The following is a 71,518-nucleotide window of genomic DNA, read 5'->3' as shown; positions in this document are numbered from 1 at the left end:
CCGAAACGTTTGACCGAAGTTAAACAATTTAAAGGCAATGCATTCAAATACGAATTGAGTATATGTAAACTTCTGACCCACTGGGAATGTGATGAAAGAAATAAAAGCTGAAATAAATCATTATCTCTACTATCATTCTGACATTTCACTTTCTTAAAATTAAGTGGTGATCCTAACTGACCTAAGACAGGGAATTTTTACTAGGATTAAATGTCAGGAATTGTGAAAAACTGAGTTTAAATGTATTTGGCTAACCTCCGACTTCAACTGTACATGTTATTCAATCATTGTACCCATACTGCTCACACGCCTCAGCGAGCGTCTGCGTGGCCAGGCGCTAAAATAGAAATTGGTTCTATTTGTGACGCTCAATGCGCTGCGAGTCAGGCCTCTCCCATCTCCTCGTTGGTTTTTAGGAGCATATACCCACGTGGGTGAATGAAAGATTAACTTTGGTCCACACTCCGGTTGGTTGTAGTAATGCTGTAAAGTTGTTTGCCAACCGCCATATCAAGTCCAAAGAAGAAAAAGAAGCCTGGAGGAAGGAGGAGAGATGACGAGAAACAAATTTGGTTTATCGTTTTATCTGTGGATTAATTGTCGGAGTAGAGGACCTTGTGCATTTCAGGTAAAATAACAACCCAATGTTTATATATCAGGACAAATTAGCTTGCCAAAGCAAGCTAGCTAAATTGCCATACATGTTTAACGGGATGGTTGAGCTAATGTAGGCTAATGCGATTAGCATGAGGTTGTAAGTAACAAGAACATTTCCCAGGACATAGACATATCTGATATTGGCAGAAAGCTTAAATTCTTGTTCATCTAACTACACTGTCAAATTTACAGTAGCTATTACAGTGAAAGAATACCTTGCTATTGTTTGAGGAAGGTGCACAGTTTTGAACATGAAAAGTTATTAATTAACAAATTAGGCACATTTGGGCAGTCTTGATACAACATTTTGAACGGAAATGCAATGGTTCATTGGATCAGTCTAAAACTGTACACATACACTGATGCCATCTAGTGGCCAAAATCTAAATTGCAGCTGGGCTGGAATACTACATTATGGCCGTTCTCTTGCATTTCAAAGATGATGGTACAAAACAAATATAAAAGAACAGTTGTTGTTTTCTTTGTATTATCTTTTACCAGATCTTTTGTGTTATATTCTCCTACATTACTTTCACATTTCCACAAACTTCAAAGTGTTTCCTTTCAAATGGTACCAAGAATATGCATATCCTTGCTTCAGGGACTGAGTTACAGGCAGTTAGATTTGGGTATGACATTTTAGGCAAACATGTATTCTTAAATGTTTAATGCTTTTTGACCTGTCTCCAAATTGATATAGTTGGTTCAGAGTTTGTTTTGATATTTCAACCTGCGTGTCCTGATCGCTTCTGGTGTGGGTGGACAAAATAAACATCCGATGGCGCGTGCGGACGCACTCACGTGTTAGTCTATGCCGCTCTGACATTGCACTTCCATATATTTATATATTCTTAATTCCATTCCTTAATTAGATTTGTGTGTATTGGGTATATGTTGTGAAATTGTTAGATATTACTTATTAGATATTGCTGCACTGTCGAAACTAGAAGCACAAGCATTTCGCTACACCCGCACCAACATCTGCTAAACACGTGTATGTGACCAATAAATTGGATTTTGATTTGACCTGGAATGCTTTTCCAACAGTCTTGAAGGAGTTCCCACATATGCGGAGCACTTGTTGGCTGCTTTTCCTTCACTCTGCGGTCCGACTCATCCCAAACCATCTCAATTGGCGTTGAGGTCAGGTGATTGTGGAGACTAGGTCATCTTATTTAGCACTCCATCACTCTCCTTCTTGGTCAAATAGCCCTTACACAGCCTGGAGGTGTGTTTTGGCTCATTATCCTGTTGAAAAACAAATGATAGTCCTACTAAGCCAAACCAGATGGGATGGCGTATCGCTGCAGAATGCTGTGTTAGCCATGTTGGTTAAGTGTGCCTTGAATTCTATATAAATCACTGACAGTGTCACCAGCATAGCGCCCCCACACCATCACACCTCCTCCTCCATGCGTCATGGTGGGAACCACACATGCAGAGATCCTCTCTTCACCTACTCTGCGTCTCACAAAGACATGGCGGTTGGAACCAAAAATCTCACATTTGGACTCATCAGACCAAAGGACAGTTTTCCACCGGTCTAATGTACATTGCTCGTGTTTCCTGGCCCGAGATAGCCTCTAATTATTGTTGGTGTCCTTTAATAGTGGTTTGTTTGCAGTAATTTGACCATGAATGCCTGATTCACGCTGTCTCCTCTGAACAGTCGATGTTGAGATGTGTCTGTTACTTGAACTCTGTGAAGCATTTATTTGGGCTGTAATTTCTGAGGCTTGTAATTCAAATGAACTTATCCTCTGCAGCAGAGGTAACTCAGGGTCTTCCTTTCCTGTGGCGGTTCTCATAAGAGCCAGTTTCATCACAGTGCTTGATAGTTTTTGTGACTGCACTTCAAGAAACTTTCAAAGTTCTTGACATTTTCAGGATTGACTGACCTTCATGTCTTAAAGGAATGATGGACTGTCATTTCTCTTTGATTATGTCAGCTGTTCTTGCCATAATATAGACTTGGTCTTTTACCAAATAGGGCTATATTCTGTATACCATCCCTAATTTCACACATCACAACTGATTGGCTAAAACGCATTAAGAAGGAATGAAATTCCACAAATGAACTTTTAACAAGGCACACCTGTTAATTGAATTGCATTCCAGGTGACTACCTCATGAAGCTGGTTGAGAGAATGCCAAGAGTGTGCAAAGCTGTCATCAAGGCAAAGGGTGGCTATTTGAAGAATCGCAAATATAAAATATATTTTGATTTGTTTAACACTTTTTTGGTAACTACATGATTCCATATGTGTTATTTCTTAGTTTTGATGTCATCACTATTATTCTACAATGTATAAAATAGTAAAAATAAAGAAAAACCCTGGAATGAGTAGGTGTGTCCAAACTTTTGACTGGTACTGTACATTCAAAAAGCGTCACACCAAAGGACTAAGAAATGTACCCTTTTATGACAATGGCAGATAAGTGCTAAATATTTCTTATAAAGCTTACTACCTGTTCGTGCCATGTGCTCCAGCCATGTGTTCTGTACTTCCTTTTTGCAAGAGAACCCTCCCCAGTGCAATGGTGCCCAAATGCTGACTTGCTGTTAAATCACAGAGTTGCATCACACACCAAGTGTACATTGCTTTTAGTGTCAAAATGTTGTCAATCAGAACTATTTGGAAATGACATGAATAGACTCTCTTGAAATATAACTAAAAGAAATGGTGGAGGGAATGTCATTCATTTTTTTATTAATTTACTTATGTTCAATGTTCCAAAACCTTACCTGGGACAGTCACACCATTGGACAATTGTCAAGTTTGGTTAAAAATAGCTAGAAAACAAATAATGCATGAATTTACAAATGATCCAAGTAAAACAATTAAAAAGCTTTTAGTATTATAGGCTATTGTAATTTTAGCCAATTTAATTAGTTATATTTGTGTTTGACATCATGGTAATAAAAAGGGGTGTCACGTCAACTACCCAAAGTATCCAGTTTCCTGTATGTGCATAAAGGTAACGTTGTATGTAGCCATCTTGACGTTGAATACATTTTATACAAATGGATGAGAAGTGTGGGTTGCGTCTTTTTGCATTTTGGCACTAGTTCCAGTAAATATTTTCCACTGTCCATCTAGTTCCTCTCCGCGCGTCCGTTGGAACCAAGACTACAGGACAATGTGTCCGCTTCATGCCTGAAATATAATGAGCCAATTTTAGTGACCCCAGTCCTCCCCCTCTCTTTCTCTCCCTTCTCTGTGAGAGCAGGGATGGACTTGTTGCTTACGCTGACGCCCCTGGCAACCAGTAGGCCTAGTATCTCCGTTGCCACGTGCTGCGCCGCGACCCGTGGACAGAACAGAGGGCTCTTGAGGCGCTCTGTGCTCATTAGCATAGAGCAGCAGTGACCCCGAGACATGTGCTGAATTTGAATCATTCTCCCTCCCTCCAGAATGAAGCGACCTGCAGGTTGATTCTGCATTATGTTGGCACCTGGTGAAGAGTGAAGGGCCTGTTGTTATCATCTACACTTCCAGCTGAATGTACAAAGTGACTTGGTCAATAATCGTTTTGAATACCCAACATTAGTGGTTGGGTGGTTGGTGCCATCTGATGGTGACCGTCTTAATGACACATACATAAGTAATGAGAGATCACCAAGGGGCCCCAAACTATCTACGACTTTAACCGCATAGTCGTTCTAACTGATGATGTTTTGGGACATTTGATGGGCACAAATGAAGGATGTATATATAGGGGCCATGCATCATTGGAGGCTGTTTTCGACAGGATCTAGGCTATCCTTATAATAGGTCTAGTTGTCGCTATGTGACCATTCAATAACCTCATAGGCTACTTCACGTCAAAGCAATAACAATGTGAGCAATCACAGTAGCCAGTTTACTGTTAAGTGTCAAAGCATGAGAACGGCCAGAGTGCTTTGAAGAGAGCTACAGCCACAGATAGATCTACTCTGGATAGTGAGTGATGGCCAACCAGTGCTACCCAATGACGCAGCAAGTCCTACAGAGATGAGCAGTAGGCTTCGTGTGAAAGACCCTTCAACAGGACAGGAGTAGCCTACAGTAAACACCCCTTAAACATAAAAAGGTGATTTACTTAATTCAGGGTTAGCCTAAACTGTTATTGTCTTTGGAATGCTATTGATGTTCTGATCCTAATATACGTAGATGTGCTCGGAGATGCCCCACGCAGACGGCGGATAAGTTGCCTCAGTTCCCCCGCTGAAAGGTCCCAGTGTAGTGAATGGTGAGTCATTAGGCATGTCGCCAAGAGCATGGGACACTGACACACACACACACACACACACACACACACACACACACACACACACACACACACACGCACACACGCACACACGCACACACGCACACACACACCGTGCCCGATCGGCTAAGGTCAGCGCTTTCTCAAGGCAAAATAAGGGAGTGTGGAAAGGCTTGGGAAACTGCAGAAGAATAAGCATTTTGTGTACACTGAAGAGCTGACCTAAAGACAATTATTCAGGGAACAGTGGAAGTCGACAACAGTAGGCCCTTGTTTGCACTGGATACAGTTGATGGTACAGGCCTAAATTAACCCTTTCAAGCTTAATTCACAAGTCGCTCTGCTCTCCCTTCTTAAATCCATTTGGAGAGGGGAAGGTGCTCCTTCTTGACTAGCAATTACACTCCACTATCTTTTTAAGGGCCTGCTCCGGCTAAACCAGGGGAAAATCATGGGTCCACCAATTCTAACTCATGAATAAACAAACTTGGGTAACTGGTATGGTTCAGAAACATAAATGTGTCATAGCACAGGTAAAACAGTGTGGTTGATGTTGCCTTGGAATGACCAAAAAATGTAACCACAAGCACTTAAGACGCTTCATGAACTACACACTTTTGAACAGCTACCGTTAAAGATAGAGAGCAGTGAAACGTTTATAGTTTTGTGGGAGCAAAGCTGTCCTGGAAAGAAAACAAAGGATTTATTGACAGTAGGACATCAGTAAAAAGCCAGTGACCACCAGAGTGCTAAAAAGACCCCTAAAAGGCCTTGTCTGGCTAGCTCCCAGTGCTATGAAATTAATAGTGTTTAATTAAGGGTTCACCAATTATTATTATCTGAAATTTCCATTTTTTTGACATGGTCAAATAACCAAAGCATAGATTGGTAACCTTTTTTCTAATTCGGCACACAGAAACTAGAGGCTATGAGCAACTTGGTCAAAAAGAATGGAACCGAAAGGGACTATTAGCAATTCACTTTTTGACTATGTAACGCTAATGCTTAAAATAATCATAAAGAATCATCTTCTCATGGACTGAAAGTTAGATTCACTCCAAATGTGGTCTTCGGACACAATAGTCCCTAAAGAGTTTGAAAAAAATAATGTTGATGCATTCAAAGATGGCCACACTATAGCGTGATTTTGGAATAAGTGGGGCACTTTGTTCATTTCCATCTTCTGTAACCTCTTTTGACATCTATCCAACATAGATCTAGTTTTGTCCCATAGAAAAAATATTGTGGATCTAAATGTTTTTCCTCATAATCCTGGACTATCGGACCAACATCTTATTACGTTTGCAATCGCAACAAATAATCTGCTCAGACCCCAACTAAGGATTATCAAAAAGTCACGCTATAAATTCTCGGACAACCTAAAAAGTCCTTGATGCCCTTCCAGACTCCATCCACCTACCCAAAGACATTGGAGGACAAAAATCAGTTAACCACCTAACCAAGGATCTAAACTTTGCCTTGCGTAACACCCTAGATGCAGTCACACCTCTAAAAAAAAACAACATTTGTCACAAGAAACAAACTCCCTGGTAAACAGAAAACACCCGAGCTCTAAAGCAAGCTTCCAGAAAATTGGAACTGAAATGGCACTCCACCAAACTGGAAGTCTTACGACAAGCTTGGAAAGACAGTATCGTGCAATATGGAAAAGCCCTCACTGCTGCTCGATCGGCCAACATTTAGTTTTGATGTTGTCGCAAAATTAACTGGAAAGAAGCATTCCCCAAGTGAGGATGGCCTTCACTTCAGCAGTGATGAGTTCATGAACTTCTTTGACGAAAAGATTATGATCATTAGAAAGCAAATGACAGACTCCTCTTTGAATATGCGTATTTCTCCAAAACTCAGTTGTCCTGAGTCTGCACAGAACTGCCAGCACCTAGGATCAATGGAGACACTCAAGTGTTTTATATCCTGTATCTCTCCACACATTCACGAAAATAATCATGGCCTCTAAACCTTCCAGCTGCCTACTGGAACCTGTTCCAGCTAAACTACTGAAAGAGCTACATCCTGTGCTTTGCCCTCCTACGTTGAACATTATAAACGGCTCCCTGTCCTCCGGATGTGTACCAAACTCACTAAAAGTGGCAGTAATAAAGCCTTTCCTGAAACAGCCAAACCTTGACCTGGAAAATTAAAAAACTATTGTCCTACAGTACACTGAATCTCCCATTCCTCTCAAACATTTGAGAAAAAGCTGTTGCACAGCAACTCACTGCCATCCTGGAGACGAATAATATATACGAGACACTCCAGTCTGGTTTTAGACCCCATCATAGTACTGAGACACCATCGACCACCACATTTGACACCATCGATCACCACATTCTTTTGGTGAGATTGGAGACCCTAATTGGTCTACACGGACAAGTTATTGCCTGGTTTAGATCTTACCTGTCGGAAAAATATAAGTTTGTCTCTGTGGATGGTTTGTCCTCTGACAAATCAATGGTAAGTTTTGTTATTCGTCAAGGGCCACTATTGTTTTCACTATATATTCTATGTCAACTTTCACTGCTATGCAGGCGACACACAGCTGTACATTTCGATGAAACATGGTGAAGTCCCAAAATTGTCTCCCTTGAAAGCCTGTGTTTCAGACATAAGGAAGCGGGTGGCGATAAATGTTTTCATTTTAAACTCGGAGAAAACAGAGATGCTAGTTCTAGGGCCCAAGAAACAAAGAGATGTGTTGTTTGATCTGACAATTAATCTTGATGGTTGTACAGTCATCCCAAACAAAACTGTGAAGGACCTTGGCGTTGCTCTTGACCCTGATCTCTCTTTTGACGAACATCCCAAAAACATTTCAAGGGCATGCTTTTGTCACTTCTAGATTAGGCTACAGCAACGGTCTACTCTCCGGGCTACATGGATAAATCACTAAATAAACTTCAGTTAGTGCTAAATAAGGCTGCTAGAATCTTGACTAGAACCCCAAAAAATTGATCATTATACTCCAGAGCTACCCTCTCTACACTGGCTTCCTGTTAAAGCTAGGGCTGATTTCAAGATTTTACCGCTAACCTACAAAGCATTACATGACCTTGCTCCTACCTATGTACGCTATGATCACAAGACGCAGTCCTCCATATTGCTCCTAGAATTTCTATGCAAACAGCTGGAGGCAGGGCTTTCTCTTATAGAGTTACATTACTATGGAATGGTCTGCCTATCCACGTGAGAGACGCAGACTCGGGCTCGACCTTTAAGTCTTTACTGAAGACTCATCTCGAACCACCCTTGCTGTCTCTGCCTGGCCGGCTCCCATCTCTCCACTGGGATTCTCTGCCTCTGACCCTATTATGAGCGCTTACTAGTGCTCTCCCATGCCGTCCCTAGGAGGTGTGCGTCACGTCATGACAGGCTTTTTTCGCTATACTCGACTTGAGTGGGAAGAGTCACTGACGTGATCTTCCTGTCTGGTTTTGCACCCCCTCAGGCTTGTGCGGCGAGGAAGATCTTTGTGGGCTATACTCAGCCTTTTCACAGGTGGTCTGTTGATATCTCCAGTATCTACGCTGCAATAGTCTACGTGCTGGGGGCTAAGGTCAGTCTGTCCTATCTGGTGTAATTCTCCTGTCTTATCTGGTGTCCTGTGTGATCTTAAGTACTGTATGCTTCCTCTAATTCTCCTATCTCTCTCTCTCTCTCTCTCTCTCTCTCTCTCTCTCTCTCTCTCTCTCTCTCCNTCCCTCCCTCCCTCCCTCTAAGGGATTGGTCGAAAGATGGCTGAGTGAATGACAAATCAAAAATCAGATTTCACATGTCCATTGAAACCACTGTAAATCCACTTCCCAGTGCCCTATCAACTTGAAACTTGCAATCGCTATCATGGACATCCCTATGATCAACCACCCTGAATAAAGGTATTGATATAAAAAAAAGGAAACTATTAACAACTCATTCTTTGCATATGTAACGCTAATGCTCAGAATCATCTGCAATCATCTTCTCCTCATGAACCATAGATCAGATTCACTCCAGATGCTGTATTTAGACTCATTACATCTGTCTTTCATGGTTTAAACATTTTTTTTTTGCTGCATTCAATCATGGCTGTATACCCATAGATGCACATTAGCACATATGCTAATGCTAAAATAACTTTTTTATTTTTTATTCTCATGACCCATAAATCAAATTGACTCCAGATGTAGTATATAAACTGAATTGAGAACGATTAGTTGTTGCATTCAAATTTGGCCACGGTACACCACAAGGTAGCAGCACTATATAGGGCTATAAGGGGTGAACYGATGGACATGAGGCCATGACATTTGGGATGTAAACCTTATGTATATGTGTTTAGAAGATAACCAACCAACAGCACTGGACTAAACTTCCTTTGTGTTATCCTTGTAGAATTGAGATAAACACGGTCATGCTTTCACTGATTGCACATAAAGGAAGATAGTTCGTACGTGATAAAGTATTTGCTTTGTTATCCAACTGTTCTTCTGTCCTTTCTGTCATCCTGTGAACCCCACTCATTGCTTTCTTCTATCAAGACCTTTCAGATCAGCGGCCATTAAAGGCATAATACGACGTTTTGGCAGCTAAGCCCTTTTTTCTACATACCCAGAGTCAAATGAACTTGATGAGGACCACAATGGAAATAATCCTCTGGGCTTTATTGTGTTTTTATCCTCGATAATGTTTAAATGTATGTAATGTTGTCTCTGGCTGGAGCAGTCTACTGCTTTTAATTCTGTAATAAATTCCGTCAATCATGGATATCATTTTTATGTCACTGTGTGCAGTTTGTAGAAAGTTGAAGGTAGTTTCTGGAGCCAACGCTAATAGTGTTTAGCGCAATACTGGAAGTCTACAAGAACAGCTAGCAATAGCTGTAGAAACGACCTTCAACTTCCTTCAAACATAAAAATGGTACCCATGAGTTCATCTGACTCTGGGTAAGTAAAAAAAAAAGGCTTAATGGCGAAGGTGCATAAAGATGGCAGCCCCCTTGTATTTATCACAAATGCCTAATTTGCTAAGTTCGCCGTAGTGTACAATGCTCTCAGTTACTCTTTTTTTTTTATATTGGCAGTAGCACAGTATACATGGTCCCAATTCTAGCTCCAAGACAGCGACAATTTGAAGAAATGAAAAGGTAGATTGTGCTGATTTATAGGCTCACAGCCCACCTACTCAGACACAATCAATGCTAAAGACATTCAAAGAGGAAACGTCTTAAATGAAATCTCCAAAACGTCTTTAAATGAAATGAGCACAAAGGGAAAATAGCATTGATGAAATGGGCTATCCAGGCATTGCTGTCTGATTCATGGTAGAAATTAGATGAAACTGCAGTGGCTGAGGCCAGAAAGGGCAGAGAGTGAGTCAGCAATGATGATTTACGTGGTAGCACAGAGTCATTTGATTATGACACAATGCTCCAGAAAGAAAGMAATCGCATTACTTTATAGGTTATAATAATCAAATGGAAACGTTATCCCAAAATGTTTTAATTGATTGCAGAATTATCAAGGGAATGGCACAAACTCAAGTTCTTGCAAAAGTGTAGACAAGAGGACAAATCAAAGTTTAGACTACAGTCCCACCAGTCCGCCTACTGCAACATGTTGGGAAAAGCATAATATTTCTCACTGCATTAGTTAGTTAGACACATAGTTAGAGGACACAACATTGTATCTGTCCCATTATAGTGTCTGTGAGAGCATGGGCATCGACATTTTGATGCAGTCTATTTTCTTCTTCTACTACTTCTATGAGATGGTAAACAAACTGAAAGGGTACATATTGCCAGCTGGAGTGGGTTGTTTGAACAGGTATAAAGCCAAGGTTGGCAATTTACTGCCACCTGCAGTTATGGAAGGTTTGCTCACAAGTATAATTCATTGGCTGATCCATAGAGATGGAGAGGCCTTATATCTGTGCCATTATAGTGTCTGTGACAGCCTCAAAGGCGCTGCACATCCTATCTCCATTTTGAAGTAGTCCATTTTCTTCTTCACAATTGGCTGACCCCTCCTGATGACCCAGTTGGACATGACTCCAACAGGGTCACCAGGAGGGATCAGCCAATGAAGTTGGAAGTCCCACCCAGTTGACTACATTAAAACGGTGGAAGACCTCAATGGCGCTGCCGCTGTTAGTCTTTTTGGCCACTAGAGGCCTTGATCATTCTCTATAGGCTGATCCCTCCTGATAACCTGGATGAAATTATGTTATCCTTCCTTAACCCATAGGAAGTCCCACCCAGTTCACTACTTCAAAATGGTATAAGACCTCAATGGCACTGCCCATGCTKWAACTGGCTTTTGGCACGGGAGTCCACTATCATTCAATGTGGTTACACTAGACACGCCATGGAAAACACTGCCCTCATCAGGGTGTTAATCATCATTGCAGCCATAGTGGTGGTCTTGATACTGAAACACTGGTTCAGTGTAAGATGTTCATGAAGTTACAGTAGTAGGTTGTTTGAATCACTATAGATATAATTACATCTCTGGTCTAGAGACAATGTGCAAGAACCCATATCTGGGGCCATATGAAACAAACATCTCAGAATAAGTGTGCTGAACTAAGACCAGGGGCTGTATCCACAAAGCATATTAGAGTAGGAGTGCTGATCTAGGATCTGTCTATATAATCATAGTGATGATCTAGAAGGCAAATCTCACCCCAGATCAGCACTCATATGCTTTTGTGGATAGCGGCCCAGGTCCCCTCTTCTCCACGTAATATTAAATTGTGCTCGAGAAGGAAAGGCTTAAATCATAAGACAAGTTAATTGACATTACAAAAAAGATGCGCGCACCGATGGAGCCGGCAGACATGCGTTATGATTTTGAAGTCAGCCTGCAACAATGAGACGCTGCCATGTGGCGAACCGAAGGTGGCTCATTTCAGTTGGCCTGGAGGCGTTTATAATATACAAATTTGTTAGTTAACCAACAACGTATTTGAGAGAAGTGCTCATTGAACAAATGTATTTGTTTTCAATAAACAATTAGACAAAATATAGATAGTTGTCAACATTCTAAGCCAACCCAGCCTGTTTTGCTCCATAGTTTTGTTTGCAATACAGCCCCTGGTGTCTCCCCAGACATAAAAGCAGAGAACACCCACAGCATTAGTCATTATAAAAGGCAAATTTTAATCAAACAGAAAAGCTCCAGGTACAATGTCTGGGTGAAACAGACCCTGGGTGCAATGCTTTATAACAGACAAATCATAAAAATGTAAATATACTTACATACAAACACCAGATATTATCCTCAAAGAATGGGTGCAGAAACTGACTGAATTTAAATGTTTCTTAACCAGAGCTATGGATACACAAATGTCAGCTAACTGTCCTTTATGTTGGCACCAAATCACTATACCAATATATTCCTTACATTTGAGCCTAGTGCCAGCATTTCAATCAAAATGCTGACCTGTCTGTGTCTGTGCTCTAAACCTGGTAGGTACCCTACAATCAGACACAAGGCAAGTCATCTCCAGTTATTCTGCGTGGACAAGTAACGCACTGCGCTTTCTTGGCAAAGGACAGGTTAGTAGTCAGCTCTGTGCTGGTAGTGTAAGGTGAGGTCTCTCTGGTGTGTGTGTGTGAGATTGTAAACCATTTAAGAGCTCTCTGGTGTGTTATTTCTTGGCGAATGAGATCTTCATGGCGTTGGTCTGGGTGATCTTGAAGCCCTGTAGTGCCTCCCTGGCCGCTCCAGCCTGCACGTCATTATCAAACTCTACAAAGGCGATGTCGTGGCGACCAGGTACCAGACGCACCTCTTTGAACCCAGGGAACCTGAAGTGGGAAAACAGTCATCAGCACAGAACTTCAGGCAGACTTGTCAAAAAGACACACATCAAGGGTCTATACTTGTCAACATATTCAATCTCACCACACAAACACTAGTAGATAACCACAATATTGGAAACTGAAAACAGAACAGATATGTTCCAATACGACAGAACATGGAAGAATAAACATTACATTTTCACACAGCACCAAGGAGTATATGAGAAGGGGGGAATAAAATGAAGAGGTACTAACTGGTTAAAGAGCATAGACAGCATGAGCTCGTTGGTCTCCTCTGGGAGGTTGGTGAGGAAAAGGATGTGGTTGGGAGGGTTTTCTGCAACCTGGAGGTAAGATCACATTTATCAACATAATAAGTTAGTGAGATTATACAGTAAGACGAACCTGCTGTTTAGTTAATAAAAAAGGGCGCTGACAAGATATAAACTAACACTGATAAATACACGTAATCCATACCTGGGCGTGGGGCATTTGCCCTGGCATCATCCCACCGGGAGGCATGGCACCAGGGGGCATCCCCCCAGGGCCCATCCCAGGAGGCGGCATCATGCCTGGCGGGGGCATGTAAGGGGGCTGCCCGGGCATTTGCATCATACGTGGAGCCCCGCTCATGGGTGGCATTCCCTTCAGAAGAACAAAAAGAATGTCCAATAAACTCAGCCGCATTATCAATTAGCGATACACGTGGAATAACACAATCTGCCATTTTAGATAGACTTGTCTTTAAGAAAACATGTTAAGCACAATGGCTAACAGTGGCTACAAAGGTGGTTCTGTCTCACAGTAGATCACTTACAGGCATGGGTGTTGGAACTCCAGGGCCCATAGGTACTACAGGGGTTCCTGGCACACCCTTCTTGGCCCCTGCAGCCTCTGGGCCCTTGACCTTGGCCCTCTTCTCCTTCTTACGGTCGCGCTCCACATAGGTGCCCTTCATTTTAGCGATGATGTCAGAATCCCCTTTGGCGTACCCAATACGCTGTGATGAGAAAGCGGTACAGTTGACGACAGGACTATTTAAAGGACAGGGCTGCACACTAGAGAATCTACATTCTCTAGCTAAACATGTGTCAGGCAAAAGCTAACGGATGTGTACCATGTGTTTATTGGCAGTAGCTCACCATAGGTTTGTCATAGAACGGGAACCCCTGCATGGAACGCAGGGCATTGGAGGCGCTGTTGACCTCCTTGAAGATGACAAAGGCCTGACCCCTCATCTTCAGGGAGCGGGCAACCAAAATGTCTAGGATTTGACCAAACTGAGAGAAAATGGCGTACAACGACTTCTTCAGTTCTGGGGGACAAAGGGTACAAACAATACATGTTTAGGCAAGGAGCCGTTGGCATGGTTGATGGGTAAACAAATCGACATGAGGGAAAAATAGTAACAAAAATGAAGGGCTAGCTAGATCTAACCATCTTTTTTAATCTTCTCGTTTAGGTTGTTGATGTATATGGTGTGGTTGAGACGCATATCCGGAGCAGCCATCTTCTGTGAAATAAAACAAATTGGTTATTTAGAACACATGTCAACTAACGATACTGTTAGCGCCTTATAACCTCCTTAAAGTAGCTAGCTAACTTACGTAGCTATATGTAGAATAAGTTGGTAGCTAACGTTAGCTAGTTTTAACCATTAACCAAGTGTTTTACAATTAAAAAGTAGACAGTTAACTAAAAAAGATAACTAGCTAGCTACCATTTGCTAATGTTAGCTGATGGCTAAGTTAGCTACTACAAATAAGTTAACGTTAGTTGGCAGACGCACGCCATCAATGTCCACTCATTTTTACAAACTGGTGACTTATCGAACTTGCATATTAGAAAAATGTAATAATTAAGACGTTGTATTTACCTTTCAGTACTGGGATGCACAATATAATCGGCCTCGAAAGAAATGAATGAAACTAGCTACACGAGAACCCGACAACCCACTTTATTATCTCTGCTGCAGCTTGCTACTAGCTAACGTAGTGGACGTATAAAGCCTTAATAGCTAACAAGCCAACTATTTTGATTGGCTGGTGTCATTTCCGGATCCTGTCCAGAATAGGTTTTCATTGGATTATTTAGCCACCCCGTTAACATCATTGGATATGATGTGCTACATTTCAGACGCTCCCGCCTATTGCTGCTCATTCACGAGAATCAACCTAAGCAAGATGCTACGCAGATGATCAAATCTGTAAATCATATTGATTTACTTTTACACATCCAAAGAAATAGGCTTTAACATATCCTTATGATATTATCATCGTGCAATCTACTGCGTTTGAGAGCCATCCGTATGTTTCAAACAGCTATTATTCGGTTCAAAAGATGAACTACTTTTACATTATTTTGTTATTGATAGCTAGCTAACTAAGTAGTTATTCTGTTCTGTAACCTTACTGTAGAAAATGCCACATTGTAGCCGCTTTAAATTAAAGCTTTATTCAGCTACCTAGCTAGCAGCTACTAGTCCTAACATGTAAAAACTTGAAAATAGCTCTCAGGTCTGCACTTGAAGTCGTGTCATTACTAAACTCAACTAAACCAGACATGCAATAAAGTCAGTGTTAATCAAACTGCATGTCATATGCACATATTTCAGAAATGTTTTTTGCAACTTTAGTCATGATGTAACATACAGTGCATTCGGGAAGTATTCAGACCCCTTCCCTTTTTACACATATTACGTTACTCCTTATTCTAAAGTTAATTATTATTTTCTGTCATCAATCTACACACAATAACCCATAGTGACTAAGCAAAAAAAGGTTTTTAAAAACAGAAATACTTTATTTACATAAGTATTCAGACCCTTTGCTATGAGACTCGAAATTGGGCTCAGGTGAATCCTGTTTCCATTGATCATCCTTGAGATGTTTCTACAACTTGATTGGAGTTCACCTGTGGTAAATTAAATAGATTGGACATGATTTGGAAAGGCACACACCTGCCTATATAATGTCCCACAGTTGACAGTACATGTCAGAGCAAAAACCAAGCCATGAGGTCGAAAGAATTGTCCGTAGAGCTCCGAGACAGGATTGTGTTGAGGCACAGATCTGGAAAGGGTACCAAAACATTTCTGCAGTATTGAAGGTCCCCAAGAACACAGTGGCCTCCATCATTTTAAAATGGAAGCAGTTTGGAACCAACAAGACTATTCCTAAAGCTGCCCACCTTACCAAACTGAGCATTCGGGGGAGAATGGCCTTGGTCAGGGAGGTGACCAAAAACCCGATGGTCACACTGACAGAGCGCCAGAGTTCCTCTGTGGGGTGAACCTTCCAGAAGGACAACCATCTCTTCAGCACTCCTCCAATCAGGCTTTTATGGTAGAGTGGCCAGACGGAAGCCACTTCTCAATAAAAGGCACATGACAGCACTCTTGCAGTTTGCAAAAGGCACCTAAAGGACTCTCAGACCATGAGAAACAAGGTTCTCTGGTCTGGTGAAACCAAGATTGAACTCCCTGGCACCATCCCTACGGTGAAGCATGGTGGTGGCAGCATCATGCTGTGGGGATGTTTTTCAGCGGCAGAGAATAGGAGACTAGTCAGGATTGAGGAAAATATAGTTTTTTTGTAAGGTTCACCTTCCAACAGGACAACGCAGGAGTGAGTGGCCGTGAGTGGCCCAACCAGAGCCCTGACTTGAACCTGATCGAACATCTCTGGAGAGACCTGAAAATAGCTGTGCAGCAACGCTCCCCATCCAACCTGACTGTGTTTGAGAGGATCTGCAGAGAAGAATGGAAGAAACTCCCCAAATAGGTGTGCCAAGTTTGTAGTGTCACACCCAAGAAGACTCGGGACTGTAATCGCTGCCAAATGTGCTTCAAGAAAGTACTGAGTAAAGGGTCTGAATACTTTTTGGATGCACTGTATCTAGGCATTAGATGGAGAAGCTCTGACAGTAAGTTAAGCAATAAGGAGCTCAATTAATAGGCCTACACAGTAATGTTTAAAAATGTATGTACGCAAATTAAGCAAATTTCACTTAATCATTAATGCAACTTTATTCCATCAGTGGGTGATATGTGTTATTTCAATAGCTTCCTGTCATGGTGTGGAGCCCTTATCAATTCCCTTCTCTGTCTCTTATCACCCAGAATGGCACTGCAGTGACAGAGGGTATTTCAATGGAGCATCCACCTCCTTCACCACCAGGACCACCTACAGCTGCCTCGAGGCCAAGCAAGAAGAAGCTGTACCAGGCCATAGCGGCAGGAAAGACCCCTGCCGAGGAGGATCACGCAGAGGCCCGGTGCTGCTCATTCAGAGGGAGAGCAGGTGAGGCGAACTGTCTACATAAAAATAAGTTATGAGACAAGCGTTGCAGATTAAAGCTATTCAAGATCTGCAACATGGTGGTTGGAAAACCACTGGAAGAGTTCTGCAGGTAGCCTAACGGTTAAGAACTTTGGGCCAGTGACCGAAAAGTGGCTGGTTGGAATTCCAAAGCTGACTAGGTGAGAAAATATGTCTTATGTGCCCTTGAGCAAGGCACTTAATCTGTAATTGCTCCTGTAATTCACTCTCTCTGGAGAAGAACATCTGCTAAATGACTAAAATATCTACACAGTTCACACTTGTGAGTGTGTAATTTTTTATTTTTTTTAATCGGGCCTACAGATTATGGATTGGAATGGGGTCATCAGTCGCAAAATGGGTAACACTCTCCACCTTTATAGTCAGTGCACTGGGGTGGGGGTGTTCTGCACCTGGGCGTTCAGTTTAGAACAGTTTCTGTCCATGAAAGCAGCACTGTGGTGATCATGTGGGAGTTGCCACTACAAATAGAACACACATGCAAGAAAAGAGATGACGCTGAGCTATCCCATCAAGACCAAGCTACAGACTACTGTGATATATCCATTGTTCAATAACTCATTTGTCACCAGGTGGCAGTAAGAAAGTCTGTTTTGTGGTGTGGCTGACTGTTTACTGGTTGATGTAGTTTCAGGAAAGACCTGCAGTGGATGCTGTTCAACAACTATGTGCCTTCCCTCATCCAAGGCGGCCCACATTAAGTCACGTAAAGCTTTATTTCGGCTTTTGAAAAGGGAGTCTTCCTCCATTGAAGTAATCACTGATCTAATACGTGTGAATTCATATTTCTTCCCTAAGCTGATGTCTTTTGTTGGTAGTTTTGTCATTAAATGTGATGTTATACTTCCTGAGGTACATACCCCTGTCTGAGGTGTGTGTGTTTTTACGTGTAGATGTGGTCTGGTGGATCTATGGATGGCAGATCACCTGCCACAGCCCCCTCAGTGTTTCCATAGAGACCATAGTCCAGACAGTGATGGACAAGGGCTACACAGTACAGGGGGAGATGTTCTCAGGTAATGCTTTAGCCATCTATGCTGCATACACTGAACAACAGCAGAGCTGTACTGTATTAGTGAGACTAGTGTGTGTGCTTTATCCGGGGTTACAGCACCCTGGCTTCCCCCGTCTGCACTCACCTCTCCCAAGGTTCTGTTCACATGGTCCCCAGCTGCTGACTCGGCATTCTGGGACCTCAAGCACCGCTTCACCACTGTTCCCATATTGGTTAATCCTGACCTGTCTCGTCAGTTTGTGGTGGAGGCCGATGCTTCGGATGTCGGAGTGGGGGCTGTCCTGTCCCAGGATTTTGCCCTGGACCTCAAGTTACATCCCTGTGGCTTCTCCCGTCGCCTAAATGCCAGGAGAAGAACTACGGTGTGGGGAATTGTGAGCTTCTCGCGGTGAAGATGGTGTTGGAGGAGTGGAGACACTGGTTGGAGGGGGCAGAACATCCGTTCATTGTGTGGACGGACCACAAGAACATGCTGAGCGCTTGTTGGCTGCTTTTCCTTCACTCTGTGGTCCAACTCATCCCAAACCATCTCAATTAGGTTGAGGTCGGGTGATTGTAGAGACTAGGTCATCTGATGCAGCACTCCATCCCTCTCCTTCTTGGTCAAATAGCCCTTACACAGGCTGGAGTTGTGTTTTGGGTCATTGTCCTGTTGAAAAATGAATGCTCGTCCCACTAAGCGCAAACCAGATTGGATGGTGTATTGCTGCAGAATGCTGTGGTAGCCAGTCTGGTTAAGTGTGCCCTGAATTCTAAATAAATCACTGACAGTGTCACCAACAAAGCACCTCCACACCATCACACCACCTCCTCCATGCTTCATGGTGGGAACCACACAGGCAGAGATCATCCGTTCACCTACTCCGCGTCTCACAAAGACACGGCGGTTGGAACCAAAAATCTCAAATTTGGACTCATCAGACCAAAGGGCAGATTTCCACCGGTCCAATGTCCATTGCTCGTGTTTCTTGGCCCAACAAGTTTTCTTCTTAGTGTTCTTTAGTAGTGGTTTCTTGATCATGGAGGCCTGATTCACGCAGTCTCCTTTGAACAGTTGATGTTGAGATGTCTGTTACTTGAACTCTGTGAAGCATTTATTTGGGCTGCAATTTGAGATGCAGTTAACTCTAATGAACTTATCCTCTGCAGCAGAGGTAACTCTGGGTCTACCTTTCCTGTGGCGGTCATCATGAGAGCCAGTTTCAACATAGTGCTTGATGGTTTTTGCGACTGCACTAGAAGAAATTTTCTGGATTGACTGAGCTTTGTCTTAATGTAATGGACTGTTGTTTCTCTTTGCTTATTTGAGCTGTTCTTGCCATAATATGGACTTGGTCTTTTACCAAATAGGGCTATCTTCAGTATACCACCCCTACCTTGTCACAACACTGACAAGTGTTGTGACAAGGTTGATTGGCGCTGAGTGGCTCAGCGCATTAAGTTAAGAAATTCCACAAATTAACTTAAGGCACACCTGTTAATTGAAATGCATTCCAGGTGACTACCTCATGAAGCTGGTTGAGAGAATGCCAAGAGTGTGCAAAGCTGTCAAAGGCAAAGGGTGGCTATTTGAAGAATCGCAAATATAAAATATATTTTCATTTGTTTAACACTTTTTTTGGTTACTACATGAATCCATGTGTTATTTCATAGTTTTGATGTCTTCACTATTAGTCTACAATGTATAAAATAAACACTTGAATGAGTAGATGTGTCCAAACTTGACTGGTACTGTTGTAGGGCAGTGTAAAAACATTTATCAATATGATTCATACTTCTGATGTTGAATGAGACGACACAGGGCTTCAGATTAGAAAGGACTTGAGCTCTTAGTTCCAGTTTATTGCAATCAATGGTATTCTAGACAAAGAGAGCAGGGACCCGTCTCAATCCTTTGAACATTTGTATTTGCGTCCCCCAGCAACTGTACAGCACAGAGGAAAGGCTTATCCAAACTATATAAAATCTTAGGCTTTCCCAACCTTACAGTCCAGCTCACAGCCACACACAAACAGTCTGAAAGCCAGTAACTGTCAGGTTAAGAAGAGGATACATGGTACGTAAGATATAATACTTTGTAAACAATACATTATTCCAGAATGTGTTTTTATGGTGTGGAATATTTGAGAGATGTCAACAGTAGAAACATAATTCCAGTTCCATGATGTCAATGCTGACAGTCACACAGAGCTTCTCCATTGTCTAGACATAGAAATCTGTACACACACCATAAATACACAAACAGTATCTAACTGTTTAAGGATATGTAGGAAGACTTGGATGGGAATATTGGCTGGCAGATCTACAAATCCAGTGACACAAGTCTGACGTGTGGATGAACGTGTCATAACATACAGTAGCTCATTCATTCCAGTTTCAGGTGACTTGTTCAAATAGTCATTTCAGTTGTCAGGCCAATCGTTACCCAGTCCAGAAAAATGTATGAACCGAACTGAAGGAATAAATGGTCACAACTATGCAGATTGATCAACTTCCATTCACCAGAAAATGGTTTGCTTATAAGAACCTGGGACACCAGAGGGAATCCATATTCAAAGACAGAGGCAGGGCTAGCTTTGTTCAATGGCTTTTGTGAGGAACCCATTTGTGCAATACAGTCTAGTTCGCCATGACCACCAAGTCATGTGCCCCACTAGGAGAGAAAATAAAGAAAAAAAACATTAAGATCCATTAGTCCAGTGGTTCCCAACCATTTGTGGTTACTATAGCACCAGCTGAATTTTGCTCTGTCCAGAGTACCCCTGAAGTACCCCCTCATGTACTTTTTACCAGTAAGCCTATGGTCTCATTAAATATTCTCAAGTACCGCCCTGTGGATCGACCAAGTACCCCCAGAGGTCCTAGTAACCCTGGTTGGGAACCACTGTTAGTTTATCTGCTGGGTCAACTCTGCCAATCAACAGCCTCCAGTTTGCCATCCTACTTACAAAAAAAATACAAAAGTTACAGACTTTGGGTCAACTCTCCAGCAAACTTTGGAATGATATATAAAAAATAATCTGCCTCCAATCCCAAAATCTAGGCACAGAAAAAGTACAAAGTGTAAAGAGGCTACTCGTGAAGGCCAACAGATGAAATAAAACTGTATTTACATTAAAAAGGCTAAGTACCAGATAAAGGTTACATATACCGTTTTTTCCCCCAGTGTTTCTAGTGTTGACAAATATATAAAATAGTTTAAAAAGCATAAAGTCAAGTGGTCCATAATGTAAATAAAATGTTCTCCATTGGTCACTTGAGGATATATCCCATTGGAAAAGTACAGTACATTATCATCATACTTGTGATCATATGAAGGAAGAGTAGTGTGTCTGTGTGTACGTGCTGCAGTGATAGTTGACGTCATAGCTCTTATAAATGAGAGAAGTTGATGAGGGATGACACACCGCTAGTCGTGTGGACAGGTTTCCTCACTCTGACTAAAGAGTGTCCACCATGTTCTGTGTGCTCCTCCGTTTGCCTCTCTTTCACTGTCATCCTTCTTTCCTTTCCCCTCCATCTCACATTCTAGTTTGGGTAATGACCAGTTCCATTTGTTCTTCCCCACTTTCATTCTCCATCTGTGACTAGGATGAGAGTGTTCTCTCCATCCTCCTCCTCCTCCTCTCTTCCAGGCCATCCCTTTGTACTCTCTCACACGGCCCGCTCTTTCTCAGCGGCTGGGGGGGAGCATGGTACTGAGAATGTCTATGAGGTTGTCCAGACCCCACAGGTAGCCATCCTCRCAGTTGCCCTCGATCCAGGGGGTCCGGTGGTCCAAGGTGAGGTGGGCAGGCAGGGGCACCGTTTTCCCAAAGTCTATCATCCACACACGGGCCTGGCCTGACGCATCGTGCACAAACAGCAAGGAGCTGCCCACCACCTGGGAGAAAACCGGACATTTGAGTTCAGTCTGTCAGTGAGAGTGTTTGTTTGTGATTTAAAGCTGCACTACGCAGAAATCGCTTCGCCATGTCCTGGTTACTAAAATTCTAATAGTTTGCCTAATTTGGAAGACACATTTCAGTTGAATGCATTCAGTTACACAACTAACTAGGTATCCGCCTTTCCCTTAATTTCAGTTTGAGACAAAACAGTTTGAGTACTATGGGTACAGAGAAGTGGGCGGTAGTATAGGGTGTCGGTGAGTTTGTGTGGGTTACCTCATGTGTTCTGAAGAACTGGGACTTCTCCAGCACAGATCGCAGCTCCTCCAGACGTTGCAGGTAGACTTTCTACCAGAGAGAGAACGGGAGACAAACAGTCAAACAGACAGTCAATCTGAATTGACTGAGTAGGTCCCCCTAGAACTCAAGTTCTCTTATGTGCCACCCGACTAAATGTCCCTCTAGAAACACGTACCAGGATCTGAATGTTCCCATCAACAAAGTCTCCCAGAGCCTGCATGACCTGCTCCCGGTGTTTGGTCTTCTTAAAGTTGGTGTTGCACGTCCCATCCGCTCTCTGCACATCACAAATAACACAAGAGTAATTGATGCAGTGAAATTATTATTATTAGTTTTTTAATGAAGTAAGCTTTATGTGACATTTTTGAGTGCTGACCCATCACACCCATTTCCTTGTCTCATTATTGTTAAGTTATTTTGCCCATAAATTTGAAACACTAAAAATAATTTAGACCCCGTGTTGAACCCAGTGTGCCCCCTGACCTTGATGCCCTCGATGCGGAAGCCCAGGGTGGCAGTGGAGCTGAGGGTCTCTCTCCACTGCATGTATCTGGGCTTCAGGATGCCTTGTTGGGCCCTCTCCTGATCCGTAGGGGCCCCAGGGTCCACGGCCACCATCTTCTCATACATGTCCCTGCGGAGCCGTGGACGCTCCCTGGCCTTCAGTAGCTCCTCCTCCAGGTAAGTCCTGATAGGACAGGGAAGACCGGGTTAGTGAGCCAGTTCATCATCTAACAGCGGAGTTATCTAACAATAGTAATCTCCTATGGGCATGCAGGATTTAGTTTTGCTCTGATGAAGGTCGACTGAAAGATGGCTCAGCTCAATTTTGCATCCAGCACCTTCACTAAAATCGGTTTTGGGTGTGTGGTAGATTCTGCCTATTATTTTCCAGCTCAGTACACCTATCTCTTCCCCCGGTCTCTCACCTGCTGCCCATCTTGCAATCCATGATGGAGGGAGAGTCAAAGTCAGCCAGGAGGTCGTCCATTAGGTTGTAGTCCTGTTCGTCCCTCTGCACCACGCCGTAGTAGCCAGGGACATAGGGCCGCAGAATGTCCCCCATCAGCTTCAACAGGCACAGCTGCTCACACTCACAGTAGCGCTTCAACAAACGCCCATACTCCCCCGCCTGGAAGTTACCTACGAGACAGAGGGAGGGGACAAGTGAGTGACAGAGGAGAAGAAAGTGAGAAATACTGAGAGAGAGAGAAAGAAACAGAAACAAACAAACAGGGAGAGAGAGAGAGAGCTAGAGCACTAGAGAGACAGAGTGTGAAAGGGAGTGGTGTATACCTGCGTGCCCGGCGAGCTGCACCCAGGGATAGCGCATGTTAAAGGACACGAAGGGAGACCAGTGCACCATAGTTTTCAGCTTCTGCCACTGCTTGGTCTGGAAGGAGAGAAGCAACAAATGGGTTACACACCACCAGTCAGCTAAACTAGTGGTTTACATATGGTCATCCCGACTCATTCTTACTTGGCCACAGCAGAAAACTGGATAGAAATGTTGTATCGCTTATCAGTGGGTCATACGACCATTTGAGGTTGATGAAAATAGTTTGAAAACCAATGATCTAAAAGACACACAAACACACAACGGGAGGCACAGAGTGAGAGTGAGGTCCCAGCTCGCTTGAGCCAAGGCCAGGTACACAACATTTCTCACAGCCCCCATTCACCAAACATTGACCAGAAACGTCACACTGGTTCCACAATAACAAAAATATAACATTCCTGGCCTACACAGGAACACCATGTGCGAGTTTGATTGAGTAAGTGTGTGAGTCTGCGGACATGTGTGTAGTTAGTTTATCTTTATTGGGAAAAACACAGCAAGGTCACTATGCAAGAGAGTTTGACGCAAGCAAGCAGAGAGGAGAACACGCAGCAAGGTCACTATGCAAGAGAGTTTGACGCAAGCAAGCAGAGAGGAGAACACACAGCATCGATTGCACACACACCACTGATTAGGAAATGATACTGTATGTGTGTGGGAAGTCACAGGAAGGAGACCGAGAGAGAAAGGGACAGAGAGACAAGGAGAGTGCAAAGGTAGGGCAAAGACAAAACATTTGAGAAAAAGAGACAAGAGAAGAGGAAGGCAGAGGTCATCATAGAGGTAATTGAGTGGAAGGACAAGGTGCCATAAACCTATATTTTATGATCATTTACAACCCTCAGACTGCTAAAGAATGCATGCCCCACTACACTACAGACCAGTACAACCAACCCCAGCCAATGTTTGTCTGCCTCCTCCGCACCCACACATTCTTTACACTGGACTGCTGAAATGTTGTGCTGAATACAGAGCGAGAAAAGAGTAGAAATACAGGCCAGAGGCCGTATTCATTAAATATCTGAGTAGCAGTGCTGATCTAGGATCTGTCCATATAATCTTATTCATTATTATYGGAGACGCTTTGTGGATACGGCCCCTGAAGTTGTACTGAATACATTGTAAAGAACAGAGACAGCGCAGGCTAGTAGTCTGAGTCCCGGGGCTGGTCAATGCCAACAGAGACTTCCGAGCTCTAAAGCTCTTTACCAGCTTAACCCAAACATAACCCTTACCTCAGAGCAGATGACACATTCACACTCACAAGAGCGGGATTCAAACCACACAAAAGTGTACAGTCACCCACACACACCTGCCAGATTGAAAACATTGCAAAATAAAGACAAAGCCCAGAAGGAAAAGTGCAAAGAGGCAGAGGTCAATGTGACAGGTGAACGATGAGCTAGCTCCAAGGTGGCACAACACTAATCTGCAGGGGGAATTCAGCTAAGTCAATCACTATCATTCTCTCTCTCTGTCCCTCTCGGAGCTGAGCATTGGGTGCTGGGTGTCACTACAGGGGGTCCGGAGAGGAACGGGTAATCAAAGAAGAGCTATACCCCTCCTAAATGGCTCTTTTCTCCCCTTTCACTCCTCTCTCTCATCCACTCGTTTATCTCCCACTCGCTCTCTCTCCAGCAGCTCAGGCCAGACAGCTTAATGAATGGCCCAGGGGGGTCAGATGTAACTCAGTCCCCTCTATTCGATTTGACCGCCTCCTCCCATCTCCATTATTACCTGACCTGAATGACCCTGGAGAGGAGAATCTGCTCTTCTCTCTTTACTTCTCCTTTTCCCTTCCTCAACGTATTACTCCCCCTCTCCTGCCTTCATTCACTGCTTCCCGCTGTTGTTGTTGTTGTTATCCTAATCCCGCTCCATTTCTCCCGCTCCTCCACTATAAAACAGCAGGGCTCTGTCCCTCTGCCCCCTCCCTCCAGCCTTACCCCTCTCTTTTCTTCCCTTCATCCTACACTACATTCTTGGAATGCGTCTTGACTCCTGTCATAATGACAGCAGCCATGAAACACACACACACACATATCAGTAGTGACGTCAGTGTTGTCCGCAAGAGGAACACGAAAACCTCTGTTCTGACCACGAGGTCAAAAACTAAAAGGTCGTGAAGCTGTGACCCTACTGACCTACAGCCCTAGTGTCTATTCTGACAACAGCCGTCATCATAAATCTCCCTGGCTTACCACCGCCTTAGGCCAGATAGAGACAATGCAAACGTCAACTCGGAGAACCTTATTAAAACACCCACGACATAACAGATTTTCATAATAAAGACAGATCCTAGGTGTTAAACCTGGTCAAATAAAGATACAATCAAATCTTGTTGGACTTTAATGGACCCAATACACACTTGACCCAGCCTACAGACACACAAAGACAACTCTCCTTCTACCTGTCCATACTAGCTAATGCCAAAGCAGATAGATAATCCTTCTACAGACGGACAGAATCCAACACCTGTCCAGACCTGCCTCAACTAGAGAGGACAGGGTTTGTAACAGTACTTCCACACATACCTGTGTGGATCAGCACAGAGAGAGGAGATACTGTGTACCTGCCCACCTCATACCTAATCCTAGAGAGAAACACGGTCTTACATACTGGATGTACACCAGGGGAGCGTTCAGCAGGACGCAACGTTTTGGAACGTTCAGTTAGCAATGCGCTATGTAGAACAAACATGCCTCTCTGACAAGTAGAATAAGGAATCACGTTGGCTCTATTTGTGGCATTTCTATCTGCAACGTTCAATGTGGCCCTACATCTCAGCCCACAAGGACAGGGACAGTCTTCACCTGTCCACCCCTAAGGTTATTATATCAATGACTATAGAAGACTATTGTTCTGACWTCAACTCCTCGCTATACTAAAGCAATAAGGCCTGAGGGGGTGTGGTATACGGCCAATACGCATAACGTAATGCAGATGGCATATACCACAAACCCCCGAGGTGCCTTATTGCTATTATAGACTGGTTACCAATGTAATTAGAAGAGTAAAAATAAAATGTTTTGTCATACCCGAGGTATACGAGCTGATATACCACGGCTTTCAGCCAATCATCATTCAGGGCTCGAACCACACAGTTTATATTGTATTGTATGCAAGCCTGTCCTCACCTGTTGACATCYGTCTCCAATCTCAGCTCTTCCCAACAGTATATCTAATCTAGTATGTCTAATCTGTTTGTCTCATCTCTTACCTGGCAGACAGAGCAGTAGTGGAGCAGCAGACCGGCACTGACACAGGCACACACAGACACAGAGGGGAGGTGAGAGTGTAGCCAGTCCCACACACTCCGCACCCTCAGTAACAGGGTCTCCAAACGAGACCTCCACGAGCATCCGGCGCTCCATCGGACTGTCCCTCAGTTAGCCTAGAGGGGTTAGCATTTAGCCTTGCCCCTCTCTGTATATCCCTGTTAGCCTAGCATGAGCATTTGGCCCTACATATGACTGTTAGAAGGGCTGTGGCTAAATGCTACAGAGGCCATCTGTCCCTCAGTTAGCCCTGCAGCATTAGCAGTCATTCAATGCAATTGCCTGGCTTTGTTAACTTGTGTTTTCTGGTAAACATCCCCTCTCGTATGAGGTTACATTATAAWCCCTCTCTGCCTTCTCTTTAACACCAACTGATCTCTGTCCTCTCTGCAGCATTTTGTCCCTCCTCTCTTACAGTATCACTGTCTCCCTACCTGGTGTTACTTCTCCCTCCCAGGTCTCGTGCTCGCTCGTTAACTCGTCACTCTCCCTCACACTAGTCTGTCACTTAGCGCTACATTTTCCCTCTCCAAGTTTGATGACCTCTGCCTCCCTTTCATCAATTTTCCCTCTCCATGTTTCTTTCCCCACCACACCAACTGTCTTTCGGATATCAGGGTCTCTCTCTAATCCCCCCCTCCCCATCAGCCTGTCCTGAGCCGGTGTCCTCAGCAAGACAGAGTCCCCAGTGACAGACTCGTCTGTAATACCCAGAGAGAAAGGGTCTCTTTACTCTGCACTACTTTGATGACACATACTAGTCCCAGGAAATGTACTACTGTAGTGTAAACAGACAGATCGATTCAAAATCTCTCTGAGAGATGTCTCCCACACTAGCTCCAGAGGTAGTGTGGGAGACATCTACCCCACATACCCCCCTGAGTAGTATAGTGTAAAGACAATGGCTCTCCCACACCACATGTCCCTAAATTAAATACCAACAGACAGCATTTTTTCCCCTTCTGTTAACTAAACTGAAAATTGTGGGGCAAAGACAACTTTCAAGTGTGTGAGTATGATGCAAAAGACATCGACCTAATGTAGCCAATTCTGTTTTGTGAGAGTCATCATGCTGGAGTCAAAGTGAATTACTAGATTGGATATTCAGAGGAAAACATTTCTAAATACCCCTAAGCACTAACCCCACTTTTGCTTGCTTTCTTTTTTTAAAAATTGATTCTATGGAACCCAGGACTCATTGGAAAACAGTGGCATTTGTTAGAGTGGGCTATCCTGACTAAATAAAGAACATTTAAATCCACTAGAGTACTCCCCTATAGCTCCCTCTATACCCTTCCCCCGCTGTCCTGTTTCTCTTTGTCCCTCAGAGGAACTCCTCAGACATATGTAAGCCCAGAGGGAAAAACACAGGCATGTGGCTGTTGTAAATAGCTTTTGATTTATAAAGGGGGTGCGCCCCGTTTTACTGCTCACAACACCAGCTGTAGTCTTTAAAAGACATCCTCCAGCGACTTAAAAAAAATATATACTTTAACTGTTGAAAAGCAATATCCCAAGTATAAATACAGTAAAGTACACACACTAAAGGGTCAAATAAAATATCTTGAGCAAAATAGTGTTTTGTAGACCGCTGCAAACTTCAAGGAGTTGGACATTAAAGGAGTTGGTCTGATGGGAATCTGTGATAGTCACGGCCTTCCCCCTTGCTTGAGGAACAACAGAGAAGCATTAGAGAACAAGAGGAAAGGCTCTCTCTCCACTTGTGGCCATGTCATGACTAACTTGGACCACCTATTGAGATGTGCCTTTTGTTAAGTAAATCTTGTGATATCGCGTATCAACAGTAAAAGTTGAGTAAAAGGACATCTTACTCTTAGGCGTGATGCTGCTCTTTTTCCAGGCCTTGTTTACATGTAAACCACATCCCCTCTGCTCTCGGTGGCATGCACAGCACAGCTCAACCACAGCCCAGTTAACACACAAAAAGTGTCTGACACGAATGTGTTTTTTTATTGCTGTTGTGGACACTTACAAATATGAGTCTTTGTGTGCGTACGCATGTTCGAGTGTGGCAACTTTGCCATCGCGAGTTGCATAATGCGAGTTTATCGATGAGTTGTTCTTGTGTGTGCGCATGTGGAGTATGTGCTGTACACGGGCGTGTGTTGTGGGATATATTGTAGAGTGTGTGTAGGGAGGGTACTTTATCACTCCTTCTCCATTTATCTATATTTTCCTCTGCCTTCTGTTCCACTGCCTGTGTGTCAGGGGAAAACCTTGTGCTGTGCTGCAAGGCTAAACATAGGGGGGGGGGGAAAGATATTGTCAGAGAAATGAAGGGATGATGCAGGCAGAAAGAGACTTTATGAAAATATGTCAAAAGTAATGTGTAATATATAAGACGTTACATTCAAAATACAGACCAAAGAGAGAGAGAGAGAGAGAGAAAAAAAGAGCGCCATATATGGCAATGATGTCGCCTAGCAACGCAACTGCCTGCAGCCCAATTTTCCATGACACTCTGAGATGGCATCAGAGTGTGTAGTGTCTGAGTGTGTGCCTTCAACTCTAAAATATGCAGTGTGAGCAGGCAAGTATCTACAATGTACGTCACTGAGCACAAAGTGTAGCAACTGGTTTGGCCACACTTTGAAAGCGTACAGTTAGCCAATAACAACCAAGGCCCTAATACTATCACAACCAACACTCGCCCCAGTGCTGCCGTATCACACCAGCTAGATCCAAAATGGACATCCTGTACACTCACTATGTTCCAGATATTCAATCATAACAGTAGTGTGGGTGGGATCTATAACATGGGAACTGCTGACATACCCTCTCATCCAGACTAAATTCATACATTAACAAGGATGACACACACGCGCAGATATGGAAATTTCTGGACTCGCAGAAGATAAAGCAAATTAGAGAAAGCAAATGAGGGAGGAAAAGAGAGCGACAAAGTAGATAGAAAGAGAGCTGTGGCTAAGTATCGGAATTCAGTTACATTATTTTTAAGGCTCACTCTCTCCACACATTGACTCACACACACACATCATAGAAACCCACTGGAGCACACACACAATGTGAGAGTGAGTCACTCACACCAATGTCATCTAAATAGGTCAGCCATTATGTGTTATTTGGAAGACCATCTCCCTTTCAGAGACATGAAGAAATTAGGACTGAACATATGTTCTCCTGAAGTAGTTTCTCTCATAAACACATTGATTACAATGACTACGCACTCAGAGAGAGCAAGTATGTGCGTGTTGGTGATATGTAACATGTACACATTCCAGTATTTCCACACAGTGGTGACTTCCAGGATTCACACCATTCCTGTTCAGGAAGAGAGCTTTGCCTGCGTTTCAATTGGTCAATTTCTAGGAAAGACATCCTGTTTTTGAGCTCATGTCATTCCAAGCATTTCTTGGTCAGGGCGCATTCAAAGGCTTGCGACTGGGGAGGGAAACATGAATGTACCACTGTACAAGGTTAGAGCTGGATCACGCACGGGTCAAAACAAGAACGTCTTGGGGTTGAGCAAATGACGCCGTGTTTATCAAGACGAGCTCATTAGTGACAATCTCGGCTAAGGGTCATAGTGGTTGGAGTCATGGGTAAAGAGTCACTTAGGAGTGAAAGGGCCTTCATTGGTGAACCTATTTATTGGCTTTGGTGTAGTATGTAAGCGACGCCACAGGTTCACCTAGCTCAGCTGATTTCCACCATGTTGTTTACACCCAACTGATCCTTTCTGATCTATGTGTAAATACAATTGCGCTCCAAACTCCTTCAGGCTAAATATTCACCACACACCCTGTGGTAGGAGCACAGGGGCTTGGTGTGTGTGTGTGTGTGTGTGTGTGTGTGTGTGTGTGTGTGTGTGTGTGTGTGTGTGTGTGTGTGTGTGTGTGTGTGTGAGAGAGAGACGTGTGAGATTCAGATATGTTATCTAGGAGTAGATCTAACACACTGACAGAGAATTGTGAATTCCTCCGTCTCCAGTGTGTGTGTGTGTGTGTGTGTGTTTGACATGCAGTCTGTAAGTCAACAATGGAGTTGTGGTACTGGAACATGCATTATCAGTGAATGTCTGCTCTGCGTATTAGGGCATCATTTCAAATCATAGTGCAGCTCTTCTGCATAAATGAAAAAAGACTATGCCTTATATCAATAGCATGAGCGCATACAGTAGGCTACAAATGTACCATGGAAGTGTGTGTGTAGAGAAAGTAGTCTAACATAAAGCATGAGCTGGTGTACTCCCAGAGAAATTATTTTGTTTAGAGGTGCTGACTAACACCGTATAAACTGCAAGCTATAAAAATAGAGTTTATATATATATATATATATATATATATATATATATATATATATATATATATATATATATATATATATATATATATATATACTCCCAGTAATTGATTGGGTAAACCAACAACATTTTACCCTGAAGGAGGAACAGTGATGCTGAAATGTTGGTGGTTTACCCAATCAATTACTGGGAGTTTATATATAGGTGCTATGCTCTTTATTTATTAGTGTGCAGAAAGTAAACAATAAGGCTGTGTGTTTAAGTATGTGCCTATCCATGCCACTTCTAGCAAAAACATTTAGCACCGATTATAGCCAAAGAGTTTAACATAATACTAATGGGTGTTTTTGTATGCAACCTCATACAGAAGATAMACCTCTAGTCAGCAGACCACCAGATTTTATGCACAAACAAATTAAGGATGGCACACTCACCCCCATTCCTTCGTCTGGACTGCCCAGCATGTTGCAAATGACTGGGGACAGGCTGGACTCGATGTCGCTGCCGGTGAAGTCATCCTCGGACTCCTCAAACGACGAGGCGGAGGATACGCAGCCGGCGGAGGACGAGTTGGAGAGCTTTCGGTGAAAGCGCATTAGCGCCGGGGAGCCTCCCCAGCCACTGTCCGAGCAGGGGGACTCATCATCGGCGTTTGGATCCAGGGATGATCCACCGACTCCGAGTTCCATGGTCCTTGGGTCTAGTGTTTCCTGAGTCCGACTGGGGCTTGGATCTCTGGTTATAATAAGCTTTGGGATAGTACCAGGGAAACGTTGGCTACCTAGTGGACTTTGGATCTGTCCGTGTGGCTGTTTTGGAGAGTTAGTCGAGGGGTCCTCCTGGTTCCCCGACTCAACAGAACAACCGCATTGTTCATTTTTCCTGACAGCTTCGGGCTCACAAGAAGCAGTGAGAAAGTTACATTTAGTAATTTCTAACTCTGTGTGTGGTATCTCATACCTTATCGGTTCTGACACGCCACTTGTCAGAGGCTCGTCCAAACGCAAGCTCAGTGATGCCAGGGTCAGTTTTAAATTCTCCTCTCCAGATATGCGCCAATGGACTGAACCATCCGGTGATACAGCCCCCGGTATCGCCCTGACCTCGGAGGCAACCCCACTCTGTTTATCAAATCCGAATGGCTTGTTTTCCATGGCCCAAGCCGGGGCATTCCAGACATGATCCTCCTCAGTTGTTTCTGGGCTGCTGCGCTGCGTAACCACGCAGCGGGTTCTTTCGAATCCTCTGGCCAGCGTATCCAAGCCTGTCGCATCGAAGGAAGAGTCGGCCGCTCCCTTGCTCACAGCGTCACTGTCGAGAGCCTGAATCTTTTCATAATGAATTCGAGATGGGTATTCGGCGACCGGGGTGGTGTAGTCCACTACCGCCGACTCGGTCTGGCCTCTCAACAACTTTCCTCGCCCGTGACCACGAAGGGTTTCCGAATCTCCAGCTCCGATTACAAGCCCCACCTCCGGTTGACCTGTGCCTGGCGAAGGCAACTGCTTCGTTTTCATCAGATTCCTGTAAAACCGGTCACCCCTTCGCTCCTCACGGGTAAATCTGCAGATAGGGAGCCGTTTGGCTGTCTCAGTTGGTTTCCAGTACGAGAGACCAGAACGCGTTTGACCCATTCTATACACGGTAGTAGCAGCGCACAAGTCGCACCTTCCGAGATGTTTCCAATTTGAAACAATTCTCACCGTGCTACAAAGTAACACATGAGTCACGTGCTCCACTCATTGTTGCCAATGATAAATGACAATTATAGGAAAATGTTGATCAAAATGTTTGAATATTCCATATCTGCAAGAAAAAACAAAACAGTTTTAGAATATTTTGCCAAAACACTTCACATAAGTTACTGTACTGCTTTCCATTTGGTCTTATCTATGTCATATTGCAATAAACAATAAACAATCTCATAAAAAAAGGTACAAGGTACACACTTTTGCTTTCGTTAAAAGAGATGAGTGAAATTGATGTTCGGTGTGAAGGGTGAATACATCAATATGGTACGAAAACAGGAAAAAAAAAAAAATTGTGCCTTTTGAGGCCAATGACTTGAGTTATATTGGCTTTGCACATGTTTTTGCATTTAGTATGGATGTGGCGGCAGGTAGCCTAGTGGTCAGAGCGTTGGGCCAGTAACCGTTAAGGTTGCTGGATCGAATCCCCGAGATGACAAGGTAAAGAAAATCTGTAGTTCTGCTCCTGAATAAGGCAGTTAACCCACTGTTCCCTGGTAGGCCCTCATTGTAAATAAGAATTTGTTCTTAACTGACTTGCCCCATTAGCTGCTGCTAAGGCAGAAGCTACTCTTCCTGGGGTCCAGCAAAATTAAGGCAGTTATACAATTTACAGTACATTCACAACACATTGTGTGTGCCCTCAGGTCCCTACTCTAGAACCACATAACACAAAATCTGTGTGTATAGTGCACATGTTATTGTGTGTTAGTATTTTTTATTTATTTAACTAGGCAAGTCAGTTAAGAACAAGTTTTTATTTACAATGACCCGGGCCAAACCCGGACGGCACTGGGCCAATTGTGCGCCGCCCTATGGGACTCCCAATCACAGCTGGATGTGATACAGCCTGGAACCAGGGACTGTAGTGACGCCTCTTGCACTGAGATGCAGTGCCTTAGGCACAGAGTGGTGCAGCGGTCTATGTTTGTGTTGCTTCACAGTACCCGCTGTTCCATATGGTTTATTTATATCTGTTTTTTAAAATATAATTTTACTGCTTGCATGACTTACTTGATGTGGAATAGAGTTCTATGTAGTCATGGCTCTATGTAGTACTGTGCGCCTCCCATAGTCTGTTCTGGACTTGGGGACTGTGAGGAGACCTCTGGTGGCATGTCTTGTGGGGTATGCATGGCTGTCTGAGCTGTGTGCCAGTAGTTCAAACAGACAGCTCAGTGTTTTAAACATGTCAATACCTCTCACAAATACAAGTAGTGATGAAGTAAATCTCTCCTCCTCTTTGAGGCAGGAGATTTACATGCATATTATTAATGTTAGCTCTGTTTACATCTAAGGGCCAGCCGTGCTGTCCTGTTCTGAGCCAATTGCAATTTTCCCAAGTCCCTCTTTGTGGCACCTGACCACACGACTGAACAGTAGTCCAGGTGCGACAACTAGGGCCTGTAGGATCTGTCTTGTTGATAGTGCTGTTAAGAAGGCAGAACTGCACTTTATTATGGACAGACTTCTCCCCATCTTAGCTACTGTTGTATCAATGTGTTTTGACCATGACAGTTTACAACCGAGGGTTACTCCAAGCAGTTAAGTCACCTCAACCTGCTCAATTTCCACATTATTCATTACAAGATTTAGTTGAGGTTTAGTGAATGATTTGTCTGAAATACAATCCAGAGTTTTTGAAATGTTTAGGACTAACTTATTCCTTGCCACCCATTCTGAAACTAACTGCAGCTCTTTGTTAAGTGCTGCAGTAATGTAGTAGCTGACGTGTATAGTGTTGAGTTATCCACATACAGTCTTGGGGGGACTTTGCAATTAATTGCAATTCATCTGATCACTCTTCATAACATTCTGGAGTATATGCAAATTGCCATCATACAAACTGAGGCAGCAGACTTTGTGAAAATGAATATTTGTGTCTGTACATAGACACACTGGCTTTACTCAGTCAGTAACATGTCATTAGTAAAGTTTGAAAAAACTAAGGGCCTAGACAGCTGCCCTGGATAATTTCTGATTCTAACTGGATTATGTTGGATAGACTTCCATTAAAGAACACCCTCTGTGTTCTGTTAGACAGGTCTGCCAGATAAAACTCAGGAGGGACGACCAGGGATGTTCTCTTGATAAGTGCGTGAACTGGACCATTTTCCTGTCATGCTAGCCATTCAAAATGTATCGAGTACTTTTGAGTTTCAGGGAAAATGTATTGAGTAAAAAGTACATTATTTTCTTTAGGAATGTAGTGAAGTAAAAGTTGACTTAAGTAATACTTTGTAAAGTACTTAAGTAAAAATACTTTTCACCACTGCCTATAAGCATGCTGAAAGTCTGTTGTCAATTTGTTTACTGTAAAATAGCATTGTATCTGGTCAAACTATTTTTTCCAAAGGTTTGCTAAGAGCTGGCAGCAAGCTTTTAGGTCTGCCATACTAAGGGTTGGTAACAGGCTGATTGGTCGGCTATTTGAGCCAGTAAAGGGTGGCTTTATTATTTATAGGTAGGGGAATGAATGCTTGATCTGAAAATGTGGTCGGAGGATTCATATGGAGGGTGTGACACAATTGCGTAGCCTTCGGAGGCATGCAGAGGCCAACTCAAGCTCCGTACCGCATCGCCGTGTGCCTCAAATTTTGTAACAATGTGGAGGGCTTTGTAAAGCTCCACATTGACATAATTGGTTGATGGTAGGTGGAGGTGTGAGGTCCTGTATAAACAAACTCACTTCCTTAACTATTTGAACTGCTCTGCGAAGTGCTAAAAGTACGTTTGCTCTGACTTCTGCGGAGGCCGCATCGCAGTAAATGCTGTACTGCCAATGCAGGCATCGGATTAACCATGCCAAGCCTTTTATCGAGGTAACTTTGGTCAACTCGAGTTCAACTCAGGATAACCAGTACCGCAAAAGTGGGGCATGAGAGTGTCGAATTGTCGAAGACATCAAAACTATGAAATAACACATGGATTCATGTAGTAACCAAAAGTGTTAAACAAATCAAAATATATATTTCAGATTCTTTAAAGTAGCCACTCTTTGCCTTGATGACACCTTTGCACACTCTTGGCATTCTCTCAACCAGCTTCACGCCGAATGCTTTTCCAACAGTCTTGAAGGAGCTCCCACATATGCTGAGCACTTGTTGACTGCTTTTCCTTCACTCTGCAGTCCAACTCATCCCAAACTATCTCAATTGGGTTGAGGTCAGGTGATTGTGGAGACCAGGTCATCTGATGCAGCACTCCATCACTCTCCTTGGTCAAATAGCCCTTACACAGCTTGGAGGTGTGTTTTGGGTCATCGTTCTGTTGGATGAAAAAATTATATCCCATCTAGTTTACGCTTAGTGGAACTGGCATATCGCTGTAGAATGCTGTGGTAGCCATGCTGGTCAAGTGTGCCTTGAATTATAAAGAAATGACACTGACCGTGTCACCAACAAAGCACCACCACACCTCCTCCTCCATGCTTCACGGTGGGAACCACACATGCAGAGATCATCCGTTCACCTACTCTGCGTCTCACAAAGACACGACGGTTGGAATCAAAAATCTCAAATTTGAACTCATCAGACCAAAGGACAGATTTCCACCGGTCTAAGGTCCATTGTTTGTGTTTCTTGGCCCAAACAGGTCCCTCCTTATTGGTGTCCTTTAGTAGTGGGTTCTTTGCAGAAATTCGACCACGAAGGCCTGATTCACGCAGTCTCCTCTGAACAGTTGACGTTGAGATGTCTGTTACTTGAATTCCGTGAAGCATTTATTTGGGCTGCAATCTGAGGCTGGTAACTCCTTTGCAGCAGAGGTAACTCTGGGTCTTCCTTTCCTGTGGCGGTCCTCATGAGAGCCAGTTTCATCATAGTGCTTGATGGTTTTTGCGACTTCACTTGAAGAAACGTTCAAAGTTCTTGACATTTTCTGGATTGATTGAGCTTCAGAGTGTTATTTTATTGTCCCCAGCACAAGGTGCACCTGTGTAATGATCATGCTGTTTAATCACCTTCTTGATATGCCACGCCTGTCAGGTGTAGGATGTAAACACATTTGTGCACAACATTGAGAAATAAGCTTTTTGTGCATATAGAACATTTGTGGGATCTTTTATTTCAGCTCATGAACCCAACACTTTGCATGTTGTGTTTATATTTTGTTCAGTATAGTATCTCTGCCTAGAGGATCTCCTGGAATACAAGCTAAATTGGCTTTAGCAAAGCCACAGGAGCCAGGCCCAAGTTGATGTGACTTCACTTCATCTAGATTGATCTATCTAACGACTTTCGTAAGCAGCATCAGGAACCTAATTAGGCAACAACTGTAGCTAATATCACCTTCTACCAAAGATGGAAAAGGAAGCGAGACATCCCACTGTTTCAAATGGTAGTCAATGAACTAAGCCGAACTATCGCATTCGTTTTTAATGGGAGAGCCACCCTGTTAAGTAGACCAGAACTTACCATTTTTTACAATGGTAAACGGCCTGAGTGAACTATCTTAAGTTATCCACCATCTTTGCTTCTACAATGCTGCCCACATTTCTGCTGCCCTCCAGTAGCCTAATGTAGCAAGCGTAAAATAACGTAGTGTCTCTCTTTCTGGTCCTGACTTGAACATTTTAGGCAGGTTCTCTTCTGCACTGTTCAACCAATCCAGTAAATTTGGAGCAGGAGTTAAGTTGGATTGTTGCCTTGTTGATGTCCAAAAGTGGAAGTCACATCACAGGCTCTCTTTCGATTTCACATGAAAACTGGATGCATCCGGTTTTGTGGCCCTTCAGTGTTGCAATGTTACAATACATAGCATAATAAAGCTGGAAACCATTAGTCTGTTAAGGAGGATCTGAGGGGGTTTCACTATTTCATGTATTTTCTTTAACATGAAAAGCTTCTAAGTTGAAGTTAATAAGATGAAACAGCGATGCTGACAGGCAAAGAAGACATGTCAATTTCCCCTAGCATCAAATCAGCGGAGAGAGTGAAGTAGTTGTGTTACAATTACTTGACCTAAGTTTGCTTCACACCGAATCCCCTACAGTAGGGATGGGCAATTTTGATGAACTCATCCGTTGCCCATCCCTACAGAATAGAGAGAATCTAGGACACTGGAAGGAGGTCCGTTTCTAGTTTGTGACTCTGAATTTGACGTTGTAACACCGATGTGTCTTTTACCAGACATTGCAATGGGGAAATGTAATATGACTAAAGCTCATATTTAGTGTGTAGTGATCAACACAATGTTCAGCATATTTAGAGTTTTTGTAAAACACCATTTCCAGTGTTCCGTTTGTGACACTCAAGATGCGGATTGATGGCCACTAGACTTGATGCTAAAGTTATGGATTATACTCATATCTGTTGATAGCGATAGACGCCAGACTGGAGGTTCAAGGACACACTGATTATTCAGTGTTGTATTGATAACATTTTGTGAACATTGATTCTGTAAGCAGTTGACAAAGTCACTGCCTTTTTTGTTGACTTCCCACAAGCCTCTCGGGCTGGTGTATGATTAATGGATCGACTGTGTGTTGCAATGTGACCTGCTGACCCAGGTTCCACAATAGAAAAGGGGCCTGCGTTTTTCCACATGTGGATTTGAATAGTCCTATGCATCATGCCAATACTATACACTGACTCATAATCATGCGGTCTGACTATATTGTCCAGACAGAATGAGAGAAGCATGACAGAAACCCTGTCAAGTCAGAAAGGAGTGCTTAGGCACAGGAAATGAGATGGGAAGGGAAATTATGGAAAGATTTGCTCATGCAACCTCCACACACACACTCACAAACCACACACACACACACACACTGATCTGGGCATAATGAATAAGTGGCAGTGAATCACACAAGGATGACAACAACACTGTGCTGCGTTGACACACCCCTCACAGATAGGGATGTTGCAATGTCCTTTTAGGGAAACTGGTCATTCCATATTGCTGCGTGTGGAGAACACTCCAGAGATTAACACACATCACTGATGGTGAGATAAATTTAGCAACCAAACAGCCGCCACAAAATAACCCAGTATGGTCATAAAGATGAATGATAAACACAACCAGTTAGCCTAATGTAACAGGTTGAAGGTTGTAGCCACTACGCCACCTTGTTTAACAAGGTGAGGTCCTCGGATAAATACATATACTACTAAACATTTACAAAACACAGGTTCCGCACACATCAGGGGTGGAGCATGGAAATGATAAGACATATTGCACATATCAAACATGATCTTCAGCGCTATCGCTCAAAACAACAAGCTCTCCAATAGTTAGATTCAATAAAAATTTGAAAAGTGCATAGTTGAGGAAGGAATGCTCAGGAAGACCGAGAGAGGATCTGGAGGGAGATGGGCACTACTACTCTCTTCACTGCCTCAGCACATGACACCTTCTGTACTACTCTGATCTTGGCAACCTCAACCTGCCTTTCTCTCACCGGACATTTCTGATGTCCACTACCATGGGTTAAACCACACTTATTCGATCGATACTACACCTTCCTTTGTCTCATGCCCTCTTACAAACTTCTCACATCTAGAAATATCCCTCTTACACACTGCTGCAACATGACACCTAAAACACCGTAATGGGTTTGGGACCAAAGCTCTATATGGGATAACTGTCACATCCTAACTTGACCTTGTCAGGTTGATTCTGCATCAAAACTCAGGACAGATAGTGTCTTCTCTGTTTTACCACGCTCTCCACCAGGTCTGCGTCACACCAAAAGGCGGGTGTCAGACACCGGGAATCTTCCATTTCAGTTGATCCTCCTTAACACCACCCCAGTTATCACTCCTTTCAACTGGGCCCTGCTCCGGAGAGCAAAGCAAGTCCGTTTTTTTGGCACGCGATGCTGAGCACCCGCTCCCTCTGGAGGGAAGAAACAAAGAATCATCACGAGTCCACTTCGAGTTACTTTCACCGAGTCAACAGTCCCCAACCTCTCCATCACCCAACCTGACACCACATATGGATCAGCCAGATGGAAAGGATCCATTCTCTCCAAAAATCTCCCTCCCAGCATCTTTATCATCATCGGGATGAGGCTCGAACTCCGGTCTTCACCTCACCTGCCACCGCAGGTAATTCATCCCCACTCTCGTCAGGTTAAACTTCTGAGCTACCGAGTACATCATTTTTTGGGGGTACTTAATCCTCCACACCACACCGCTTCCCTCTACTCCTTTTCCTTCTTCCTCTCTTTCCAAAAATGTCCACATCTCCACGCTCTTTCTGCTCCTCCAGCCACTGTTGTAGCAAACTGTTCAAATAGTTATTGCGGCCATGTCGCGTCAACACAAAAAGCTCTATCACCGGGCATTTATACTCAAAACCCCACCCCACACTCACAGGCAGCACCTGGAAACTAATTACAATTAAGTGACGCATGTCACTCTAAGATATACACACTATGATGATCACAGTAAATGTTATAAGATACATATAGGTTACAGTAATTGAAACACATGAAATCCATGGTCAACTGGTATACTGATGAGCAGAGAGACAAAGTTTAGAGCTGATGTTATCACCCCAGAGATCAATAAGAGATAGAATAGGCTACAAAGCACCATGAAAAAACAACTACTTCTCCAAAGAGTGTCAGACTTTCTCCATAAACTGAAACGAAAACTTACCATCAGTCAAGTGTTTGCCAATAACCTGTTTGTTGTATAAAAGTGTATAGCCTGGTTGTGTGATGCCAAACCAATGATGCTTCTCCTTGCTTGTTAGGCTGGGAACAAGAGTCTCAGTGTGATATCTACTGTATTTGTATCTGGGTGTGGAATGGATGTCAATGTGGCTTATCTGTTTGCTTTGTGTGTGCAATATGGTGAGGTAAGAGCATGTGGTTAAAGTGATAGAGGAAGCACATGTCAAAATACTTGTTCACTGAACATGGAGTGCTTAAGCTGCTCTTCTTCTATGGTATTATGGCGGTCCGCAAACATATGTTAGAGGTGCATGCTGTCACCCACTGTACAGGGTCGTATACGAGATTTAGAAAAATGTATACTAATATTGTTCTCAAATAATTAACAAAAGACAAAGAAACAAAAGCAAAAATCAATATACTTCTTCAGTCAAATTCAAACGTCAACTCCGAGCCCTATAGGCTCTTGGGCCTGAAAAGGAAGAGCATCTTCGGACAGTATTCCTTGCAATGTTTCAGCTGTGAAGTCCTGGAGACCCAATAACTTTTCAGCCGCAAATACAATAATGGACAGTTTCGTGGACTTCTTGTTGGTTTAGGCAGTACAATTAATCACGTGCAATAAATGTCACAAAATCCATCTTCACGATCAGCATATCAGTTTACCTCAACTGTCGAATGACACTGAATCTCCACAGGCTGCGGGGCATCCACTGCCATATCTTCAGTTTTACTAGCTCCTATTTTGTGTACCTCCCTTTAGGAGACCTGCTGTACAGCCCTGACCCTTGCCAGTTCAAACTTCTTTACCCTAACCGGGCACTCCGGGGAATTGGGAATCCTCAGATTCTTCATTCCTTCGACACACACTTGATACGCGGCCATACCTTTTGCAATTCCGGCAAAACACGGCTTGGACATGAAAGCGCTCACTTCGTTTCTCACAAATCCCAGCTTCACATGTGAAGGGAGATACTCTTCATCAAACATCAATAATACCAACAGGCTTCCCCATCTTTTTCCATCCACTGCACGGTTCAGACAGCGTGCTCCAACTACTCCTGATATGTTCCTTCGTAAACCACAAGGCCTCAAAATCCAATGCGACATGAGAGATTACACCTTTTAACGGTGCTCTGCTCCAAAAATCGAAACTCTCCACTTCACATGTCGATAGTTTGTAGAGCCTTAATGCCTTTTCCCTCTGCTCTTTTGGCACACAAGAAATTAAAACAAAACCACTTCTGGTCTCTCTGACCAACTCCAACTTTCCTAATGCATCCTTTACCATCCTTGCTACTTCAAAATGGATCTCCCAAAAAAAGCATTATTGTTAGTGAATCGTACTCCAACCAAAAACCTATGCTCATTTACAACTTTAGCCCCTTTTGTTCCATTTTCCTTTATCACAGTCTTCCATCAGATTCAATATTCCTCCAGCCCAGAAACTGTCATCCTTCTCGTCCTCTAGTTGTATCTAGCTAGCATCTCCATTTTGTCTGGCCATGCTGGATCCATCTTCCTTCCGGTCCCCAAGGCTCGAGTCCTTCCGTTTAAGTTGCTCACTACACGCCACACATTTTATGACATGGAAAGAAAAGACACACCCTCAACAGATAAAGCCAAGGCCACTCTCATAATAAACTTTGCCCAAGTTATAGACAAATAATAGCCAACGATAGGCCCTGTGTGTGATTCAGTTCAAGCAAATACATATTATAGTGAGTAATATTCATGTTATAAACTGAACACTGCAACAACTCACTGAATAAGCTTCTAAAAGCAGAGGCATTCATGTTTTCCTGTGTAGGCTAGAGTACTGTATTTCATTCAGGGCTCGAAATAAACTTTTTAAATTGGTAGCACTGGTGCTCTCCACTTTAAAAAGTTCGGAGCACATAACATGATTTATACTGAACAAAAATATAAATGCAACATTCAACAATTTCAAAGATTTTACTGAGTTACAGTTCATATAAGGAATTGAGTCAATATAAATCAATTCATTAGGCCCTAATCTATGTATTTCACATGACTGGGCAGAGGTGCAGCCATGGGTGGGCCTGGGAGGGCATAGGCCCACCCACTTGGAATCTATGCCCACCCACTGGGGTACCAGGGCCCAGCTAATCAGAATTAGTTTTTCCCCACAAAAGGGCTTTATTACAGACAGAAATACTCCTCAGTACCCCCTCAGACGATGCCGGATGTAGAGGTCCTGGGCTGGTTACACATGGCGGTTTTAAGGCCGGTTAGACGTACTGTCAAATTCTCTAAAATGATGTTGGAGGTGACTTATGGTAGAGAAATTAACATTACATTATCTGGCAACAGCTCTGGTGGACATTCCTGGAGTCAGCATGCCAATTGCACGTTCTCTTGAGACATCTGTGGCATTGTGTTATGTGACAAAACTGTACATTTTAGAGTGCCATTTTATTATCCCCATTACAAGGTACCCCTGTGTAGTGAGCTCCGGGTCATCTACAAGACCCTGCTAGGTAAAGTCCCCCTTATCTCAGCTCGCTGGTCACCATAGCAGCACCCACCCGTAGCACGCGCTCCAGCAGGTATATCTCTCTGGTCACCCCCAAAACCAATTCTTCCTTTGGCCGCCTCTCCTTGCAGTTCTCTGCTGCCAATGACTGGAACGAACTACAACAATCTCTGAAACTGGAAACACTTATCTCCCTCACTAGCTTTAAGCACCAGCTGTCAGAGCAGCTCACAGATTACTGCACCTGTACATAGCCCATCTATAATTTAGCCCAAACAACTACCTCTCCCCCTACTGTATTTATTTATTTATTTTGCTCCTTTGCACCCCATTATTTCTATTTCTACTTTGCACATTCTTCCACTGCAAATCTACCATTCCAGTGTTTTACTTGCTATATAGTATTTACTTCGCCACCATGGCCTTTTTTTTGCCTTTACCTCCCTTATCTCACCTCATTTGCTCACATTGTATATAGACTTATTTTTCTACTGTATTATTGACTGTATGTTTGTTTTACTCCATGTGTAACTCTGTGTTGTTGTATGTGTCGAACTGCTTTGCTTTATCTTGGCCAGGTCGCAATTGTAAATGAGAACTTGTTCCCAACTTGCCTACCTGGTTAAATAAAGGTGAATTAAAAAAAATAAAAAATTGGCTTCTTGACATGCCACACCTGTCAGGTGGACAGATTATTTTGGCAAAGGAGAAATGCTAACTGACAGGGATGTAAACAAATTTGTGCACAGAATTTGAGAGACATACGCTTTTTGTGTGTATGGAAAATGTCTGGGATCTTTTATTTCAGATTATGAAACATGGGACCAACACTTTACATGTTGCGTTTATATTTTTGTTCAGTGTAGATGGCTTTGTCTGGTGCTACATTTGGATTTTTGTGGATGAACTAGCACACGTTTGTCCGCCTTGCCAATGTGAGTCACTGTTAAATTTGGCAAAGTGGATTTGTCGATCCCCCCAAGTTTGACTCCTCAGACATGCCGTAGTCCAGGAAGTATTGTTTCACAACGAACCGGCGTGCCGTACGGTGACTTTCACGGGTTGACTGACATCCAGTGGGGGTTGTGTAAACGGAGCTAAACCCGTCCTGTCTACCACCAAAATGCGACTTCTAAAAGCAGGACTAACCTTAGGTCAGACACATTTAAGGAAACCGGGAACACTAACATTAAAAAAGGTAAGAAAATACCCCAAGATGTTGAGAATAGGACAGGTGAGAAGGGATGGAAATGGACACGCTAGGTTAGCTATCTAACCACTGGCTGTCCTGTCTTGCGTTGTATAACGTTAGCTAATAATATAGAAACTTATCTGAAAGATGTCTCTCTTTTTCCTTTTATAGGTGTTGATGAACAGTTGTCGGTCATGCTCCTCTGGTATCGTCCCCAATGAAAGAATCCGCAACATCGGAATCTCGGCGCACATCGACTCGGGGAAGACCACACTTACGGAGCGCGTCCTCTTCTACACGGGCAGGATAGCAGAGATCCATGAGGTGAGTTATTCATGATCATAATCTGGCTCTGATTTATTGCAGTAGCTAGTTGAAGTGTGTGTGTGTGTGTTTGCGCCTGCCTGCCTGCGTGTTTTAGAGGGAGACACAGGCAGACTAAAACAATTATGTGTTTTTATTTTTTTACATACTGTATACACACTGTGGTTCCCTCTAACTCTATAGGTAAAGGGAAAGGATGGAGTCGGGGCCACCATGGACTCGATGGAGCTGGAGAGGCAGAGAGGCATCACCATCCAGTCAGCTGCCACATACACCATCTATAAGGATTACAACATCAACATCATCGACACCCCAGGTATGGCGGTACCTGGCAGAAAGATTTGCGTTAGTGGCAACACAGATCTTATGACCAGGTTCTTTCTTTTTTGACGGATATACCATAGGTCACAGATCGATGCTAGTGTAGCCAACAGCTGTTGAACTTAGGATGTATTTGTGCTTTTAACTTTAACCCCAGTTTCCTCCCCTCTGTCCTGTCTAGGCCATGTGGACTTCACCATCGAGGTGGAGCGAGCCCTGCGTGTTTTGGACGGGGCGATCCTGGTCCTATGTGCAGTTGGAGGGGTCCAGTGCCAGACCCTGACCGTGAACAGACAGATGAAACGCTACAACGTTCCCTTCCTCACCTTCATCAACAAGCTGGACCGCATGGGAGCCAACCCCAACCGCGCCCTGCAGGCCATGAGGTCAGCAGATATACAGATACTGTGGAGTAGACGGATAGACTCATCTGGTTTTCCATAAGCTCTGTTCTGAGTCCGACGGTGTTCCCTCTTTCAGGACCAAGCTGAACCACAACGCAGCCTTTGTGAACATCCCCATCGGTCTGGAGGGAAACATGAAGGGCATCATAGATCTCATAGAGGAGCGCAGCATGTACTTCGAGGGCCCATTCGGGTAAGAGAACGGAGAATGTGTGATAATGGCAGGCATTTAGAGATKACTTACCGTACATCTCAGACCTGACACATTTCCATAGCTGGAAACCCTCTAACTGGAAGAAGAAAAAAAATGAAAAAAAGACTAATCCTCCTGTCCTCTGTGGTTCCTGCAGACAGAATATTCGGTTAGATGAGATCCCGGCGGAGTTCCGTGTGGAGGCTGCAGACAGGAGACAGGAGCTGGTGGAGTGTGTGGCTAACGCTGACGAGACCCTGGGAGAGATGTTCCTGGAGGAGAGGATCCCCACCGTGCCAGAACTAAAGGTTTGTGTGTGTGTGTCTCTGTTCATTATGTCTTGGGACATTGCAACAAATGATGTAATTTGATCTTCCGCATCAGTCATATTTTCTGCTATGACCTGTGAACTCTGCCCCCTGGGCCCTGACCTCTCCCGTCTCTCCTACCACAGACAGCCATACGCAGGGCCACAGTGCAGCGGCTCTTCAGCCCGGTGCTGGTGGGAACTGCCCTGAAGAACAAGGGGGTCCAGCCTCTATTGAACACAGTGCTGGATTATCTGCCCAACCCCACAGAGATCAACAACTACGCCCTCTTCAACGATGAGTGAGTGTGACCTGGGTGCCTAGACAGTGACTCCATTCAATATGACACAGCCGTCTTTGAATGAATTGATATGCCAAAATCAGGTCAGAGCTCGGGGACAAACTTGAACAATGCATGCGTAGCTTGACGTTTTGTGCCATTGATCTATTGATGTCAATGGAAGATCTCACCACTGTCCTTGTGTTGTTTCCTCTGTGTCAGGGAGTCCAGTGACAGTACTAAGATCCTGATGGATCCCACCAGAGATGCCTCGCAGCCCTTCGTTGGCCTGGCCTTCAAACTGGAGGTGAACACATCACAGCGCACAAACACTGTGTGGCAAACCATGTTCAACAAGTAATCTGGCACATTTACTGTATACACTTTATCTGTATGATAAACCATATAGGGATTGTGGACTTTCTCTCCTTTCTTCCCCTTACTCTGTTCTAGGCGGGTCGGTTTGGTCAGCTGACGTACGTGCGTGTGTACCAGGGCTGTCTGAAGAAGACCGAGTACATCATCAATACACGCACTGGCAAGAAGGTCCGTGTGCAGAGGCTAGTGCGTCTCCATGCCGACCAGATGGAGGTGAGACCCAGGAAGTGAATGTAAATCGAATAGACCAACGGTTTCAGTGCTGTGAAAAGCACAGCACTGTGATTGCTTAGAACGGTAATGTTCGGTATTTGTTTTTCCGTTTGTTTCTACAACACTGACCCAATGACCCAGATTCCCCTACCTGACTTATCCTAGTGATAACATCTCATGATTACAAACAACTTTATCTGTACATTTTTATAACCGAAACAATCTTAATTTGGTGTCGTCAAACTGTTTGGTCAGGATGTGGAGGAGGTGTATGCAGGGGACATCTGTGCCCTTTTTGGGATCGATTGTGCCAGCGGAGACACCTTCACCTCCCGGACCAGCGCCAACCTCTCCATGGTACATCCCGTTGGCCATTGTCCAGACTAGATAAGCAACCATTCAGCACTCACTAATGTGTATTTAAAGATGCGATCTGTTGTGCACTGCCTGTGTGTGCATAATGTTATGACCTTGGGCATCATTCAACATGTGTTTCCCCCACAGGAGTCCATCCACATTCCAGAGGCTGTCATCTCCATGTCTATGAAGCCGTCCAACAAGGTGGGCCCTCTCATATTCTATGTAGTATGAGGAGTATAAGGCTTATACTATTTCAGTAGAGTATATGAGCATGTATTATCAGTAATTAGCGTCGCTCTATAATAAACTCTCTTCCTGTGGATCAGAATGACATGGATAAGTTCTCTAAAGGCATCAACCGCTTCACCCGAGAAGACCCCACGTTCAGGGTCCACTTTGACACAGAAAGCAAGGAGACTATCATCTCTGGTATGGGAGAGCTGCACCTGGAGATCTACTCACAGGTACAAGTCTAGTGCTCGGCTCTCCGGAGATCTGAAGATCCTTCTGTCCGCAGTGTTTTTGTTTCATCCTGTATTTACAGTGGCTTAAGTTGTCTTGAATGTATTAGACTTCCAAACATCTAGAATCTTGAATGGCATTTCAGTGCAGTAAATCAAGCTGACCTTACCTTCTCGCTGTCTTTCTGTAGAGGATGGAGAGGGAGTATAACTGCCCCTGTGCGATGGGAAAACCAAAGGTAGCCTTCAGGGAGAGCGTGACCAGTGCGGTACCGTAAGTACCACTCCTAACGGACACACAAGCGCCAACGATGTCCAAACGAACCACTCTCAGAAGCATTCAATTGTTTACAGTGATGGCTTTTTTCAGGGCCGGTCCTGAACGTTCTGCCGCCAAGACAAAAATCTGCCCCACCCCCAATATGTTTGGTATTGGGCCAATTCTTTTCTCAGCTAAAAGTCGGAGGAACAGAACATAATAGCAGCCCAATTAATAGGCCTATGCTACAAATTAAACAATTTAACACATCTGGTTAGTAGGCTATATAATCAGTTCAATGTCAATAACATAGCCTAATATTTTCAATCTGATTACATTGACAAAATCGCCAATGCCCTGCACGTTCTGCCGCCCTAGGTGAGACACAAATAATTACATCTTAGACATCCTTATGAATCTAAGCATGGCACTTTCAAAAGCTACCCAGACAGAGGCTCTACTGACGCAGAAAACTGTAAGCTTCAACTGCTTGCTACTCGTCCGTTGTATAACCCAACAATAGAAGTGCTTCCCTAAAAGCTGCCTGGGTTTATACAAACATCTTCTCTTTTCAGAAAGAGACAGGCTCAATTAGTAGGGACAGAATAGCTAAGTCAATTATTTTTTTATCTCCTCGACTATTATAGCCTGCAGTTTAGCTTCAGATTGTCATAGAGAAGAATCAATATATCCCCATAGGTAGCCTAGTGGTTAGAGCGTTGGGCCAGTAACTGAAAGGTTGCTGGATCGAATCCCCGAGCTGACAAGGTAAAAAAATCTGTCGTTCTTCCCCTGAACAAGGCAGTTAACTGTTCCCCGGTAGGCCGTCATTGTAAATAAGAATTTGTTATTAACTGACTTAACTAGTGAAATACAGGTTACATTTTTAAAAATTAAGTTAAATAAATATGCATCTTTCGCAGGCATTTTAAAGCTTGTTTCTAACAAAATGCATCACCGAGTTAAGCATTTTTATAGAACGCTTGATATAATCTGGATACGTTTTTTGTATTTATTTCAAAATATAAAGCAAACAATAGAGATCCTTTATGCCCTTTTCTTTAACAAAGTGTATGTGATAACCCCAGTCAATTGGAGCCTTGGTTTTAGTCAAACACACCAAGCCCTTCCCAAACACGGAGGTATTTAATCAGTGCATGTATTGGAGTATTTGGCCATACTAACATCTATGGATAGGATAATTGTCTGTCAAACAGTTAGGCTTACCACTTATTTTTTGGAAAATGAAGAAATAAACTCATTATCTATGTAATTCTATGTTTATGTCCATAAACATTTTTGATGGCCGCAAATATAGGAGGTCCCTTACCAGGCAGAAGGGGATTTTACTTTAACCCCTGCATCAGAGAGTTACGTTGTCGCTATCACTATGCAACCTACTACCTATAGTAGGAAAACAAGTTTCTTATTAATAATATTCCACCTGTTATCACACATGGTACGATCCCATTATTGTTACAATGAAAATAACACTTATGAACCATATATTTTAATATTCCTGTAGAACTGTAAAACAGAGTAAGATCATTTGAGCTTTGGAAACAAGTGCTTTCATAAATGCATGGCAGGCCTCGTTTCGCTGGAGCAGTGTAAAATAAGCTTTATGTCAATGACCCAGCCTTTACGAATTTAGTTCATTTATATATCGAATTTGATTGTCCAACATCAGCATTTATTTATTTCGTCTCCACCTATAGTGGCCTCTTTCCTTTGCTGTGGTGCTGCATTGCAGTCAGCGATGTGCTCTCTCGGTAGCTGTCCATGGTCCTGAAATCAAAGCATCGGAGTTTGCTTGAACACCAGCCTGATCTCCAGCTCCTTCCACCTCTGGTGGAGCTGAGGAGGTGGCACTGATTCTTCCAGTCCCCGGTTCCTTCCCTGACTAGAGCAGATTTGCACTCGTGTAAAAAAAAGTTGGCATCAAAAACAGAAGGCTGCATCGTTTTGCTTAGAATAGACAAGCCTTGGTCTCTCCCCGTTCGCCATCCTCCTATTGTAGTGGGCCACCGATAACTTTCGTTGCCCCTCATCTCTTGGGAAATTCCCCTCCTTATCCTGATGTGGCCCAGCCTGCACTAACATATCCCGTAAAGCTCCATTCCTATATTTTGACCTCTCACCGGGATCTTTTATGTTTTTTGCCTCTGAGTCGGATTTAGCAGCAGCACCACCACTGTTGTCAGGGACAGGGAGCGACAAATCTGGGTCCAAGATAGTAGGGTCTTCGCCGGCATTGTTTGGAGGTGTGACCACCTGTTCTTGTCCAGCCAGAGAGCTGTCATCATCAGTGGAAGTGCATGGCTCGGACTCCTCCGGTTTGCCTTCTTCGCTGCTAGAATCAGCGAACGGGGGCTCATCGTTCTCGGCGAAGGAATGGCCTGCCCTCGTAGGCTTGTCATTCTCCACACTGATACATTTCACCAGCGAATTTCTTTGGTTTAGAGTGCCACTTTTCTATAAAAAAAATATGTTTTTTTATATTTGCTTCCTGATAGTTTGTCTCTTAGACATGGTAGCAAATTGTTGCAAATCTCTATAGATTACTTTTGGCTAAAATTATATCCACTAGTAGTAGCTAGCTAACATTGACAGGCTAGTTTAGGCTACTGCCTTAATCACTAATCGTCTTCGTCACACACAAACTTAAAAAAATACAATAATTTATTTGGCAGATTAATTTTTATTAATGTTTCACAATTGGATAATCCCATATAAACACACACATCACCATAGCTACCAAGGATAGTGGGAGTGAACTTSGGGAGAAGCGGGAATGGGGTGGGGGCGGGAACTGCAGCAAYRCTATGAGCTGRTGGCYGGGGTGCCGCGGGCGGTGTAGTAGCCAATCAGAGGCGCCGGACGGCGGGAACTGCAGCAACRYTATGAACTGATGGCCGGGGTGCTGCGGGTGGTGTAGTAGCTAATCAGAGGCGCCGGAGGGCGGGAACTGCAGCAACACTATGAACTGATGGCCGGGGTGCCGCGGGCGGTGTAGTAGCCAATCATTGTCAAAATGTCGCCTCAAATTCAAGTGCCGCCATAGGAGGCGGCCTAATCTTTCCTAATGGGAGGGCCGGCCCTGGCTTTATTGGACCCCTTCACTTCATCAATAGAGTATATTAACAGAAAAAGCTTATAACATGTTTGTAAATCTTACCAAGAGTCTTACAAGCTGACACCGTAAAAGCAGTGCATTCGCACTGCGCACGTGTGCCCTATCCTCTCCTCTGAAGCAGTAGTGGTGAAGGTAAACATTACTAAAGCTAAGACAAGTATGATGTGTAAAACAGCTTTTCAAAGCAGGTAGAAAGTGGCTTTTACCCTTCATTCAAGTCCTAAGAAAGATGTGCTATACTTTTCTTTGCAGCACTTGAATAAGGCTGAGGAGTATTTTGCCGTGTGTGTATCTCAGTTGGTGGTGTTTGGAGGAGCCTCACAGTCGTGGCACTTTGGCTGCAGCTCACTCTGCAGGACTTTAACACCCTGTTCTGGGGACCAGGTGACTAGCAGCTTCCAGTGGATGATCTCCTGCACACACGCAAGAATGTTCCTATATAATAATAAGCATGACGTCCGAGTTATGTTAAGACAGGTGGCAGAATGTTTTTAGTTACCTGGGAAATCATTTCATGCAGCAGGACATGGTAGTTGAACCTCAGCTGGTCCTTCTCAGTCTCCTGTTAAGGGACAAACAGAACCAGGAACCAAGTGTGAGAAGGATGGACAGAAAGGGTGGGGAGTTAGGGGTCAATTTGGAATTTGGCTACATGGTTACACTGAGTTACTGTCCGACTACATTGCAGACGCATGCCAGATCATACCACGCCTGGATAGGTATTTAACATATCAGCTAACCACATGGTATAGCAATCTGATGCCCGACTGCACAGTCGATGGCATGGCACGTAACCACTGGTTGACGCAATGCAACGCCTGCGTATCTAGTCGGGCGGGAACTCGACCTCTCTTGGCTGCTCACCAGCTGTGTGAAGTTGGCCACCTGGGCCATGTTGTAAAGCGTGCTCTCATTGGACTCCCTCAGCATGATGAAACTAGAGGCCACACCCCCAAGGTGCCAGAAGGGCTTCATGCTGGGCTCCATGTGACCGTAGCTGTCTGTCAAAGAGACCACAAACACGTAACGGTCAGAAAGACCACAAATGGACCACAGTCTGAACAAAAATGGCCATTTCAGTGGTTGTCATGTTTGGACATTATGCCAAGGCTGACTGAGTTGTGTGTGTATTTGTACCTACCTGGTATATCGGTTCCTGACACCATGTTATTGCTGGCTCTATGTTGCTGGTAGAAGGCCTCTTCCTGAGCCGTGGTGTTGCTTTGAAGCAATCCCTCACACGAGGCCTGGACCTGGGGAGCACTCTGTCCCTCTCCCCCTGGAAAGAGGAGCTCTGCAGAGCACTGCCCCGAAACCTTTTTATAGGTGAGGGGTTGAGGTGGGGAGGACAAAATGAAGAATAAGAAAGGAATGGTGTTGCAGTATTTTAGGAGAAGAGAGGAAGATACAGGAGAGGGAAAATAGGTTGTCTATCTAACACAGGCATATTTATCACGGTGGCAGTGTAGCAATAGTTACAGAACACACCATGTATTTATTCAGTGCTGTTATCTGTGCAATAGTGAGTCACTCAGAGAATGTGAGTCAGATCTTACGTTACTGATAGTTTCCTGCATGGTAAGCTCCAGTTGATACTTCCTCATCTCTGCCACATCCTGACAGCCAAGGAGAGAGAGAGAGAGAGAGCAGAAGTGAACCACTTAATTAAAACAGTCATCAAAATAAGCCCTATAATCAATAGGAAACCTTAAGGCACATAAATATGATATACCCAAGTCTGTTAATGTGCCGGCTGTTGATAACTGACTTTTTATCCGCACTGACCTCCCATATCCATCCCTTTCTTCAAGGATCCTTCCTTGCTTTGTAATATTAACTGCCCCCCCCCCCCCCCCCCCCCCCCCCCCCCCCCCCCCCGACTACCCAAAGTATGCTGATCCTCCATTTCCACTCTTACCTCTGCGCTGCCGCTGTGTACTTTGCTGAGAAATATCCACCTGTAGGGTGAGCCGTAGCGGGTGTTCAGGTAGTGTTGGACCACCGTGGCTGCCCGGCGGGCAGGGTAGTGACTTGGGTTCAGCACGCCAGTCGTCATCACTTCCTCCACCACCACCTCCCTCACCTAAGCCACACCGGAGAGAAGAGAGGGGAATGAGAGCGAACAGGAGGAATGAGAGAGAGCAAGGAGGGTTGGGACAGTGTCTGCTCTGATGGGACTTTAACCTCTGTGGGTGCAGGAAGTCTTGTCCTGCCCTAGTTCTAGATAAGGAGATGACCGAGGGGGAGAATATAGAGAAACATAGTGAGTAAGGGGAGGGTAGAAAGTGTCAGAGGAAGAGGGAGGAAACTGTTCTTGCCTGTGCCTGGAACGTCCGAGACTCCCTGCCTGTTTAGAGGCTGTTGCTGGCAGATACTCAGACCGCTGAAAGAGCAGCCACACGCAGGGGTAGAAACTTCCTGCTTCCTCCCAAGCCAGGAATTCAGTTAGAACCGCCCATTTTTAAAGAGACAGGCCACATATTTCCCCCCTCTCTCTACTATAACATAAAAGCATGGCAAATGACCATACAGCTACTTTGTTTGTAAGTATTGATTGTTTGGGCAAYTATAGCAGTTATTTACCTAGCAATGCTTTAATGAAAATCCTCTGAATTAATTACTGATTTTGACTATGTGCTTGTCTCTGCAGGTTTGACTTCACCCATAAGAAGCAGTCTGGTGGTTCTGGGCAGTACGGTAAAGTGATAGGAGTTCTGGAACCTCTGGACCAAGAGAACTACACAAAAGTGGAGTTTGAAGACCAGACTGTCGGAACCAACATCCCCAAACAGTTTGTGCCGGCTGTTGAGAAGGTATGCATGTCTGAAAATCACCTAGGCCCTTGAGTAAGTGTAATTCTGAGGGGGGAAAAATATACATATATTTTTTAAATCCTGTTGCTTTATTCAGGTAGAAATTATAGTAGAACTCTTATCTCATACCCCAAGGGTGGGCAAACTTTTTTGCTCAAGGGCCACATCGGGATTTCGAAATTGAGGGCTGCACATATTAGATTAGTTTTGACTATTTTTTGACTATTAGATTAGTCAAAATCAATGTGGGCTACAAAAATTGCACACAAGTTGAAAATATATAGATCCATTATCCTTTCTAAACTTTTTTATTTTTTTACTCAAACCTCCCGTGGGCCGGATTGAACGGGCCTGCCTGCCATAGTTTGCCCACCGCTGTCAGTCATTCTCCATCTCCATCTCCTCACTCATCACTCTGTCCTGCAGGGATTCAGAGAGGCCTGTGAGAAAGGCCCTCTGACTGGTCACAAGATCTCAGGTGTCAAGTTCCTATTGGAAGACGGAGCGAATCACATGGTGGACTCGAATGAGATCTCCTTCATCCGTGCGGGGGAGGGTGCTCTTAAACAAGGTGGGTGTCAACCAACCAGAATACACGCCTGTTGTTCTCCCTCTATACTTGTTCCATGCTTCTCAGCTTTTTGACAAACCTACTGAATGTCTCCTCTCTCGGTAGCCATGGAAAAGGCCAACGTTGCCGTGCTGGAGCCAATCATGTCAGTAGAAATTGTGGCGCCCGATGAGTTCCAAGGGACAGTCATCGCCGGGGTCAACCGTCGCCATGGCGTCATCAGTGGGCAGGATGGGGCGGAGGGCTACTTTACGCTGTATGCTGATGTGAGTGCAGCTCTGTCCTACTCATACTTCCTATGCCTTTTTTCTTTCTGCAAAGACAGGATAGGTTAAACGTCTGTCCAGTCACTGTGTATTTGATGGTTAATCTCCATTTCCTCTCCCCAGATTCCACTGAATGACATGTTTGGTTATGCCACAGAGCTCCGGTCCTGTACAGAGGTAAGGCACTGGCTGCTCTAGTCGGATGTCAAGACGTCAATTAGTCATAAAAATAAAGGATATGCCATACATTTTCAATGATATTGAGTTTGTATTTCCACCCCCCCCCCCCAGTTAATTTCTTTGGACCAAAGTAATTAGTCTATAATCCTTTCTGGAGAACTGATGTGTGGGTATATGTGTGTTGTGGCCAGGGGAAAGGAGAGTACACCATGGATTACAGCAGATACCAGCCCTGTCTGCCTGGCACTCAGGAGGAGCTCATCAACAAATACCTGGAGTCAACAGGACAGCTGCCTGCCAAGAAGGAGAAGGGGAAGTGGAAGAACTGAGCGTGGACCACACACACACAATCACTGAATTGTAAACACATTGCAGTACTGCAATGGAATGCTTGACAAACACAAACCGCGCTCAACCAACTGTAAACATACTGGTCCCTGCCTTACCACGGTGGGTGTTTTATACCGTATGTGCATTCAAAATGCTACAAATGGTCAGACAGATGACCAAGTGAATTCCCTTGATTCACCCTTGTTTTCCGTCATACTCTCGTCCTAAAGTATCTATTTTATTGCGGAGTTTATTTCCATTCGGCCTCTGCTCTCCAGCAAACAGTCTTGTCCCACAGCCAAGCAGTTATTATGAAGACTTGAGGCGAGCTCAAAGTTTGGACTTCAACTTGAGCATGTATATTACCTGGTTTTGTACTATGTACAGCATGTTGTTATAATGATGATGATGATTAAATAAGATTGATCTAATACAGTGGTTCCCAAAGTTTTTATAGTCCCGTACACCTTCAAACATTCAACCTCCAGCTGCGTACCCCTCTAGCACCAGGGTCAGCGCACTCTCAAATGTAGTTTTTTTGCCATCATTGTAAGCCTGCCACACAAACACTATACGATACATGTATTATTAAACATAAGAATGAGTGTGAGTTGTCACAACCCGGCATGTGAGAAATAGCTCTTATAGGACCAGGGCACAAATAATCAATAATTTTGCTATCTTAAATAAAACTTTATTGTTCATCGAAAATTGTGAATAACTCATCACAGGTTAATGAGAAGGGTGTGCTTGAAAGGAAGCACATAACTCTGCAATGTTGTATTGGAGAGCGTCTCAGTCTTAAATCATTTCCCACACACAGTCTGTATTTAGTTCTCATGCTAGTGAGGGCCGAGAATCCACTCTCACATAGGTACGTGGTTGCAAAGGGCATCAGTGTCTTAACAGCGCGATTTGCCAAGGCAGGATACTCTGAGCGCAGCCCAATCCAGAAATCTGGCAGTGGCTTCTGATTTAAATGACATTTTCACAGGACCAGAACYGCTTGTTGCAATTTCGATGAGGCTCTCTTGTTCAGATCGGTAAGTGGACTGGAGGCAGGGCATGAAAGGCATAACGAATCCAGTTGTTTGTGTCATCCGTTTCAGGAAAGTACCTGCGTAATTGCGCACCCAACACACTCAGGTGTTTCGCTATATCACAGTTGACATCATCTGTAAGCTTGAGTTCATTTGCACACAAAAAAATCATGCAATGATGGAAAKACCTGTGTGTTGTCCTTGTTAATGCAGACTGAGAAGAGCTCCAACTTCTTAATCATCGCCTCAATTTTGTCCCCCACATGGATTATAGTTGCAGAAAATCCCTGTAATCCTAGATTCAGATCATTCAGGTGAGAAAAAACATCACCCAGATAGGCCAGTCGTGTGAGAAACTCGCCATCATGCAAGTGGTCAGACAAGTGAAAATCATGGTCAGTAAAGAAAACTATAAGCTCCTCTCAATTCAAAAAACGTGCTCATATCATTGCATAGTGCAGAAAATACACGAGTTCAGGGACCTTGCTTTAAAAGTTAACCATTTTCACTGTAGTGTCCAGAACGTTTTTAAAGCTGTCAGGCATTCCTTTGGCAGCAAAAGCCTCTAGGTGGAGGTGGATGCTGCAGTGTACCCAAGTGGCTTCGGGAGCAACCGCTTGTACACGCGTTACCACTCCACTATGTCTCCCTGTTGTGGCTTTTGCGCCATCAGTAGATACCAACACATCCTGACCACCAAAGTCCATTTGATGTCACAAAGCTGTCCAGTACTTAAAAAAATATCCTCTCCTGGTTTCCAGAAGAGCTGTAATGCATAGAATTCACTGGCTTTTATGCGAAGCAGTAATTGTTTCAAAACATCTCCTGCCATGTCACTGATGCGTCGTGAAACGGTGTTGTTTGATGAAGGCATTGTCTTAATAGTTTTTTTGGCCTTTTCCCCCAGCATTGTCCCAGCCATATTCACGGCAGCAGGAAGAATTTAGTCCTCCACAATAGTATGGGGCTTGCCTGTCCTAGCCACTCGGTAGCTCACCATATAAAACGCTTCTAGCCTCTTCTTATTAATGGTATTTGTTGCTTTTATACATCTCTTACTACCCGAAAGTCGTCTTAATTCTCGCTCAAAAAACTCCTGTGGCTTATTTTTTCAAATGGGCATGTTTTGTTTCTAAATGTCTGCGCAAGAGAAGGTTTCATCGAGTTGCGAGATAGTACTTTTGCACATATAACACACTGTGGCTAAGCAAAGGCAATACTCCCAATATAAGTGAACCCCAAATCAATGTAGTTCTCATCATATTTGCGCCTCTTCGATGGTCCAACGTCCCTGTCTGTTGTTCGGTGCTTTCCCGGGTAAGGGGGCAGTAGCTCTTCGGCTGCATCAGATTCACAACTGTCAGTGTCCATGCTAGCTGGGCTAACAACAAATGTAGAATTACTGATGCTAGCATTGGTTGTGCTCGTGGAAGCAGAACAACTTGTGTAGTAGCTGCTATGTGTGTCTATGGACGCGGGCCTTACTTTTTTTTTAACCATTTATCAATTTTCGCGCAAACGGAATGAGCAGCAGCTACGTTTGGCTACATACGGAGCGTTAGTGGAATTCCTGCGAGAGAGTAACGGTTAATGTGATTGGATGTTAATTATTTGACTAGGCTTCCTGTATTTGACATTGTGTTGTTATATCGCTGAACACTAGATGGTTTAATTTGATTTTTGGCAGTGAAACGAGGCTACTCAGGTGAGGAGGGAGGGTTATTCACCCAAATGTATAGCCCCGTTGGAAAAAAAATAAAYGGACTGTTTGAAAATGTGAGGATTTTTTTTTAAACGAAAATAAAAATATGTATTTTATTTTTAATATGTGAATCACATTTTTTATCTAATACAATTGTTTCACCAGGGTGTCATTGTTCCTTCATTTACTTAGCAGATGGTTGTGTGGTTGATGTTAGAATTTTGTTTCCTGAATTTGATATAATCTGGAAGACAGGAAAGCACAACTTGGTTGTGAAATACCTAATATGTATCACAACAAGAAGCTGGACAAGGTTAAGTCAAAGCAGTATTTTCATGCAAAACAAACTGGAAACTCATTCTGCATGTTATGTAGGCCTATACTGAGTCTATGCTGATGTGCCTCCTCTGAGTAGTGGATTCTAGGGGTTTGTAGCTCACTCACCTCTGTAGTTGTCTGTGTGTCCTCGCTCAGAGGAACACTGTTTGGGTGTTGATCAGACCCCACTGGTGGTCCTGACCCAGTTCTGACAGTCACTGTCGGGTTCCCATGGACCACGGTCGGAACAACCAGAAGGATAAGCAGCGTCCAGTCCATACTCCACACTGTAAGATCTGAAAACTAATGCCAGAGAGGATTGAGGAGTCATCCTAAGGAATGCAAACTGATCCAGTTCAGGGTTATGCAAGAGGAAGGATATGGAGTGAGAGGAAACAGACTGTCCAGACTCAGCTGCCTGTTCTGTTTACTCGGTCTTAATCAAAACAAACTGCTCTTCTGCAATTCTGAGTCTCATATAGGCCTACACATTTAACACCGAGTAGAGCTGTCCTCCGGAAAAGTTATTTCTTTAAAGGTGCAGTTCAGTAAGAAATGTGATATTCCAGTTTAAAGATATTTCCATGCTGAAGTTGTGAAAATAATGCTATTTTAAAGTAAGAGCTTTTTGAAGAGAACTCCTCGGGCCTCATATCAATATTGAATAGAAACTATTCAAAAATACTACTTAAACGGAATTTAGAATGGTCATACCCATAGAAAATGTGTGATTTATCAAACAACCCTACAAGCGTCATAAGCACACCAGTAGGAGGTAACCATTGATAAATACCAATTGTTCTCAGCCTCAGTGCTAGTGCACGACCTTGGCTGTTTGCATTTAGAAACGCTCCTACTTAATATATGGTCAAAACCATCCATTCAAAGCCTGTGGGGAATATACAACGCCATACCATGAAWCACAAAGGCGCAACCTATAAAAGCTAATACATGTATTTTTATTTCAGACTATAATAGAATGGGCTAGTGTCAGAGATTGAGTACAACTAAAAGGTTTTATTTGGCTCGCTCAGTTGTGGCTTGACCAGTACAAAAAAAAACATCTACAAAGAGAGGACCATTAGGACAACTCAAGTTGCTTTAGCAATGGCAAATATACTTGAGTAGGCAACACTCACCAATAAGCCATCCATCCTCAACCGCTCCCACCTGTAGGCGTATAGGCCAACAATGCTGTTGTGCGTTCCACCTAGCCACCTTATTCAGCAGCGTCTTTTGGGCATCACATGCACATAAAGAGTGGAAGCCTTTTCTGTTTACATATAAATTGTTTTAAGATGGTGATTGTATGGGTTTGTGGGTGCCTTCTGTTGCTCCGTTCGTATTTGGGAACCCATTGATGGCATGATGGCAAAGAAACCCCTCTTGACTTCAACCTGTTGTGCGATGGTGTATGGAAATTGTATGCGTTGCTGTTCGTTTTGCTGATGATTGCATCCAAAACATTGGACCGAGGTAAAAACAGATTTAAGTTGGATATTCGCCTGTAGATTTCCTTACGTCCACCAACAGCAGTTAGGGACCGTCAACATAGTGACAAATCAACATTTTCACATTTCAATAGCTCTTTAACCATTACTCCTAAAACTTTCAAAACTGGTTCTAGTTAACCCGATGGCATAGACACACATTGCACACACTTTTCTTTTGGTTGGTTTACATCTCACGCTATTTTAAATAATTTATTTTAAAAAATGAAATTCAATAGCGCCTTGGTCATGTGACCCACACACCTCAAACAAGGTTCATAATGTACACGCAGTGGGCCTACACGTTGGACACCCTTTTGTTTGTCCATTTGCATCTCATCAGACTTTTCACATTTCAATAGCTCCATAGTCTTATGACCTACATCCCTCAAACTACTTTCAGAATATCCACTGAGTAGCCTTATATGTAGCACAACCTTTGTTTGTCCATTTTCATCTCACACGATTTTACATTCATTTTCAATGTTTTTCAATGTTTCTAATTTCAATAGCTCCTTGGTCATGTGACCTACAACCCACAAACTACTTTCAGAACATCCAGTCACTAGACTTATATATTGCACACCCATTTGTTTGTCCATTTTCATCTCAAAGAATCTCACATACATTTTTCTAACTTTCACAATTCAATAGCACCTTGGTCAAGTGACCTACAACCCTCAAACTGCTGTCAGAATATCCACTGAGTAGCCTTATATGTAGCACAACCCTTTGTTTGTACATTTTCATCTCACACAATTTTACATAAATGTTCAATGTTTTTCAATGTTTCTAATTTCAATAGCTCCTTGGTGAAGTGACCTACTGGACAAACAAGGTTCAGAATGTCCATTGACTACTCTTCTATATTGCACACCCTTTGGTTTGTCCATTTTCATCTCACACATTTTTACATTAATTGTTCAAACTTTCTAATGTCAATAGCTCCTTGGTCATGTGACCTACTGGACTCAAACCAGGTTCAGAATGTACACTCACTGGGCCTACACATTGCAGACCCTTTAGTTTGTCCATTTTCATCTCACACGATTTTGCATGAATTTTGTAAACATTAAAATGGCAATAGCTCCTTGGTCATGTGACCTACTGGACTCAAACAAGGTTCCGAATATACACTCAGTGGGCCTACATATTGCACACCCTTTAGTTTGTCCATTTTCATCTCACTCGATTTTACATGAATTTTTTAAAATGTTAAATTTCAATAGCTCCTTGGTCATGTGACCTACTGACCTCATCCAAGGTTCAGAATGTCCACTGACTACCTTCCTATATTGCACACCCTTTTGTTTGTCCTTTTCATTGCAGGTGATTTTACATTAATAATTGTTCAACATTTTAATAGCTCCTTGGTCATGTGATCTACTGACCTCAAACAAGGTTCAGAATGTCCACTGACTACCCTTCTATATTGCACACTCTTTAGTTTGTCCATTTTCATCTTACGCGGGTTTACATACATTTTTTTACTTTTTTCATTTCAATAGTTCCCTGGTCATGTGATCTACTGACCTCAAACAAGGTTCAGAATATCCACTGACTAGCCTTATACATGGCACACCCTTTTGTTTGTCCATTTTCATCTAACACGATTTTACATTAATTGCCTGCTCTGTTCCCCTGAAGGACAGTGTCAAACACATCTATTCACTTGGGCCTTCTGCCTGGGGCCTTCCTGACCTCCAAGCAGGGCCCCATTGACCTGGTGACCTCTGACTCCAGGCCTCTAAGCCTACACTCCCTGCCCACCTGCCTGCCCTCTGGGCCTGTGAGTGTATAGCTTAGTCCCTGGAACTACAGACCTCCAGGCCTCCACACCTGCTCTCCCCACCCGGTCAACACCCTTCTCACTGGGAATCACCCATCACCGCGTTCCTGCCGTGAATCAGCCATTTCCATAACCTTGCCCACCGGGTAATCCGGGGCACCCACACTTAAGCACCCCTCCCCGGACACTAAGACGTCTATATTCCCGCTGTCGGGAACCACGTGCACCTGGTAACTCGAAACAGTCTCTGTACACCTGGTGACCCACCTGCTTTTTTTTTTTCACTCAGAGACTAAGTCGGGCTCCCGAGTGGCACAGCTGTCTAAGATACTGCATCTCAATGCAAGAGGCGTCACTGCAGTACCTGGTTCGAATCCAGGCTGCATCACTTCCGGCTGTGATTGGGAGTCCCATAGGGCGGCGTACAATTGGCCCAGCGTCATCCGGGTTTGGCCGGGGTAGGCCGTCATTGTAAATAAGAMTTTGTTCTTAACTGACTTGCCTAGTTAAATAAATGTTAAATAAAAAGTCCTCATTCCAACCTCCATGGCCCCCGTATCCGGTCGCCTCGGCTCGGACTCTGAGTAACCCCCGCCTTGATGGAGGCCTCCTTGTCCACCTGGTGACCCTTCGACTTCCACAGCAAGTCCCAACCTGACTCAGAGGACGGGCCGGGCGGATGGGCGACCACCTAGCCTCCTACCTATCCAGAGCCCCATGTCAATGTCTTACGCCTTCTACCTGCCTGCCTGGGCTCTCTCACACTCTGTGTCTGGCCTCTGGCCCCTGGCCCTTCTGCGTGCACCTGGTAACCCTTAAGTAAAGAAGGAGGATGGTGGAGGAAGATCCGTCCCCAACAAAAGCTTGGATCGAGGGCGAAACCCTGACCCAAAATCAGGTCGTCTATGAATGATTTAGCACCAGGTTCCCCACAAGCATGCGGTGCACATCAGGAGAGGGGCGGCAACTCATCCGGCCGCACCCCAACCTCGTCACGAACAGCTCTACTCACCTGCCAAAAGATGCAGACTATCCCGGGCCAACCGAAGATCCGTGGTGCTACGGTATCGTTACGTTTAGGGGGGATTCTGACAGAGGAGTTCAGTCAAAATCCCACAGATAGTAGCTTCGCACATATACCAAATGTGCTTGGGTGGTTTGAGTGTGACCGTGACAGGTGGGTATGCGCCTTTGAATTTCATCAAGTTGACATTCAGTGATCCGTGCCCAGTGGGAACCTAGGCTTCATCTGTCCGTTTTACGGGTCCGCAGCAAATCAATGGGCTTGGATGGTACTACCCACATCAGATGTAGGCCTCCCTCCCCAGACAAGCTGGAGATACCTCCAGATTCATGCAATGCCCTATCACTGCGGGGCCAATGGGTTTATTCTCCGCCTCGAGTCTCATGAGTGTTGGTGTCCTGTCAAGGTCAGGATTAGTTTACACTTCATTGAATTTCTTCACTTTGACATTCAGAGCACTGGACAGAAATCACATCGCGTCAACACTCACCTCAGGCCTTTGCGATGCTTTGTTTTAATTAAACAGTCAGATTCCCTCGGTCCGCACCAGTTCTAAGTCAGCTGCCAGCGCTGTAGCTGGGGAGATCCGTGAGAAGGGCCCGGCGCGCAGCCAGAGTCTCCGTCACAAACCACCGGACCCAACCACCCCACCGGTCTGCCTTCGGCCCGCGGACACCACCCCGACGTACCCCCGCACGCAGTCACTTGTGAGACCACGCACGAGAGACCGCGAGATGGGCCACACAACGAACATCCTACGGTGGCGAGAGGAGGGCAACGGAGTGACTGCTCCCCCAACCGCGGCTYGAGCCCCTCTTTGCACCCCAGCCCTTAAAGGCAATATTTATCCCGAATTTACGGATCTGACTTGCCCACTGAGTGTACATACCTTGTTTGAGGTCAGTAGGTCACATGACCAAGGAGCTATTGAAATTCTAAAGTTTACAAAATTCATGTAAAACCGTGTGAGATGAAAATGGACAAACTAAAGGATGTGCAATGTGTAGGCCCACTGAGTGTACATTCTGAACCTTGTTTGAAGTCAGTAGGTCACATGACCAAGGAGCTATTGAAATTTTACATTTTGAAAAAATCATGTAACATGAGTGAGATGAAAATGGACAAACTAAAGGGTGTGCTCCCTAACTAATTCAACTAGGAATACAAAATGCTGCTCACATTTCCACATGTTTATTAACTTTGGAAAGTGAATTAATGTCCAAATGGTGAAAATAAGACCTGTGCAATGTTCAGCGCAATTTTTCTAACATCATGACACTTATTTGGAGTCTGTGGCACAAGTAGTTAGAAAGCTATTGAGGTTTGAAAGCGCGAATATCCGTTGAATATCCAACTTGAAACTGTCTTTACATCGGTAAACATTGGCTCATCAAGGACTGTGTGATGTCAATCGGAAAGCTCCGGTTGCCAAACACCCAAGGGTGGATAGCACTTGGATGTGCACCGGAATGGCATGCGTTTGCCTTTTTAAAGTAGGTCTTAAATCCTCACAAAAATAAAATAAGATAGGTTTTGGGAAACGATATCTGATGAGGCTATCTGTACTTCCTGCAGAAAAAGTCCCACCTGTCTCTAAAAACGCACTCTGCGAAATTCAGCGTGTGCCAGCCACCATATCTTCCAACAGCAATATCAGCCATCTCTCATTCGATTTCCCATTATCTCAGTCTTTTATATTATTTCAACAATGGTTTCACTTTCACACCTACCTCTAATTTAAAAAAGAAATCCCGTACTTTACATGGATTATCGTAACAAACGCACTGATGTCGTCAAATTATAGAGCATGTCAAAATATGTTGCATGAATTTACAATGGAAATACAATCCCTACAGACAAATAATTGCAGTCAAAATGCAGTATAACTGCAGTATGCTACAAATACTGCGTCCAAAATAACACTTTTTTTAATGCTGTAATTTTACAGTGTAACTGTTAGAGTGCAGTTCAACTGCAGTACACTGCAGTTATTCTGCAATTACTGCTGTCCAAAATACCACAGTGGCTGCAGTTACTGCACTTTTACTAGTTTCAAAACTGCAATATTTTTTGTAAGGATGAAATCGAAAAATTATTACTCTCACAATTTCACAAATGTTCAATATATATGTTCCCCATTCTACGCTTAACAAGCAATTCCCTTATTCCATATATTCCACCAGTTGTCACTGTGCATACGCATGGTCGTGGCTGGGCGTAAATTTACATACACTCTCAAGGAAACGTTCATGTTGATAATGCCACGTTCATGTTCTAGTCCGAACTAGGAAATTCTGACATTTCCGACGTGCAAACTGGTTGTAGTTATACACGTACCGCATTTAATCAGTTAGCAAGCCGGACATATTAGAGTTTCCTAGTTCCAACTATCACCTGAACACGTGGCATAAATCTCACACTTTGCGTGGGAATGATCCCATGCATGGTTTATGCAGATTTGTGCCTACATATGATAGATAAATGAGGCCCATGGAATTTCAGCCCGTTCAAGTGGGATAGTTTTTGGGCCACAGCATGACGATCTGATTGGATTATTCTGACAAATGACCGCTCATCTTTTATTTGCATATGTATCATCCTACTTTGAAGGGATGAGCTGGGTAGGCTCTATAGCGCGTGTCAAACTCATTCCACGATGGGCTGAGTATCTGCGGGTTTTCGCATCCTTTGTACTTGATTGATGAATCAAGGTCACTAATTAGTAAGGAACTCCCCACACCTGGTTGTCTAGGGCTTAATTGAAATGAAGAAAAAAACAGAAACCTACAGACAGATAATTGAGTATATAGTATGCTTATTGGTCATAGTATGATATAGTTAGTATGCCAAAAGTTTCCGGATGTTGTACTAAATTGGCCAAAATATTAAATATACACGCAGAGGACACTATTTCAGTACTTTGGGGCGTGGCTTCACATCGTTTCCAGATTTGAAKAAAATGGCGGAAAATATGCAGTCGAAGTACAACGAGAGGGAGTACAAATTCATTGCCTTAATTAATTTTGACAAATGTTAAACTGTAGAGCAATGTAATAAAGTAATTACTTTTCAAATAAGTTAACTTACACGTTATTATGGCTGATAATTTGATAGCTACTCTGTCCTTACGAACCACATAGCGTGTCATTACAGCAGTAACTTTGTTAGGATTTGTGTTTATTGCACTATAACCCAATGCTATATCACATGTGATATAATATTAGCAACTGTTAGCCTGGGCGCCTGGGTGTCTGTGTGTGTGTGCTGGAAGTAACAGATAGCCCCAGATAAGTGTGCTGGGAAGCTGTGGTTAGCCTTGAACGAGAACAGTGTGCTTTGTATGCAGGTGCAAATAGCTCAGACAATGTTGCAGAGCTGTCTGACCTCAGTCTCTGGGGTGAGGAAGCGTAATCTACACAGCAACAGCGCCAGGACACCAAAAAGCGCCAAGAGGCTGGGACTAGCCTGAGTGCCGGCGATAGGCTGAGCAAAGTTTAAACCACGCTCAGCCTCCACTGTGATAGGCCAACAGACGGGTTGGAACTAGTCTGTCACAGTATAAGAACAGCTGTTTACTTACATCCTGCCAGTTCTCTGTTCTGCCCTGCGAGGTGATACAGAGAACCCGTATATACGAAAATTGCATTTACCATTTATCGCTTGAGTTTAATAAAAATACTTAAAGTATATTCGGTGACTCTGAACCACATTTTGTCCTGATACCAGATTTGAATTGACGCAAATCCCTTATATACCGGTATGTTGTTAGCTAGCTACTTAACGTTAGTTGACTACTTATACATCAAACTTGCCAGTATATTAACTATAGGCTATCTAACTAAGTACCCAATGTTTATTGACATTATTATTCCCGTCAATCTTAGCTTAGCTAAATAGTATAGTTGTTGTGCGTTCTCAATGGACATTCGGGTGCTTTTGTAAATTCGCTCTGGCTATCTACTCCGATTTCAGAGGCCTCTCATCTGAGTGTAACGTAAACTCACCCCATTCCGTACAAATGTGCGTAACCGCAACATTCAAACGAGGCTGCAATGAAAACGAATGGGACTGTAGTGACTGTTGGCATCAAAATCCGGTGTGTGAACTACGTTTCGATTCAGCGTTGATTGACATGGTAATGGTCTAACAGTATTGGAGAATATGTTACAGTATGTTAGTATGGGTATTCGAACACAGTTTTGGCCTTCCATGGAATGAGTTTGACACCCCTGCTCTAGAGTCTAGAGACAATCCTATCTGCCAATCAGGTGTGTATGTAAATATATTTAYATTTGTGTCAGCAAGCCCACAAGATTAGACTGAGAATTTCAATGGCAAAAGGAGGTTCAGGGGAATCATGTCATTGGGTTTCTATAGTAACAACTCAATTACACCTAAGCTGTGTTCAAATACCCATACTGTATACTACATAATTAATGAGTATATACTACATACTATTAGTTTATTTTAGTATACTCTAAACGAACGGTATCCTTTCAGTTGAGTTTACTAGCGCTTCGCCTGTCTACCAGAAGTTGATGCTGTTGCTATGCAACCTCTTGCTAGCTTGTTAGCATAACAAATTACTAGCTAGACATTTTACGACTTTGAGCGTGTTCGTACATTCAATCTGGAGTGCCCTTTGGGCGTTTGTAAATTCAGAGTGTTGTCACTTTGTTCGTTCGTAAATTCAGAGTGCATGCTGGACGCTCTGGCCGAGGAGTAGGGTTAATCCGAGCGTTCTGACCTCACAACGGCAGTCAAGCACCCAAGCTAACTGGCTAATGTTGGCTAGCTTGCTAGCTACTTCCACCTCACTCTGACCATTTTACTCGCCCTAGCAGAGATGGTGGTTTTCATGTTATCTAGAGCATTGGTGACTAACTGTGCTGCTGGCAACAATTTATAATTTGTTTTCCGACGTTTACTGACACCGGCCATATTCAACTCTGGGTGTTGAGCGTTCGTAAATTAATCGGAGTAGATAGCCAGAGCGAATTAACAATGACCATTGAGAACGCACAACGACTATACCATTTAGCTAAGAATGACACATAGTTAATATACTGGCAAATGCGATGTATTAGTAGCCAACAAACGTTAGCTAGCTAGCTAACATACCAATACATACAGCTGTAATGATGTGCTGCGGTTGTCGTGGTAAATCGTCTCAAAAATATAACACTCGTAAGAACTTGTGAAATCAATTTAGGCTTTTAATACAGAGCATTTGCCAGCCGGAATGTCCCGCGGAACACACAACTCTCAGAAGTCCAGTCCTTTATATTTATACCCACATAGTATTGTCCATCCCTTATGAAGTCATTCACCACCATCTGCTTTCAATTAGTTTATAATGGTGGCCAGACCCTCTATCCCAGTGTGTCAACAGACCCCATGCCCCTTCCCTTCACCACTAAATCAATGCACTCTTTGTTCTGTTCTCCCCTATCCTTAGTGTGTCCAATTGCCTTAGGCGCCTTTCTCTGGTATGTGTGCTTTTAGTGGAATGTGTAGACTATAAGTCTAGTGTGTYCAATTGTTTTAGGTGCCCATGTGTCTGGTCAGTCTGTCAGCACAATGGAGAAAATAAGAGGRCCAGAACGTCSCTTAGTATATCTCCATTACCACAGTCTCATGATCAACGTGAACATGTGGTTCGTTACTTTAATGTTCAGCTGTCTTATGTCTTTATATGTTATCCATGTGTCTTATGTTACTACTACAATCCCCCCTCTGGGGCTATTTAGCCACATAAATGATACAAATAAGACTTTGGGATAGTAAATGAAAATACCTATGATAAACAAGAAAATACAAAAAATAAAAACAAAGTGAAGCAGATAAACCAACTAGACCAAACATCTCCAATGTGAAATAGGAGTAAAAGATCCAATCAGAAACATTAAAGAAAACCTAACTAGACCAAACATCTCCAATAGTCATAAGAGTAAAAGATCAAATTTGGTATAAAAGATAATACAATGAATATAATAATAAATTGAATATGAGAAAATCAAAGACCTACATGCAGGTACAAAAGAAAATTGACACAACATCATTCTAAATTTAAGCATTTCAACATGATCCTCCCTCGCAGACACCTCTCTAATAAAGTGATATCAATGATACCAACCTTTGTTAAGAAGATTAAGGACATGGTCCATAGACACTTGTAACCGGAATACCCTCTGTTACCTAACATGTTTTTGAAAGTAACCTATTTTTTTAGAAGGCATAACTAGCTTTAATTAAAGGAAACCAAATATATTCATTGATATACATATCTAAAAATTCAACCAAACATACAAAAACACAAGGCCTTAAACAAAAATAGATATACTAAAATCCTTACATAGGAGCACAGTCCTCATCCTTACAGATACTACAATCTCCTCTTTGACATTTCGCGCAAAACACGGGGTCTCCGTGATGGTCATGGCCTTCCACATTAAATTTTGTGCACCACTTGTACTTACGGCGCAAATTACACTTTTTGTGGACGTGTACAAGTAGACATTCGCCTGAATTTGGGAATACAGCATATACAGGTAGACCATCCTTACGAAAATCATGGCAAGCATAACCACCTCCAGGAACTACTCTATATAGACAGTKTGGATTCCCAAAGGGGCAGTCCAAAGGTCCACCGACYGCATTACAAGGCTTTCCATACTTATTAGTATACTTGCCTGGGCTACCCGGTACAGGATCAATCACCACAGGAGGGTCATCTCTCCTTACAGACATCTATTTAACTGTTGTCTGAACCACAATTGACTTTACCAGGGGTATAACACAACAAAATGCAATACCCAAAGCCAACAACCCTCCTCCCAACATGATGGCCATCCTAGCAAACATGGCTCCCCACTTTCCTAACGCTAGGTCCAACCAAACGCATACATGAGAGTCTAAACATTTACATTACATTTACATCAGCATTAGCCTTTACTTCTGCTCGTAATCCTTTGAGTTTGGCCATAGCAATATTGGGAATAAAGGTGCAACAGTCATCCCCAAACATGACACAAACTCCACCCTTCTCCGCTAAGAGCCAATTGAGATCCTGTCTATTTTGCCAAGTCATTTTACTGGTAGCCTGTACCTGTTCCCCCAACGCCGTCAGATCCTAGTCAGTATAGTTAATGAATCTCTGTTGGTTATAATATATATATAATTAATCCACTCTAAGTTTTTATTAGGTGTTATCCCAAAAAATATAGATTCAAATCCTGATTTAACTTCATCTCTTGCCTTGAACTCCTTAGGTACACCTCTAAGCAGTCCAATTGCATTAAGGTATACCTCAGGATCCTTCTCATAAGCCCTTTTAACTCTAGGTTTAACATAGTCATCATGGGGTGATTTAATAATAGTAACCTATTTAATTGCTCTAACTAAGGCACAAAGACCAATCCATCCATCAGATAATACATTCAACAGTTAGTTTCTGGATGTGTGGAAAGAACAATCAGCAATACCTCTGTCTTGATTTTTCAACATAGTAAGAGATGGCGCAACCTGAGTTATTTTACCACACAACACCTTTATTCATTATTTCTACGTACTCCACATTCTCTAACACCCAAATAGTATCACATTCTACAGTGGTGTTTCCTACATCCATTCCTTCGGTGTGGTGTCTGTAAAAACATTCATATTTTCTTTACCACACGGTACTTCTGTCTAATTGAGGTCCATTTGATTTAGTTCTAATGTTATAGGCAGCACAATCGTTGTCTCCCAGCATGGTTCATTAACATAGTTTTACCCCTAGTGCTTACCCAGAGCAATCCTACATTCTATGTCCACAAGGGAATAGAATACTTTTCTATTGGTACAATGGTCATTTTTCCAACTTACACAGTTTTTAAATGATGACAGTTCAGAGACTATTAAAAGATCAGACAAATGTGATTTTCTACACAAAATACAATTGCCCATTCTGTGTTTGTTTGCCATATACTTAGCCCATTTGTACCACTCTCGTTCTTCACTACTTATTCTCGTGTGCTGTCCTTGAGTGGTTCTAATATATCTAATTCTGTCGCTTTTCAATGTTCTTATCTTGAGGTAGATTAGAGTTTATCAGAAAGTTCCAAATGTCAGTAAAAAACTCTCCTGACTCTGATGTCTCAGGTTGCTTTGTGGGTACGGTGATCTGCTTGGTAAGGGAGGTCGATGTCATTTTAGTGGTAGCTACTGTGGTCGTCACAGAACGCGCCACTTTGTTGTTGTCACAGGTTCTTCCTGTTCAGGTGCAGGGGTAGGATCAATCTTAATGACCGTGGTGCTACTCCCTTCGGTCACTGTTGTTCTTGTTATTTCAACTATTAATTCTTCACCTTCAACTGGTTCAATCTGATTCATGATGAGCACCCTCTCGTCTTTTCTTTGATTAATGTCAGGTCACATCCTTTCGGGTCCCAAACGACTTCCTTTGTTTGGTGATGTGTCCATCCACAGAGTGCCATCTCCGGTAAGGGTTTGATCCTTATGATTGAGATAGACTTCAGTTCTCGCTTCTGTCTGTATAAGTTGAGGTGGAACAGAGATTCTAACCTTGTCAGTCTTTTTGGATTGTTCGGCTGATTCCTTTCTTTCTTCCTGCTTCCACCATAGTCTTGATTGTGTTTAGTCTGTTGTTTCTATACTAGCATTCACTGTTACTTCTGTTATGTCAATGTCATTATTCTTTTGTTGTTCTAACATCAATTGTCTGTAAAGAAGACCATTCAAAAGTTTAAAAGTCAATTGTGGGGAAATCCAATTTTCTTCAGCTTGCGGGACTTTCCTCCTCTTTCTTCACCTGAGGCTCCCTCCTCAGGCGGACTTAGCTTCCATCTGGAAGGTTTCAATTTTAGGGAAGAATGTTCTCATTCTGTTCCTTGTGAGGCCTCTCTCCTCTTCTGGGTGCATTAGTCGGTGCACTTGTCGTATTTTGGCTTTCACTTGATTTGCTGTTTTCTTGGCTCCTCCCTGGCGTCTAAATCGTTTCCGCTGCTCCTGCTCCTCCGGGCTCCTCCTGGTGAATCAGCATCCTCTGTGTCCTCATCTCTATGTGGTTGTGTCTTCTTTCTGTTGGGACTCAGTGCAGTGGTTCAGATGTACCACCTCTGGCTTCCTTTCACTTGGACGGCCGTTCTT

At 43.5% G+C, this 71,518-nt stretch overlaps 4 protein-coding genes across 6 annotated transcripts; 1 reads left to right on the top strand and 3 right to left on the bottom strand.

The window, feature by feature from the left end:
- Positions 1–12,041: 12,041 nt before the first annotated feature.
- On the bottom strand, positions 12,042–14,691 carry LOC111960580 (U1 small nuclear ribonucleoprotein A). The gene is made up of 7 exons (XM_023982642.2): positions 14,583–14,691; positions 14,144–14,219; positions 13,849–14,021; positions 13,524–13,706; positions 13,184–13,351; positions 12,962–13,050; positions 12,042–12,712 (listed from the first exon to the last, which is right to left on the bottom strand). The coding sequence occupies exons 2-7, from the start codon at positions 14,214–14,216 to the stop codon at positions 12,553–12,555; spliced, it is 846 nt and encodes a 281-aa protein (XP_023838410.1). The 5' UTR covers positions 14,217–14,219; positions 14,583–14,691; the 3' UTR covers positions 12,042–12,552.
- A 5,180-nt stretch (positions 14,692–19,871) lies between these two features.
- Positions 19,872–40,665, bottom strand: LOC111960579 (inositol-trisphosphate 3-kinase A). Of its 2 annotated transcripts, XM_023982640.2 has the most exons (8): positions 40,503–40,665; positions 31,585–32,956; positions 23,545–23,641; positions 23,178–23,391; positions 22,732–22,936; positions 22,424–22,525; positions 22,225–22,296; positions 19,872–21,944 (listed from the first exon to the last, which is right to left on the bottom strand). In XM_023982640.2, exons 2-8 carry the CDS (start codon positions 32,782–32,784, stop codon positions 21,735–21,737), a joined length of 2,100 nt encoding a protein of 699 aa, XP_023838408.1. In that variant the 5' UTR covers positions 32,785–32,956; positions 40,503–40,665; the 3' UTR covers positions 19,872–21,734. The 2 variants fall into 2 exon arrangements, with proteins under 2 accessions (XP_023838408.1, XP_023838409.1); XM_023982641.2 differs by lacking the exon at positions 40,503–40,665 and having other exon boundaries at positions 31,585–33,263.
- A 3,333-nt stretch (positions 40,666–43,998) lies between these two features.
- gfm1 (G elongation factor, mitochondrial 1) lies at positions 43,999–55,436 on the top strand. The gene is made up of 18 exons (XM_023982637.1): positions 43,999–44,214; positions 44,380–44,532; positions 44,716–44,848; positions 45,035–45,239; positions 45,334–45,450; positions 45,608–45,758; positions 45,905–46,059; positions 46,261–46,345; positions 46,492–46,629; positions 46,885–46,986; positions 47,134–47,190; positions 47,316–47,453; positions 47,642–47,724; positions 53,496–53,658; positions 54,085–54,229; positions 54,335–54,495; positions 54,619–54,672; positions 54,867–55,436. Exons 1-18 carry the CDS (start codon positions 44,140–44,142, stop codon positions 55,002–55,004), a joined length of 2,253 nt encoding a protein of 750 aa, XP_023838405.1. The 5' UTR covers positions 43,999–44,139; the 3' UTR covers positions 55,005–55,436.
- Positions 50,391–58,381, bottom strand: lxn (latexin). 2 transcript variants are annotated; one of them, XM_023982638.2, is made up of 7 exons: positions 58,192–58,381; positions 52,764–52,928; positions 52,402–52,461; positions 51,987–52,161; positions 51,710–51,846; positions 51,345–51,407; positions 50,391–51,258 (listed from the first exon to the last, which is right to left on the bottom strand). In XM_023982638.2, the coding sequence occupies exons 1-7, from the start codon at positions 58,342–58,344 to the stop codon at positions 51,139–51,141; spliced, it is 873 nt and encodes a 290-aa protein (XP_023838406.1). In that variant the 5' UTR covers positions 58,345–58,381; the 3' UTR covers positions 50,391–51,138. The 2 variants fall into 2 exon arrangements, with proteins under 2 accessions (XP_023838406.1, XP_023838407.1); XM_023982639.2 differs by lacking the exon at positions 58,192–58,381 and adding an exon at positions 53,164–53,283.
- Positions 58,382–71,518: the final 13,137 nt, after the last annotated feature.

The sequence above is a fragment of the Salvelinus sp. IW2-2015 genome, linkage group LG4p (assembly GCF_002910315.2).
Source record: "Salvelinus sp. IW2-2015 linkage group LG4p, ASM291031v2, whole genome shotgun sequence".
NCBI classification, from domain to species: domain Eukaryota; kingdom Metazoa; phylum Chordata; class Actinopteri; order Salmoniformes; family Salmonidae; genus Salvelinus; species Salvelinus sp. IW2-2015.
The sequence above is the reverse complement of the archived record's forward strand: the minus strand, read 5'-3'. Positions and strand labels throughout refer to the sequence as shown.

Excerpts from the sequence above, each read along its gene's own strand:
- gfm1 (XM_023982637.1), top strand. The coding sequence starts at position 44,140 with ATGCGACTTCTAAAAGCAGGACTAACCTTAGGTCAGACACATTTAAGG. Across the intron at positions 45,451-45,607 it reads TACTTCGAGGGCCCATTCGG|ACAGAATATTCGGTTAGATG; the intron begins GTAAGAGAACGG and ends TGGTTCCTGCAG. Across the intron at positions 46,987-47,133 it reads CCAGCGCCAACCTCTCCATG|GAGTCCATCCACATTCCAGA; the intron begins GTACATCCCGTT and ends TTTCCCCCACAG.
- lxn (XM_023982638.2), bottom strand. The coding sequence starts at position 58,344 with ATGGACTGGACGCTGCTTATCCTTCTGGTTGTTCCGACCGTGGTCCAT. Across the intron at positions 52,462-52,763 it reads TACACAGCGGCAGCGCAGAG|GATGTGGCAGAGATGAGGAA; the intron begins GTAAGAGTGGAA and ends CTTGGCTGTCAG. Across the intron at positions 51,259-51,344 it reads TGCATGAAATGATTTCCCAG|GAGATCATCCACTGGAAGCT; the intron begins GTAACTAAAAAC and ends GCGTGTGTGCAG.
- LOC111960580 (XM_023982642.2), bottom strand. The coding sequence starts at position 14,216 with ATGGCTGCTCCGGATATGCGTCTCAACCACACCATATACATCAACAAC. Across the intron at positions 13,707-13,848 it reads CGTTCTATGACAAACCTATG|CGTATTGGGTACGCCAAAGG; the intron begins GTGAGCTACTGC and ends TTCTCATCACAG. Across the intron at positions 12,713-12,961 it reads CTGTCTATGCTCTTTAACCA|GTTCCCTGGGTTCAAAGAGG; the intron begins GTTAGTACCTCT and ends TTCCCACTTCAG.